The sequence below is a fragment of the Sebastes fasciatus genome, chromosome 3 (assembly GCF_043250625.1).
Source record: "Sebastes fasciatus isolate fSebFas1 chromosome 3, fSebFas1.pri, whole genome shotgun sequence".
Lineage (NCBI taxonomy): Eukaryota > Metazoa > Chordata > Actinopteri > Perciformes > Sebastidae > Sebastes > Sebastes fasciatus.
Window position 1 is genome coordinate 9,668,100 of NC_133797.1, and position 72,089 is coordinate 9,740,188.

Here is a 72,089-nt window from a genome sequence, read left to right on the forward strand (position 1 = left end):
TTGTGTAAAGTAGCATTTAGTCCCACCCTGCATGTCTAGTGTGTTCTCTTCTAGACCAGCCTCCATGTCCTCTGCTCTCTATAGTTACTGCATCACTGAGGCCTCTCCAGCCTCTAGGCTACAGCCATGTGTTTCATGCTCTGATGGCACCATAACTTACCATAGAAGAGATTATCCAGTGAGTCAAACCGCTCTCTGATCTCTTCCTAGTCTGTGTGTGTGCAGCCATGTCTCCCATGAATTATGTTCATATACATCTATTCTGCATTAAAGATTTATGTAAAATTTTCGGCGTCAATGCAGGAATTCATAAAGCGTGTGAAGATCACGGTGGTGGATGGGTGTCTACTATATGTTTGCTTTCAACTTTCAATGTTTTAACACAATCTTTATATTGGTAACAAAGAAATTTACAGTTGAAAAATGTAAAAAAAAAATCTGCTTTTTATACCATGTCAGTACAGGATACATGGTGTACCAATGACACAAGGAAATCAAGAAAGGCGTACGTATTGCACGCTAAGCGCCTTGTGCATTATCGTGGCATATATGCCTTTTCGTGCAAGCGGGCTGACATACTACACGCAGAAGAATGTGAAGGCCTGAACATTACAATTGTGTTACATTATGTGTGATTATTGAAAATCCCATTCCAAAACCATAATATATAATCTGCAACTATAACAGGCTCAACTCATTTGGGAAGGAACCTGGCCGCAGAGATTTGCTTTCATTCAGATGCAAGGGCATTAGTGGGGTCAGAAGTTGGGGAGGCTATTCTCATACACTGTTCATAGCTATACCTACAAAAAGTATGCACAATAATTCACATATAAACCACGCTTTGCAAGAGGCCACCCTCTTCTGAAGCGGTTCTTGCAGGGGGTCAGGAGACAACGCCCAGTGATGAGTGCCTCCTCCCCGCAGTGAGAACTGCCATTGGTGCTCGAGGCCTTGGTTAAAGGTCCCTTTGAGCACTCTTCTCTGAATGCGTTGTCATTCAAGACAGCTTTGCTGCTTACACTGACCTCAGCTAAGAGAGTGTGTGAACTAACTGCCCTGTCAATGCACCCCAATTGCTTGCTGCTTCATGGTGACCGCAGTGGGGCTACCAGACCAAATCTCTCCTTTGTTCCCAAGAACTTAAGGAGTTCTTTCCGGTCGAGGTTGAAACAGCTGGATGCTTTTTGGCTTCCACTCCATGTGGGGTACAGGGAGGCAAAGTTACATCTGCTTTGCCCAGTTCATGCATTACCATATTGTTGAACACACTGCCCCCATCAGACGCATTGAACAGCTTCACCTACATGTTCCTGAGGGTGTGAAGGAGGGAGTGTGCCGTGGAGGGTGTCTACTGCTTGTCTTTTTGACCCCTGCAAGGTTAGGCCGGGTCTACCCAGTTCAGTTTTTTACTAACTGGTTTGACTGGGGCCTAGGTTATAGGCCTCACACCAAAAGTATACAAAAATATGTGGATGTCTTTGGCCAGGTAGTATATTCTGTGAAATGGTTGTATACAGTACGATGTAATTTGTAGATAAGGAGAGAGAGCTTGAAGATACTATAGCACATGCAGTCCCAATGTAAATATTCTGAAGCAAAATTCAGGAGTGTCTTTTGTTATACGCAAGAATTACTGATTCATTGCAACCTACAACAACTGACTGCCACTGCAACTTATCTTTGTACATGTACTCTACAGCTGAGAGGTCGACCCTCTGATAGATAAATGTGATTATGTTCAATGTCATGCATAATGATGCATTTTATCTTAACACTAAAATTATGTCTGAATGGCACCAGCGGGTTTAGATTTTAATTAGACGTTGCAACTGGAGGCTTAATTATACCTCTGGTGGCTGTTTTTGTGCATAATGGCAACAGAAATATCAAAGCAATCCTCCTGTGTCATTGTGTATGTGTACATGTGTGCGTGTAAAATGTTTAAAGTCCTTCACAGAGTAGTTTTTTTTCAGTGGCATATATTAAAACTTCTAGCAGCAAATGCTATTTACTTTATTTGAACAAATATTGCATTTATTTAATTTCAAAGACAAAAAAAAGGCAAAGATCACTTGTACAAACATGTTTGCTCCCTTCAGCATGAGTTTTGCATTTCTTCATCATATAACCAAAACGTATAAATAAATAAATGAAATTGAATATATTAAGCAGTACCTTTATAGTGATGTAATCGAACGACATATTTGTGGTCCAAGCAATAAAAATTCTGTCATGCATGTTTCGTGCGTTGTATGTTTGCTCCTTATAGTAAACTTAATCAAAAGTGACAAGAAAAAAAAAAAAGATTAAATTAATAGCCATGGAATTGGATCATAGAATCCTCTCATGAATTAATAGATGAAATGCTATTTCAGGAGAAACTAATCAAGTACCGTTTAATCCAATATTTACCAGGCCAACCAATTACCTCGTGGAACATTAATCAGAGAGAACATTTATAAACACATGGTTTTCTAATTACAAAAAAAAAAGAACAGCCTGCCTTTATTTGTTAAAAGCGCTGCCAGGTGCGCCAGAATTTCTGAACTCTAATCGTAAACGACACAAAAAGCGGTGAGCGCGATCGGCTCTGACGGTGAGCAGCTTGATGAATCAGAATGGGGAGCCGGTATGACAGTCATCAGTCAGCTCAATGGGGGGAGAGTTGGCTGCTGCAGGGTTGAGTTCAGTGTGTTAGAGAGTTTGTGTCACGTCTACTGGATGTGGAGAGTTCCCAGTTCGCTAACATCTGTTGGATGTTAATTCTCTGGTTCCAGTCCTGAAGGACTACTGGATGTGCTAAGTTTTGATCCCAGAAAAACTTGAATATATCTCTTTAAAACGATGCACGGATCAACACTACAAGGCTAAAATACAGTAACTAAACATTTTGTCAAAATTCAGTTAGGACCTCTCCATTATGCCATACAAACAATTTAAGTGTAACATTTGCTACAAACGGAGCTAAACAAAACAACAAACCACAGTAACTGCTTTGTATTGCTGGCTAGGCTACAGTAACTGCACTGCTCAGTAATCTCTGGGCCTGTTGTCACACATACTGACAAACCTTGCAAAACAGAGATAGATTTAATTCCTGTGAACTATGAATTATAAATAATTAAAATAAAGTTTATTTTCTTGAACTTGTGCAAATGGTCAGAAATGCTGAAAGAACACACTTTGTAGATATCCCCTTGTTTCTGTGAAGATTATGTCTTTTTAGGTATTGTGTAGGTTCTATGGCAATTATTGTTTGGTGAAATAAGCAGTCTTAAAGGCATACAATTAAGGCATCATAACCTTTGTATCTGTTGTTTACCAGCCCGTCTGAAAAACGCTTTTTTTTCCTCAACTTCAATGTTTCCATATTACTGCTCTCTGCAAAAGACAAGAAGCAAAACCAGCACACCAAATAGTGCTTTAGCACTCAAAAGTCTGTATTCTGATTGGTCAACTGAGAACTGAGAGTTAGTCACGTGTTCAGGATTGGTCGACACAGGGCGACGGTGAACCCTGATCGGTTAGCAGTTATGAGACAAAGCCACAAAGAGGCTGGAGGAAGAGGCCCACGGTTCCCAGGACGCACACGGTCACAAACACCCAAAGGAAGATTCTGTCGATCACCATGGCAACGTACTTCCAGTCATCCTCCACCTGTGAGCGAGGGAGGGGACACAACAAGTGTGAGAAGACAGAGGGAAGTGCCAGTGGTGACAAATGAAAGATGAAAAGTGATGAGATTTTTTTTTAAAGCAGGTGAGGGGAGGTGCGCAGAGAGAGGAAACAGGTGATTCACAATCTCAGAGGGTGGCAGGTTTGTGGGAGTCGATGAGGTGAGGTGAGGATTGCACAGCAAGGATGAAAAGAAGAAAAGACACAAAAAAGAGGAAGAGAAAAAAAAGAGTTGGACATTTCTTGGAAGCCGACAGAAAAACTGATACATTATTTACACTGGAGGAAATTTCTATGATAATCACATTCAAACCACAGCGTCAAAAGAAAGGACAGGTGTTTTGACAAAGCTGATTGAGCCACGAGTTTTGCATATCAAAGGCTGCTTCTTCCCATCGGGAGATTTCACCCACTGTATTCATAACAGAGAGAGAGAGAGAGAGGAGGGAGAGCTCTGCACTCACATCTGAAATTATTTGGTTCCAACTTATTGTTAACTTATGGAACAGGTTAGGATCTGCAACAATGCTGCCCAGAATCACAGTACAGCTCTCCCAGGCCGGCGTTGCTTAGAGTGTTTTTGCATAAATACATTATGCATCGACACGCTCGCTGTGTGTTTCCTTTCTATGAGTGGCTCTAGGTTTTTTGTTTTAGAAACAGGAATATTATATTTCCTATGTGACTTGATCCAAATGTTCTGTATTTCCTAAAATGGTAAGGCTCAAAATAGTCAAATTGGATTTACAGTTAGACTGCATAATGAGCATATTATTGTTGTTGGCGTTAAATCCAACACAAACAATACAGTAACTAGGGCCATACTTGCCAACTGTGAGATCTCAAAAATAGGGAGGATTTCAAAACTTTGAGTTTCAGAGACTTTGTTTCCTGCATTCTGGTGACTTTTAAAGAATGAAAATAACAAATAAGTACACTAAAACATAATTTTTCGTTAAATAGGCCTACTTTTAATTTTACTTTTAATTCTCAGGAAAGAAAACTGAATAATTTGCCTCTCTGACATGAACTTGTGTGAATCTCTGGTAGGCTATAAACTAGGCTAATATTCATCAGTTTTCATTCATTCATTCATTCATTTTTTGAGTATTTCTTTCTCTTATTACTCTTCATTTCCCTCTCCTTCCATCACTCACTGAAGGTCCTTTCAGACACAATGAGACTACAGCACCACTGCGCTCTGAAACCTGTTATTTCCAATGGCTTGCGTCACGCCATGCTGGCTTTGCTGCGATGCTGTGATGCTGTGATGTGTGGCGAGTACAGCTCAAACCGTGTGGCTGTGTTGCGAGCAGTTCTCTTCCGCCGGGAAAACACATTTGGTGTAGCTCTATTGCCGTCCAGGCTTATGGTTTATAGACACTGTATACACTGTATAGTGCCAGAAACATGTTGAGATGACAAAAGGGAAAAAAGGTGTGAAAAATTGCCATACATCTGGAGAAATGAGGGAGAATTGTGACCCCAGGAGGACACCGGCAGAGGGCAATGAAAAAAGGGAGTCTCCTGGGAAAATCAAGAGGGTTGGCAAGAGCGACTCGGGCTTTGTCTTTATGGGACGATGCAATGAAGGCTGTCTTGTGTGATTGCCCTGGGGGCCCCTGACGGACCTTATGTCTTCCATAATTCTGAGCAATTACAAGTTGGGTCATATTTTTGCAGTTTGCCATTATTTCTATCCTTTATTATGACATTGTACTATGTATTTTATCAATGAAGTCTGACAAGGCAAGACAGATGAGCGGTAAAACAGGTTGTAAAAAGGCCAATAGTTTAGCCCCATTATCTAAACCACTTTAAAACTGACGTCAATAATAATCCCTCATGGAACAGGAAAGGGGCTAGTACAGTGGGTCCAAATTGAATCAGAAAAATGGTCTGTAAGCTGTGATGTATGTTTACAACACACAGTCTGAGTAATAATTTTAGTTTGTCTTTGTTTTGTCTTCTAAATAAATTTGACTAACCCAAAACTTTTTTTTAAATCTGTCTCATAGACCTTTTTCTCAGCAGATATTACGACAAGTCATAACAGGTATAAAAAAAATGAAATCAAATGATGGCTAAATTCCATTTAGCTGCTTCAGTTTCAGAGTCCTGTTATGGTGCATGCTGGCTGACTGGGAAACTGATTGGAACAGAGTTATGAATTATCTGTGCTTTTCTTGTTATGACCAGTCAACATGTCTGCCATGAAAAAGGCCAATTATCTGTCTGCTTGTGTTGACTTCTTTTAGTGATGTTCCTATAGATCTCAGCTAATAGCCTGATAAGTGCAATGTTAATATTACTGATATAGCCAAAAGCATAAAAATAAAACCACTGTTGTAATACACAGGTTCCAAAAAATGTTCACGTCAAGGGCCCCTAAACTGACACAAATTATACTCTGGACCCCCATCTGATAGGATCTTTGCTTTTAGATGTTTTATTACAGAGTATAATAGTCAAACATTCTGTCATTTTGTTACTAATGGATAGATTTATGGTGAAAATATAGTATTCCCCTTTTTGCTGGGAAACCCCTGGAACCCCTTCAAAGGACCCTTGGGGGTCCCTGGACCACACTTTGAAAACCTGTTGTAATAAACCGGGAACCGGGAACCGGGAACCAAAGTGTATTTAAACTCCGTAGAAACAAGAGCTAGATATTTGGAAAATTGGAACTGAATATTTCCCAAAGAAACGACTCTAGTAGTCTAGTAGTTGTGGAGGTTTCCTCTCTCCTGAGTAGGACACAATCTGGTGCTGTTTTTTTTTTTTACAAATATCACACCATGCCACCTGTCTGGTAGTAATCCTCATTCTACCAATCTCCATGATTAAAACCTGCATTTTAGTGTATTTAATTTAAGTTTGGATTTTCTTTTTCTTGACTTTACCTTTCAATTCGTCTCCCTCCTATTATTCATTTAAAGTATCTACTAAAGCTTATTCACATTTAAAAACATTTGTATTGTAATCATTATGGACAACATGAAGCATTGCTTGAATAATTATCAATTATTTTACCATATTTACTTGCACCTTTTTGTAGGGAAAACAGCATTATTTTCCCTTTGTTCATTCATTGTTGAATTTTATGTTTTTACTTTGCTTACACAGTATGAATCTGATAGTAAACGTAAGCTAAAAAAAAAATACTTTGTGTTTGTTGGAGTACAATTGAACACTTGAACTCTTGATGAAAAGCCTGCGTTGCATTTGATCTATTTTGCTTATGATACATTGATATTCAGAGTGATCAAATCCAGTGAAAATAAGAACAGCTCACTTCTTTGGCCTTGTTGCGACTCCTCATGTTCTCAGCGATATACTTGACACTCTCGATGGCCTGCTTGATCTCAGGCGACACCACAGAAAAGGCCACCACCGTGTTGATGCTCTGTGGACTCAGCTGACGTGTTATCTTCCCCATGTCTGGCGTTTCTGGGGCCTCATTCCCATGCTGGCAGGGGCAAGGGCATTTCTTCCCAGTGCAGCCCTCCACGGACGAGAACTTACTATCCCCGAACTCGAGACAGTTGAGGGAGCCTCCTCCGACCTGCTGGGGATCACAACCAGAGTTCGGATTAAGTTTCACATTCTGCTTCAACTCAAAGTCAACATTCTCAGGTAATAATTTCATCTAAAACATTGGGATTTCTGGGATACATCTGTGCAGTAGGTGCAACTTTAACAAGGTGATATGAAGGAGATACACTTTCCAGTGTTTTTTGGGGGGTAAAACTTTTAGTTCAAGTGCTTCCTCTGAGCTCTCAGTGTTGATCATAAAGAACATATTGGATCACACTGTAGATACATTGTGTGTGCGAACTTTGTTCAAATTCTTTACCAGTGGAGAAACGTTTTTTTAGTGGATTCACCTGGCAGTACATGCAGGAAGTGAGTAGCTAGATCCCAAAGGGTTTTTTAGAAGAGCACTCGAAGATGTAAGACTGTTGTATGGTCTGACAAGCAGGCTATCGAATGGTTAGAAACACTTGTTGGTGGAGGTAATCCAAGGTTTGTATCCCAGAAGGAGGAATGTATTTTATACAGAAATATGTTTTTATGAGTATTACTATAGGACACGGTTCAGTTGCTTCCCCTACAGTAGCTGCTCTTCACTGCTCAAAATCAATGACCAGTATGATTGTTCCCTATCCCACAGCTGAAACACACTTGATGTCTTTCAGGGTTGCAGCTGCAGAATTAAGTCAAAGCTATAGTGTAATAGTCGAAGCCCACCTGCCTCCTCATTATCATCAATAAACCCGGTCTCACTCCCAACTCGTCAAATACTGCTGATTGGTCAGCGCCCCTCGGCATCAGAAAGCGACACACGGAGGCACCTTTAAGTGACGGTATGTGACGAACTGGGCTTTCAACTAACTCCAATGTAAACCCATTTGACGGTCGGAGAAAGTGATGTAGTATTAATAGCGTGAAAGTCTGCCAAGGATGGGCGGGAGCGGTGGTGGATGGGTCAAACAAACACAAGACTTTCAACCACGAGACCGGTGTTCGTGTCCCATGTGAAACTAAAAATAAAGTTGACTTATTTTGTCAGGTGAGTCATTAGTCACGTGACTCGTCGGTATCGCCAGTCCCGTGAGTTACGGGAGTCATTACTATCGTCAGTCTTGTTAGTCTCGTGAACCTAAACCTAACTTCCTGTGAAAACCTTCCTGTTTCTTTTGAAATGACACTACGCATGTAACAAGTGTATATTGACACACTGGCCCTGGTCTGTCAAAAAGTAACGCAAGAGGGGTACCCCATGCGTCGGTCTTTGAACTCTGAGGGGCACTGACCAAGCGGCCGGATTTGACGAGTTGGGAGTGAGAATGTGTTGCATTGATAGAAGCTCTCAAACATTTGATAGCTGTGGAAGTAAACTGACTTTAAACATGTAGATGTACAATATGGTGTAGATTATGGATTCTTAATGGGCCAGTCTACTGGACATTCACACCCACTTCACGCCATGATTGGCCAGCTGTGTGGAGGTGAGACAGGAGTCAGGGTTGGAACTTCTCTGTAGCTCTCTTTCTTTATTCTCAACTAATTTTGTCTTTTCATGTGAACAACTGATTGCAAAACGATAAAGGCTCTCCAGGAGAGACTGGCTGAAAATGTGGAATATTCAATAACATACAGTAATTGTTAGCTGTCTGAACTGTGCCTAGTGTGGTAGTGCCCCAAAATGTCTGTTGTTTATATAACAGGTCCAGACATGACACTTGGTTTCAGAGCCTTGCTCAAGTGGACTAGATGTTTTGGGATGGGGACGTCTTACCTGCATTAAGCTATTCTTTCTTTTCTTCCCTCCTTTCCCTCCTCCGCCTCCTCCTCCCCCTCCAGCTCCTCCTGCCTCCCCACTGCTGTCCAACCCCCCAGCCTTGCTGTCTTCGTCAATCGGTCTCCGCATCAGCATAATCCTCGGCAGCACTTTGAGAAACACCGAGCGCACCCAATCCGGCATAGTGTGGGTCATTGGCGTGCGGTAGTGTACGTTGAGCACGAACACGGTGATGACGATGCTGAGTGTGACGAAGATCATTGTAAAGAGCAGGTACTCTCCAATGAGCGGGATGACCAGCGACGTGGAGGGGATGGTCTCGGTGATAACGAGCAGGAACACAGTGAGGGAGAGCAGGACGGAGATACAGAGCGTGACCTTCTCTCCACAGTCGGACGGGAGATAGAAAACCAGCACTGTGAGGAAAGAGATGAGGAGGCAGGGGATGATGAGGTTGATGGTGTAGAAGAGTGGCAGGCGCCTAATGTAGAAGGAGTAGGTGATGTCTGGGTAGATCTCCTCACAACAGTTGTACTTGATGTCATGCTTGTAGCCCGGAGCGTCAATGATTTCCCATTCGCCGCTCTCCCAGAAGTCTTTCAGGTTCACCTAGGTGACAGATAAAGATCTTTAAATCAAATCATGCAGTAATTTAATACTAGAACAACATTAAAGGTCAACTTACCATTCTTAAAAAGGCACCTGCTAGTACAATACATACTGTACAAGGCTCATGGTTTTGGTTTTTACCTGATGAATATAGATTTGTTAGAATGAGCAAAACAATTTAAAACTGATTTTCACCTGTGGTTTCATGTCAGCATGCACCTACAATACTATAAGTTGCTGCAAAGAGAAGCTGATCATTATAGTTTACATTAAATAAGGCCATCTTGCGATGTTTACAAGTCTTACAGAAAATCTTACAGTAATAGGAAGTGAAGAGGAAAAAGTGCAGCCACCGATGTAGGTAAGCAAAAACGCCAAATTGTTAAAACTCAAAAAGGGTTGTGTTCCAAATCTTACTTTAAAATTTCAATTACAATCTCTTTAATTCTTCTTCTGAAAAAAAATATGTAAAAAGAATGATTGAAATGGGACAAGCTTCAATAACGCTGGATCCTACAGATCCCATAATGCAACTCAGTAACAGCTTTCATTAGACCCTCCATGCTCCCTAAATACCCACGTCTTTCAAACTCCATGCCCCAAGTCTATGACGCAGGGTTTTTTCTTACTCAAGGTAACCCTATAATGACATCACCATGACATCATCAGGGGTATTTTCTCAGACTTTAGACAGCTCCTAAAGTCCGCACCTCCTTTGGTTGTCACTCAGTCCAGTTTGCCGCTCCTAGTGACTGGAACGAGTTGCAAAAGATGCTAAAATGCCACACTTTCAATAACTCCTTACAAGCGATAGTTTCTGATCACTGCACCTGCTTTTTGAATTCTCTGGAACACAGTACATACGTAGATCTCTATTGTTGTACTGTATATGCTGTATATATTGTGATGTTTTAATTTTTCTAATGTCGTTTTATTGCACTGGTTGTATCTAGGGTCTAATGTTGACTTGCCTTCTGTCGCTGCCTCTTCTCTTGGCCAGGTCATCATTGTAATGAGAATTGGTTCACAATTGACTTATCTGGTTAAATAAAGGTAAAATAAATAAATAAGAAAGCTCCCTCCGGAGTTACAGAAGACATTGTATAACTGTTTTCACAGACTGAGTAGTGCTGTAATCTGACCTTTGTGTGTAAATTCGGTGGAGTTACCCTTTAATAAAAAACTAAAATAATGATCCATACAGTAAATGCATGCAGTATCTAAATGGATGGGTGTAAGCAGTGCTTTTCTTGTGGGTAGAACAGAAAGAAAGAATGGAATCGGTAAATAGTTGATAGTTGATAGTCACAAACACTGACCTTAGACCCAATAAGTACCAGGTCAATCTTGGCTTTGTCATAGGTCCAGGAGCCAAACTTCATGGAGCAGTTCTGATAGTCGAAGGGAAAGTAGGTGATGTCCATGGGGCAGGAGGATTTGAAAATAGCTGGAGGAACCCAGGTGATGGTACCATCAAACTTCAGCAGAGCCTTGGTCTTATCCTCCACCAGGAAATCCCCTACAGCACTGTATATGACGTGTATGTGTGTGTGTGTGTGTGTGTGGGTGTGTGTGTGTGTGTGTATGTATGTGTGTGTAATCAAGCAGAAGTAGTCCCATGGAGAGGATATGAGGAGATATGATACAAGCATAAGTGGGTTTTGAATAGGACACAAAGTTTAGAGGGAGGCGGAGACGTCAAACAATGAGAAGAAAGGCGAGGAGAAAATGAAAGCGAGGAACAAAAGAGAGGGGAGAAGATTAAAAGGTGAGGTTATGGAGGTAAGAAAGAGAGGATTAGGATTAAAAGACAGAGGACAATGAAACTGAATTACACGTTATTGTGAAATACAAAATTGCCTTTGATTAACATTATGAGTCACTATTGTAAGTAGAAATGGTTTTGAAAGACTAGAACAGAGCACAAACTGACCCTGAACATTACACTATCACATTGACATATTTCAGTATAATTACAGTACAGTCTGTTGCACGGTGCAGCAGCAAGAGGTATAAAAGACATTCGGGCTACAAGGAATTTGGACATTGATGTAATATTTCAGCCTGTTGTCATTCCAAGGGCATCAAATACCGTTGCCGTTCAATTATGCCACACAAGGCACCCTTTAGCGCCAGTATGCGATGCAACTGGCTTACAATTAACAATGTAAACCCAATATAATTTTTTTTTGTTGCTAAATGCTCCACTATGTTCCCCAGCTAGTCACTAGCTGTGTCTGTCTACCGTTTGGTGCTGAATAGGTGACATACAGTGGATTTATCAGAGCTTTTTTTTTTTTGCTGAAAACAGCTGCCTGCTGGAAACAAGGTTGCTGAGAGCTGTGAAAGTGAACCAAAGCAGTAAGTTGCGGCTGAAAGAAGTTAAAAAAAACTCCAGAGAACTGAGAGAAACTCTCTGGTGTTAAAGCCAGACACTTTCCCCCCTGACCTTTCCTTAAAGGTCAAGTGTGTAGGATTTAGTGGCATCTTTTGGCGAGGTTGCAGATTGCAATCAATTGAGTACCCCTCAACTCACTCCTCCCTTTCCAAGTGTGTCAGAGAGCTACGGTGGCCTTCAGGTAACGTAAAAACATGAAAGGCCCTCTCTAGAGCCAGTGTTTGGTTTGTCCATTCTGGGCTACTGTAGAAACATGGCGGAGCAAAATCACAGACGGTTATGGCTAGAAAGGATCCGTCCTGTGTAAATATGACGTCACGTTCTCGCTGTAATCGGAACAACTCCGGAAAACAACTCGGAAGGGATCGGATGCCCTTTATGGGGGGAGAAGACTGTTGTAATAATGTTGTAAACAGACGAAATCATGCAGGTTCACTAGAAACTCCTGCAGATCACTTCAGCGGGGCCGCTGGCAGCGACCAGCCAGATCAGACCCAGTCGCAGTCGAAGCTTCGGTGGGAGGTGGAGAGTTCGGCGCCTGGCAGAAGCGGCTCCTCCTCCCGGCCAAGAGCCGAACTTCACCTCGCTGCTCCACCGGTCCCCTCAGGTAGCCAACACAGACTTTACGCTGCTGGAGGCCCAGGCCATACTGCTGGGCCCGCTGGAGGGAAGAGAGGAACTGGAGAACCAGAACAAGGACTGTGCGGGGCAGACTGTCAGACCCTGATGCAGTAAAAAAATTTGGTTTTCTAAAGGGACTCTGGTGCTCGGAAACACTACCAATTTTGTCTGTAGGGACCGCCAAAATCAACACAAAATGACAATAAAATGAAATGAAAATTAAAATAATAAAAGTTAACCTCAATCTTGAACTTGCTTCATGACTTCATTACACAACTAGAACCTTAATCTAAAACAAATTACACACTGCATTTAAATTAGCATGTAAAAATGTCAAATAGAACTGCAAATGCAACCTTCCTACAAGTGTAGAGGTACAGAATGCCTGCTGAAGGTAAATACATGAACCAGACTCTCGCGAACACATACAAACTCTCACGAGAGCTTTACACAAGACAGGTCCTTTCTAGCCATAACCATGACGGACTCCATGAAGAGGACCCGCTCCCTATGTAGATATGAAGGGTTCATTCTAAGGTAACGAAAACACAATGATTTTAGTTTCGGGTGATTATACACTAATGAAAAAATAGTCGTGAATTTGATATTCCGTTTTTGCTAATAGATCCCCTGAAATCCTACACATTGGACCTTTTAAGGGGATTTTCAGCAGTATACTATGATGCTACAAACAACAGTATTGCAGTCAGTCAGTCAGTATTCGCAAGGTCACTTGTCAGGAAAACGTGAACAAAAGTTGTTTTAAGTTGATATTAAGTTAATGCTGCTATTTTTCTGGTATCTCAAATCTAATAATGATTGCAATAAGAGTGAACAAGCTAATGATAATGATAATGGTAATGATGGTGACAGTCTCACTTGTTGTAGAGCACAATGTCGGGTCTCCAGATTTTGTTTGATGGAACTCTAATGAATTCAATCCCGTCGAACTCCATCGGTATCCATCGCAGCTTGTAGTCATTCCAAATCTGAAAGCGAAGAAAAGAAAACATTGAGAGCGTGTTGGGGAGCCAACCATCTGTTTTGTATTTTGCATTGTACACTGCAGACAGTATTAGTCACTGGAGACATTCTCCTTCATGAGGATATTTTGAAATGCATATTCATACTGGAGGCAGAACTTCCTTTGATGTTTTAATGTGAAGCCAAATCAGGATAATGTTGCAAAGAAATCTAATGTTTATCGACAGAAACATGAGTGCTTTTTCACAGAGAATCAAGCCAACATGTATTTGTTTGATGCAGTTCCTCCTGGTAATAGAGCCACAATGCTTCAGTAAGTAAATAATAACACATCCACAATACATCTGAATAAGGAGCAGCTCAGAGAGAAGGGTAAATAGTATGAGTAAATAGCTCACTGACAGACACTGACTGCATTCACTTGCTATTCTGTCAACATACCTGCAGGTAACATTTCATGAGCCGTAGAGCCATTAGTCTTGGCTATTTGCACGTCATTCGAGATGAATGCATTCATTAGCAAAGCGGATTAATATCCAGTTATGACCTGGGAGCTGTTTAATTAACCACTTCATGCTACACTGACTTTTTCATTTATCTTTCCAGGGACTTTACAACATGATTGGCTGGAGATGTAATTCCTGATAGGTCGAGGTGTATGGATTATTGTTTACAACATATAAATTATTTTACATTTACTTTCTATGATCATGACAGCAATGACAATAACATACAGTGAGTCATTTTTGTTAAATGTAACAACAATCAACAAAGTGACAATGAGTTTTTTACAAATGAATAAACTTAAACAGATTTTTGGTACAGACTCAGTTAGGGACTGTTCAAAAATATTGGGGAAGCGGAGCAAAAGGGCATTATTATTAATATTAATATTAATATTATTATTGACATGCGTGGTGCGTTTCTGGCATAATGAGGCAGAAATGCATAAAGAAATGTAAAAAGAAATCAGTAAAGAAATGTATACAGAAAAAAATAAGTTTGGAGCAATAAATAAGGGGTGACATGCAAAGGGAAAATTGTGCAGGAATAATATATACTGTATATATATACATATATATATGTATATAAATAAATGCACAAATGAATACAAAATAAAGCACAAATAAATAAATAAATAATAAATGCAAAAATAAAGAAATACATTTAAAATGAATAAAAGAAATACATAAATAAATAAATAAAAGGGAAAATTAATGAAGCATAATTAAATAGGGAATTGATACAAGGATAAAATAATAAAGAAGAAATATCAATTCATGACACATTTTATCAATTAATTAATGGCTACAAGTATTTTTTATATTATTTTTGCTACATTTAATGACATTTATTTATTTATTGAGTCCTTTATTTATTCATTGATTTATTTTTGATTTTGTCATGTTCCGTCCTTAAAGATATTTTGCCTCTCTCAGTTATAAATAGTGAAACAAGTTGCACTAATACTATATAATTTATTACTTTGAGATACCATGGTGAGAGGGCCTGACTCGTGAGCTTTTGTCTGAATCTCTGCTGAGAAATAGAACAACCAATCATAAGTTGTTTATTTCCTGTATACTAATTTATTTTTATACATACATACATATATATTACATTTTTTATTTATGTATATTGCCTTCTTATTAATTTAATTTAGGTAGAGATATTCATACTTGTATTTATTTAATTTCCTAACAACATTTAATTGTCTTTTTTTATTAATACAATTATGATCCTGCAATTCTTAAAAAAATAATAAAACATGAGGTTCAGCCCTCCTCCCCACCCCAGTAATTTTCATACAGTCCCTTAGCGTACATGATCAGTATTGACGGGCTTATGAGGGATAAAAGAAGAAGTAAAATGACAAAACAGACAGAAATAACAGACATGGAATAAAAGAGGATACAGGATAGAAATAGAAAATATAGAAACAAAATATTCTTCATAGTAAGAGCAAGGAGGAAGAGAAATTATTCTTACGTTCTGCCTCCTCTGTGTTGCGAGCACCCAGATCCACAGAGTTCACATCATATACAACAGCTGTCTGCAGTTGTACAGTATTTAGTACTGTTTGAAATTAACTTTGCTTATGTCTTTCATAAAAGTAGTCAATGGAGCCTGAAGTGAACACATTTAGAAACTCTGTATGCTGTTACAGAAGGAATCCCCTGCAGTGTTACTGCAGAACAGATGTAATAAATTCATCAAGGGGGGGCTTTCTAAAATGGCAAACACTATAAACCCAATGGCTGCGATTCAAAGTCTTTATCAGTGACTGTGGTGTTGACACAGCTTCTCATTAGTGATGCCTTGTTATAAATAAACAGCTCAGCCATTACAAACAACAAATACGATCCGCCTTTACAGGCCTTTCAATGCATTTTAATTCGAGAGCTCAGAGATCACAGTATCATCGTATCCACCATTGAATTGCATCAGCATCCAACAGCTGTTCGGCCGCAATTAGTCACTGATTTAAAAAGGACAATTTCTTTAATGCTTACTATAAACTGCAGCTTAAATTATACTCTTTTGTTTTTCAAAGAGAAATACAGATTTAGTACAATGAAAAGGAAGGAGGAAAAAAAGAAAAGAATTAAAGCGGTAGCAGGAAAGTAGCAGTTTGTAGGACAGAGACGAAATGTGTTATTTGGGAGAATAGCTGGCTGTAGGAGGTCAGGAGTTCAGCCTCCTTGGCTATAGATCTGCAGAGAGACAGAGCGTGACTGACCATAATGCTACCATTGATCAATAGCTAATTGCATTCAAATGTCTATCTGAGACATCCTTGTTTTCTTGTTCACTTGTCTCATCTTCTTTCTTTTTGACGTGTTTAACATTTCAGTGATGTATGACATCCACACACACACACACACATGAACACAGCAGGGGGAGAAGCAGAGTGTGGCATCTCATATTGATGTCTGCTTAGTATGTATAGGTATGTGATAACATACATGACCCCTCCTCAGTCTTCACTTACCTCTGTCTCTGTAGACCCCAAGAGGGGGTTAGGTCACTGAAATAGTTAATAAAGGTTGTGTGCGATGGATATGGTGTGTGTGTGTATGTGAAGCTGACATGAAATAGGAGAGGCTCTTCAGCAATCCGGTGAGTAAAGCGTGTATATGTCTATGAAGTAACTATAGCAGCTTCCTTCCTGATGACATCACGCACGTCGTCTGTCGGGGACCGGCGTGTTGTCTGTCGCGTCTCTCGGCCAAGTCACAACAAGAATTTATGACTCTCAATCACCTAATTGATTGTATATTACTCATGTTGTGGGGACATAAATCTGTTCACACAGTCACATTGTGGGGACTTGCCTTTCTTTTGGAGACAAAATGCACGTCCCCATAACGTAAATCATTACATATTAGAGTGAAGACATGGTTTAAGGTTATGGAAAAGGTTAGGATTAGGCAAGTAGCAGTTATGGTTAGGGTAAAGGAAAGTCTTCAGGAAATGAATGTAACTCAATGTAATGTCCTCTAAAGTGATGGAAACACTGCATGTGTGTTTGTGTGTGTGTGAATGTACTCACATGTCTGAGCCATAAATTTGTTTCCATGATCTGATTCACTTCATCCTGCAGAGACAAGAAGGAAAAGGAAGAGGGCTTGTTAGCTACCAGCACGGTGTGTGGGTGTGTGTGTCTGAGTGTATTGTACCTTTAAGATAATATGAAAAAAGGGAAACATTGATTGAATGCTAGTGAAGATATAACATTATTACTTACTTACTATTTTTACATCAAAGTCTAATGGCCATTTGTATCAGACACAAGAATTTAACAGTTTGATTGACAGCATTTTCAAAAAAAAGAAATGGAATTCGTCCTCTAATCTTTGTCCTCTAGAGCTGGAGTTGATTGACTGAAAAGGTCGACTGTGAGTAAGTTAATAATAGATGGAGAGGTTACAGATGTCACTTCCTCTCCACCTCTCTCTGTGACCCCTATTCACTTTGATTTGCACTCCTGTGATTCACAGAATTCCACATTAACCACACACAGAAATGCATCAGCCACATACGAGCAGATACGTGAAAATATGTGCACAGACACACACACATATTGTGACACATCCACACACTCACCTTTAGATTAATCTCACCTTGCCGAGCAAGCCGATATAGCTACATATCAGTCCAGTTTGAAAAAGGCTCCTGCAGGCAATTTTCTCCTAATCTGAGGATTTCCATTCTGAGCTGAAAACCTATTTTCACCGGGGGATATGCAGCAACAACCCCAACCATCCCCCCACCCGCATGAAACTTAACATTGCCAAAGCAAAACAGCAGCGTATAACAGCACTGTGTGACATTTTTGGAATCCGTGAAATTGAACAGACTAAATAAAGACTGCATTCACTTTCTGCTTTCGCTTCTCTTGTTCCGCAGCTTATCTGCTGCTTTTTCTGTATCAAAAGGTAGGAAATATGATCAAGATGCTCATATGAAGACGGCTCTCAATTCACACAGACTCTTATATACTGTTGAGAGGACGTTATTAGTGAAACAACATGGTTATATTCACCTTTGCTCACACACACTTATAAACGAGACATACACAGAAAGGTATGAACCACACATTCTCACTCCCCCCAACTTGTCAGACGATACTAATGACTCCAAGCCTCACAGGACTGACGATATTAACAACTCACAGGACTGACGATAGTAACGACTCATGTGATTAATAACTCACGTGACTCGCAGGACTGATGATACTAATGACTCATGTGACTAACGACTTACAGGATTGACGATACTGACGATACTAACGACTCACGCGACTAACGACTCACGGGACTCACGGGACTGACAATACTAACGACTCATATGACTCACGTGACTCACGGGGCTGACGATACTAACGACTCATGGGAATAATGACTCACATGACTCACGCGACTAACAATATTAACGACTCACGTGCCTCACAGGACTGACAATATTAACAACTCACAGGACTGACGATAGTAACGACTCACGCGACTAAGGACTCACGGGACTGACGATACTAACGACTCATATGACTCACGTGACTAATGGGACTGACAATACTAACGACTCACGTGACTCACGTGGCTGATGATACCGGCGAGTCACGTGATGTCGGTTTCCGATGTCGAGGGGCGCTGCCCAATTTGCGGTATTTGAGGAGTTGGGAGTGAGACCAGGTTGGTATGAAATGAATGTAGAAAGGTGCTTAAAACACCTTTGGCATCATGAGTCTTAACAAGCTTTGTGTTATGATTAGAATATCTACTGTGTGCGTGTTTGGGTGTAAAGCTTACAACTTTGACCAGCTGCGAGATGGAGACCTCAAACTCCACAGTGACGGGATCAGAGACATTCTCCACTGGTCTGATGAACTGGTTATATCTTCTGAACAGTTTCCTGAAGAGCCGGTCCTCTGCCTTGGATGAAAAGCAGTCTGGACAGAAAGAAAGGGAGAGGGGAGTGACAAAGAGGAGAGGGGCAGACAGAGTGATCAGTGACTGGATGAGTGAATGTGAATAAGAAGAAAGGAAGTGACTTAAAGAAAAAGAAGTGAAAAAAAATGCAACAATTTCAGTAGAAATATAATCTTCTCTAAGAAGTCATAGATTTTCAATCACAGAACTGTGAGAAAAATAGACATCAGCCTCTTCCAGTTTTGATGCAATGTCACATCATCAATAAGTCTTTTGAGTTTGTAGATGAATCGTCTGTATAAAAGTCTCTGAGGATTATAGCTCCTCTGCTTAGATCATCCGAGTTAAAAGTCTGCTTTGAACAAGTCTGTGACATGAGTTAACTTTTAGGGTGTTTCTTTGTGGGATTGGGCCGCTCACAGCATTGAAAATTGTCATGTAAGGAAGCACAAAGCAGCCATGTCCACTCTGAACGATATATGGGTAATCATATATGGTCTTTTATTCTAATTTCCTTTAGGATCATTGGTTCACTGCTTCATTTTAGTCCAAACAGTCTTTGTCATGACTGGAAACCGAATTCATTATTGAGCACCACTGCAATCCACTTGCAGTAGGAGTATCACTTTAAAAGCCCCAAGAATAATGCTGTCTGTTTATTTAGGTAGTGTTATGGGCAGGTGGTATATTACCATATCCAAGATATCCTAGAATAGAGTTTCATTTAAGCTCAAATAAAAAAATAAATCTAAATAGACATAGATCAGAGTGACAAGCATGTCTTCTTCTCTAGGAAGGTGCTGGCAGCTGAGGGGATTCATCCTGTATGAGTTCACAATTTACTACCTAAATTTAGGTTGGTTGGACTGCGGCTTAAGTGCTATATACATATCTAAAATATGAAGGGCCTTATTTACTAATTATCCAGGAAGGAGCCTAGAAGGCCTGAGGTACAACATCAGCATGTCTAACAAGTGAAAAATGCACGGCAAGCTATTTTAACTTAGTGCAGAGGAGTTGAAGACTGTAGCCTGAGGACAGGAGATAAAGTGTTGAAAGTTTTTTGTTTTTTTCCAGTGCAGGTGAGGAATCGAGTTGCGAGAGGAGCTGCTGGTTCCGATGGTGTTTTTCCCCATTCTGTATTCCCATTTATTTTCCGATATCCTTAGCGTTACTGAAACATTGCACTCTCTCCAACTGTAGCAAATTCAGAACACGTCCCATAGTTGCTAAATTTATCCAAAATTGACTCTAAATCAAAAGTGAATTAATTTAAAGTAATCCTTAAGATGATCAAACTCCATTTTTGATACTATTAATGGTCAGCCTTTTGTCACCAATAGCCATTCAGTATATTAACAGTAAGTAATTACCTCTTTATGTAGTCATTTTTCACTTTTAGTTGCAGTCATTCCCACCCCAGTTTAAATTACCTTCCTACGTACGAGGGATTTACAGGAAACGGTGTTACTGTTTGAAATTTAATCTCGTTGATATCAGCCTTTACTGTTCACACTCTTACAGGCTAGTCTCATACACTGTTTGTAGCTATAGGCCTACCTATGAAAAGTAAAGCACTGTAATCCATGTACATGTATATCCCAAGAAATCAATTTGTGTGTAATCAACGTAATCGTGAACCAGGAAATATAAAGAGTAGCGAACGCCGCGTAGGGAGGAGGTCAGGGTGGATGGGTGGGTCAAAAAATACCGGACATTCACCAAGGAGATCAGCGTTCGTGTCCCATGTGAAACCAGAAGTCAAAGTTGATTTATTTGTCACGTAAATTACGTACTTATGTTATGCCACTTTTAGAGTTATTTTAAGCCAAACCATGATCTTTTCCTAAACCTAACGAAGTAGTTTTATTGCCTAAACTTAAGGAAGTCATTTCCTGTGTAGACGGAAATTTATTTTGAAAAGACTGTATGCATGTAATGAGACGAAATTGCCATGTGTTGCTGGACATTCATCGGGAAACGAACGAAAAAGGTAGAATAACTTTTTCGGAACATATCATACAACAGAGCTGTATTAAGTTACTGCTAATGCTAACCAAACATCTTCTGCTGCCGATGCTTCACATTAAAAGCATTATACATCCAGTTTGTGGTGTCCACAATCGTTTATACAAATTTTTAAAAAATGCATTTATAATACAAGACACCGATCATTTTCTGCAACTTTTTGATAGCGGGTCAAATATTATATGAAACAGTAATGAAACAATAAAGAATAGCCACAGCTGCTACCAATTTACTGTGCTCTGCTGTTGTATGGAGAACTACTCGTGCCATGTGCAGTATGAAATCAAATCACGGTTGCTCATGGTATGATGGAAAAAGGACAATTATTGACGACTTCTTTATTAAAACAAGTGAGTTTGTTTGGCTGCACTGTGATCTGTAGTATTAAACCACACTTTCTGTTACCATGGTAACCTCAGATGTTGCCAAATCACCCGGGACTGAAATCTGTAGGATTAAAACTTTAAATGAAACTCTCACTTTACCAGCGTGTGTTGGTTGTGTAAGCCACGAACGTTTTCAAAGTGAACCGTATCAAAGCGACGAGTCGTAAGTTCCCCACACAGTTTGCTGCCTTGAGGCCAACTGAGTCACAACAATGAAAAAAATGCTACCGTTTGTGAAGGTGATCACCCGCTCCTCCTCCTTCAAGACCCCCCAGTGCTCCTAGTTCTCACGCGGAAACCCCGCTCACTCCCCATTACCCTCTATAAATATCTCCTAGATCAATACCACATTCTTCTCTGCTGAGCAGCTCTCAAGGTTGTTGGATAGAGGAGAGGGTGCAGGAGAAGGCTGGATTAGAGAGGAATCATGCAATTGTCGATTTAAGACTGTTTTAAGGGTGCTCAAGCTTACCTAAATTTCATCTCAGCAACCCAAAAAAATAATTCTGAAACCCTCTGAGACCTGTGGGATTGCCGGCGATCCCGGCCGACATTACTGTCTTGAAGAGGCTATAGCGGATCAGTCGTAAAGGAAGATATTATAAACCTAAGAAATCCATGTCATGGGAGGCTAAATAATGCTCCATATTTAGGCTAAATTTTGGTGAGGGAAAACTGGCAATTTTCAAAGGGGTCCCTTGACCTCTCATCTCAAGACATAAAGACATTTCCAACATAACTTCATTCAGAAAAGGCAGAAATTAATACATAAAAATTCACCAGAATGCAGGAAATGAAGTGTTTGTCTAGGGTGAGGACCCCCGCTTGATATGTGTCCCCCCAATGTTGAAATGAAACCTATGCCCTTGACTGGACATGTCACATTGTCATTAGGGGCTGAGCCCCCTAAGGTCTGATCCTAGAAAGACACAAAGAAATAGGGAGCTACAGGAGTCCTGAAATTTTTAGCACCTCTGGTTCCCTTGTCTGAAAGTCAATGGGTTTTTAGTTAGATGCCTGAAATAAGGTCTGTGGTTAACACAAGCTTAAGAGATTTCAATGTTTTGTTATATAAAATACATCAATAAATATCCGACACGTGAATTTTGAAGCCTTTATGTGTCTTAAAGATGCTGCTAACATGTGGCTAAATGAGACTACTAAACGCCATCACGCCGACTCGTCCACCTACCTCGTTGTGTATACTCACGCTCAAGTGACCGTGGTGTAGTTCGTTTATAGCCTAACATTAGCTTTTTACTTTTGCCGATTGCATTTAAACTTCAAAATTATAAAAGTGGTGTTCATTTGTGAAGATTATTTTACAGAATAGAACATGTAAGTATCAAACGTGTTTGCCACAGAGCTTATTTTCTGCAATAATCCAAAACCCAATGGAAAAATCCCATTGGCTTTTTGTCGAGAGAACCAGGGCGATGTTAATTTCCTGGTTGGCCTACAAAAACACGTCATCCCTGGAGCACTCTATACAGGCAGCAGTAAGACAAAGATGATTTCTACTATTAAGAACTTTGCAGAACTTATGTCATCTCAAAAACACCAGCAGAGTTTGCCCTGCGGTATTTCTGTTGTTTCCCCCCAAACTGTTTTTAAATACTATCATTTGACTAAAACCAGCCAAACTGAATTTGGGATAGATGAGAGAAAAATATCTTAATTAAAATGGACTTTTTTAGAGAAGGCCTTGAAATCCTAATGATGAAACACTGCTGACCCTATTACATCAAGATCCTTTCCTCAAAGGCTAGAGATAACCCCGTTCATGAAGACAACAATGACACCAGAAACGCAGCTGGTGCTGAACTACTGGCGACAGCCCTCTGGAGAGTAGTGGACGAGACAAGTAATCTGTGAAATCCTCTGCCTCCTCCTATAGTGCTCCTGATGGCATCTGCAAGATTTCACAGACCGGAGGAAAACAACCAATCAGAGCCGAGCTGGAGATTGCCGTCTCTGAGCAGCTGTCAATCACAAAAAAAAAAAGGTCAAACTAGGCAGCGCTGATCCAATATGAATCAATATTCTGTTACTGTAATGCCTATTTCTTGCCTCAAATGTTTTCAGTAACATCTTGTAGTGTACTGTCTAACTGTAAAATTAGAAAGTTTGTGACCCGGCAGCCATGTTGAGATCAGTTGAGGAAATACCAAGCACCGCCCACCAGCCAGAGCAAACTTTCCCATTTTACAGCTAAACAGTACACTACAAGATGTTTCTGAAAACATTTTATAGAAATAGGCATTACAATAACAGAATATTGATTCATATTTGATCAGCGCTGCCTAGTTTGACCGTTTGATCGGAGTTTGTTATTGATTGACAGCTGCCTCCGCTGAATGAACAGCCAATAGGAACGCTCTCTCTCTGAAATGATCTATGATTGGCCAAAGTCTCCCGTCACGGGGTACATATTTTAAGGCCTGAAAACAGAGCCATGATGAGGTGCAGAAGTCTAGTTTTCTCTCAGAACACTTGAATTACAATATGCTGAAAAGTTATTATGGAATTTTTGCCCAATGATGACAAAAATATTGAGCCTACTGCAGGTTTAAGTGGAATTCCGCCATCATTATTTTATTATTTACACCTGTCATTTTCCTGCGACTAAATATCAGACTGTCTTTTGTGACAATTGTGTTATGTTTGTGAAATTTCATTTAAAAATCTCCGGGTTTACATCTTTATTAAACAGAATTTTGATAAAGTGTCAGGTCAGATGTGTTGACCATATTTCCTATTACCTGTGGCATATATCAGCAAGCTAACGCTAGTTTTGTCAGGTGATTCTGTTAGCTAAGCAACAGATACGCCGGAAAGTTAAATATTTAGTAACAACTAATCTCGACGTAAGAACTTGTTTATATGGTGCAAGTTACCTGCTTTAATTTAGTGAACAGCTGGTGCGACTGGCTCCTGATCAGCATCTGTCATTACTGTAAGTCGTGTTTTATATGGATTAGAAGTTTAGAGTCATATGGTTATAATTTTAGCAACTAATTTTGTACTATGTCTGTAATGTCAAGCATGTAAAAGCTGTGTCCTGCCAGTGTTTCCTTCCTGACCACTGCATAAACATAAACATGCTTACTGACTACCTCTGTCCAAACATAATGATAATTCAAACATGAGAAGCAGTCTGATATGCCTTTTGACATTACTGTATAGTGTTTAGTTGAGCTTATCTTTTCAATCTATTAAAACAAAGCGCAGAAAAAAAAAAATAAGCCAGCTGCAGCTTATGATAGTGGAAAGAAGAGGAGTTTGTGATTATGGTAAACTCAGGAGTATGTACAGTTACTCAAACGTACAGTATCAATTATTCAAATAGCTGTGCGGAATCTGTCAAAAACCACTTAGAAAGCAAGTTAGTTAAAATATAGATCCCGTGAGATATTTAATGCACCCAAAACAAGAGGGTCGGAGGTCAACTTGCATACTGTAGAAAAAATGAGGACTTTGATGAGGAGCGAGTGTGAGGAGAAGGAAAGGAAGAGGGAAAGGGGAAAGGGTGAAGGACAGATACTGAGTGATGGAGAAGAAGAGACCATTTTATGAGAGGATACTGTTAGAGAGCCATTTAGCCTTCATTCTCCCCTGAGCATGCAAATGCTTTTAAAGGAGAGAGAGAGAGGAAGAGAGGGAGGAAGAGAGACGGGGGTAAAGGAGAAAGGGTGTTTTTACTTTTACATCTCCATCATGCACAATACTTGTATGGTAATCACTGTATGAAAGAGTAATGGCTTCTTTGCGATGAGCTGAAATGCTCGTGCTGTTTGTTTTCCTTTTGTGCCAATAAAGCTGAGTTGAAATGAGCTGAAGTCAACTGACAGAGATTAAAGGGGTTGGTGGGGGGGGAGAAGAGAGAGGGAGAGAGACGGCAGAAAAGACAGAGATAAAACTGAGTAAGATGAAGTGGAAAGCTGATGACAGCAAAAGAACCTGAGAGATTTGTGAGTGGGAAAGTGTGGAGACAGGTGCAAAGAGCCAGGGAAGATAGGATAGTGGAGCAGGGATAGGACTGTCCAGTAAATCGAACAGGAAAAAGATGCGATGCATGTGACAGCAGAATGCTCTTCCTCATCGCAACTACACCCTTGTCAAAACAACTTCCTTTCATTTTTCTTTTCTTTCATTCTGTCTTTTTTTTTCTTCCAGCAGATATAAGCACTAATATAGGCGTAATACGGTGCTATTAAAAGCCTCATGACATTCACAGAAGACCGCACACGTATCTGCGCACTCACACATTTTTCACACACAAAGAAAATTTAATTTCTTTCCATGTTCAAAATGAGCAGATCAAATAGGAATTGCACATCTTTCCCCTCAAGGCGCGTTCCCCAAAAAGTGGGTTACATGAATTTGAATATGTTTCATGTGCTGTAAGACCTTTGGAGTTCAATATCTCAACAGCGGCTTTCTCATCCATAAATGTACATTTTTGTAGTGATTGGGTGCAAATGAGACCCTGAAGTGGCTATAGCCTTCTCTCTGGGGTTCAGGAAATGTCATCTTAACCTTGAGATGAGACAGAGTGAGAAGAATTGGGCGTTGACAATGTGTCTACTTTGGGATAGTACACATATTATGGTACACTAAATATGCTATTATGAAAAGTGTTGAAACCAGTAAAACGTGTTGGCATGTATGTTCAAAAAATTATTAAAATATCTCTTTGCTGTTGACTGACACCGTGTGTGTGTATTGTGGAAGTGAAGAAGACCCTCCCAAACGTAATGCGTTCAGATAAACCGGTGAAATCTAATGATATGTTGGGTGTTTCAGGAAAACACCTCTGTGAAGCGAGTACTGCAGTGTGAGGTGTTCTCGACACATTTATGTGTGACTCAGTTTGTGTTTAGCCACGCCCCCTCTGCTCTGTGTTCTACTCTATAAATGTTACTGTGATATAAGCCTTGTTACCACGCAGCTACACACACACATCACCACAGTTCACTGACCGGATCATCAGTCATGCATTCAAAGCGCATTACGAGAGCTGCTTCTATTTGAAAACAAGGGACAGCATCATGAATATACCTACAGGCTGAGGTAACACATTAGTAGTAGCACATTTTGAAACCACCAGAAGCGACAAATATACTGTATGTATGTGTACAAGCTATTCACTCTTTGTCTTTTCATGTATTTTGAAGGCACTAAGGACCTCTATGTGCATGTGCAGATGTGTATGAGGCTAAAATTGTAGCTTAAGGTCACATTAGCCTTGTGTTCGCCAAAATTCCACCCCAAAAAAGGATGTGATGTCACAGTTCTGGTGTGGGTAATGGTTGATTGTATTCAGTTAGAGTCAACAATGAACCTAACCTGCATGTCTTTGGACTGTGGGAGGAAGCCAGAGAACCTGGAGAAATCCCACGCTAACACGGGGAGAACATGCAAACTCCACACAGAAGGGCCACCAAGCCGGGTTTGAACCTGCGACCCTCTTGCTGTGTGGCGACAGTGCTAACCAATTTACAAATCCTTCCTTCAACAAAACCCTCAAAATGAATAAGATGTTTCACTGTATTATTAAATTAGTATATTTTATTAAATCAACTTTCTTTAATGAATAAAACTCGTCAGCTAAACGGCAACAAATATGGATTGAAATAGAATATTTTGTTAGATTAAAACATGTTTTAGAAATGATTACATTAATCTTTTTCCAATGACTTTAGGACATGACAATGCTCTGGAGTTATTGGAAATGTTTGAATCACACGAGTCGGAAACAATCCTGCACAACCACCACTGGAATATAATTCTACAAATAGTATAATACTAATAATATTAGTCTGATCTTTACCTGCAAGAAATACCGGGTTTAATCAGAATGTGGCCTACAAAGTAGCAAAAATATATCTTTTTAAATAGTTTTATATACAAACTTTTGTATAAATAATCCAGTAAGTGTGTTATTATGATTTTAGTTATACATGTGTATATCTAATTTTAACAACCTCCGAGCAGACAAATCCTGGCACACCCCTTGTGATCTTTGGCTCCCCCCTGAGGGGGCCCCAAACCCCAAGTTGGGAACCACTGATCTAGAATGACTTCTCCAAACACAGTTTTTACTGGCCGAATAAACCAGAAATGTGACATCCCTATTGCACAGAGGTCATGGGAGGAGGTACAAAGCACAGGAGTTTTACAACCCTGACGGTTAATGTTCAGCATGTTAAGTTTAGATTAAAACGAATTTGTGGTTAAAATCAGCGTTAATTTTTTTCACACTTTAACCAAGATTATGATCTTTCTTTAACATTAACCAGGTGCTTTGGTTGGCCTGAACATAACCAGAAAATTGTGAATCATGTTTTAGTTGCCATTAGTGGATACTGCAGGCAAAACAAAGATTTGAAGAATGTAACATTTTTCACATAAGGTCAGTATTACCATTATATTCAATATAAATGCTTCCTCATTATGTCGATGTTGTGCTGAAAAAGTAACCCTATAGCGACTTTACATTTCTTACAAAATACATGTATTAATGCCAGTTTGGGTTGCTTATCTTGTGATTGTGTAAAAACACCTTTAAAAGTAAGCAGTACATTTGCAAGTCTTAAATTTATGAAGTGATCTGTGAATGTGTGCTCAGATTTGTGATTATGTAAAACATCTCAGAATTGTAAGTGTACTCAAATTTGGAAGTGGTCTCAGATTTGTGAATTTGTAAAATGATCAGATTTGTGAGAGCACTTGAATTTATAATGATGTGAAACAATTGGTTACTCTGAAATTTGAAAATCTAATTTAAACATACCACTCCAAACTTCATCACACCAAGAAGTCCTCAGCAGCGGAGTAAATGTTTGGAAGATATCAGCTACAGTTCAGCAAGCTGACCACCCAGTCAATACCAGTAACCTCAAGATGGTTCCACTTACTTCCCAGAAGGCTCTTTGTCTTTAGCGTTGTGTCTGAGTACACACTTACATGTGCAGATTGAGACTCGGGTTCACGACTTTTCCACAAACACTTACAAATGATTTAAGTACAAACTTGGCTTCTGAAAATGCAGAGAACAAGAGGGTGAGAGAAACACACACACACACACACACACACACACACACACACACACGCACACACACACACACACACACACACACACACACACACACACACACGCATAGACACGCACACTCAGACACCTCGGAGCCAACAGGGTCATGCATGGAATGAAGTATGTGTTGTGGTGCCTGATAAACCATAAAAGAGCCTCTCTGCCACCTTGCATAGATCAGATAGCTGCTATTTGTGCCCTTGGAGCAAATGTTTATGTTCCTGCTTTGAAATGCCGCGGCATAATTACCGTCTCTGCATCTCTTCCACAGAGTGGCTCCGGGTCACATCCAGGCTCTACGCCTCAGCTGCGGTCACTGATTAAGTCTGGGTGCATTTCAATAATACCAAATCCCTCCTTCCTTCTCTCCTCCTTCCTTTCCTTCCTTCCTTTCTTCCTTCCCCCCTCCCATCGCCTGTCCTCCTTCCTTCCTTTAATCTTTTCTTTCTCCCTCTATCTCTCTCATCCTTCCCTCCTTCCTTCCCTCCTTCCTTCCTCCCCCTGTCTGTCCTCTTTCCTTCCATAAATCTTGTCTTCTCCCTCTATCCCTCTCATCCTTCCCCCTTCCTTTCCATCCTCCCCCCTCCCCCTGCCTGTCCACCTTCCTCCCATTAATCTTTGCTTTCTCCCTTTGTCCCTCTTTTCCTTCCTTCCTTCCTTCCTTCCTTCCTTCCTTCCTCCCTTCCTCCCCCCTCCACTGCCTGTCCTCCTTCCTCTTATTAATCTTTTCTTACTCCCTCTATCCCTCTCTCCCTTCCCTCCTCCTTCCTTCCTTGCTCCCCCTGTCTGTCCTCCTTCCTCCCATTAATCTTGTCTTTCTTCCCCTGTATCCTTCTTCCTTCCTTCCTTTATTCCTCCCCGTCTGTCCTCCTTCCTTCTATTAATCTTTTCTTTCTCCCTCTAGCTCTCTCATCCTTCCCTCCTTCCTTCCTCCCCCTGTCTGTCCTCTTTCCTTCCATAAATCTTGTCTTCTCCCTCTATCCCTCTCATCCTTCCCCCTTCCTTTCCATCCTCCCCCCTCCCCCTGCCTGTCCACCTTCCTTCCATTAATCTTTGCTTTCTCCCTTTGTCCCTCTTTTCCTTCCTTCCTTCCTTCCTTCCTCCCTTCTTCCCTTCCTCCCCCCTCCACTGCCTGTCCTCCTTCCTCTTATTAATCTTTTCTTACTCCCTTTATCCCTCTCTCCCTTCCCTCCTCCTTCCTTCCTTGCTCCCCCTGCCTGTCCTCCATCCTCCCATTAATCCTGTCTTTCTCCCCCTGTCCCGTTATTCCTTCCTTCCTTCCGTTCCTTCATTCCTCCCCGTCTGTCCTCCTTCCTTCTATTAATCTGGTCATTCTCCCCCTGTCCCTTTCTTCCTTCCTTCCTTCCTTCCTTCCTTCCTTCCTTCCTTCCTGTCTGTCTGTCCTCCTTCCTTCTATTAATCTCTTCTTTCTCCCTCTATCCCTCTCATCTTTCCCTCCATCCTTTCCTTCCTTCCTCCCCCCTCCCCCTACCTTTCCTCCTTCCTCCCATTAATCTGGTCTTTCTCCCCCTGTCCCTTTCTTCCTTCCTTCCTTCCTTCATTCCTCCCCGTCTGTCCTCCTTCCTTCTATTAATCTCTTCTTTCTCCCTCTATCCCTCTCATCCTCACTCTAAAGCTCTAAAAATATACTTCTATCTTTTCACAAAGAAGAACAGGAGCAAACACACTAATACAGAGTCAACACAACTTTTAATCACAGCCTAATTGGGGGGAAAAGAAAATAAGGTTATCAGACCTTTCCAAAGACGCGCATGGCAATGAGAGAGGTTATTATCAGATGCCTGCAGACGGCCAATCTGTCCTGTCTGCCTGATACCCGCCTATCTGCCCTCTGCTCTGTCTGAATAATACAATGTTGGCACAGGCCCTGTATAACCCTACACTCTCTCTCTCACCAGCAGTGAACAGGGAAACAGATCCGGTAAATTCTAATCTGTTTTGGTTTCCTGAAATCACGACTCACGCCTCAACAAAACAACATTTGCATTCATCAAAATTCATTTCCCGGATTTCTTCCGCATTTCATTTTGTTGTGGCCTAGTTAACACGAAACCAAGTCATGGATGAGGATTAAGACACTTTCATGTCGAGAGAAAGAGAGGGAAACATTTGAAATAACTTTGGACGCGTTTTTAACGACTATTATGTCATTTTCAAAACTATAATGCAACTGAAAAAGTTAAGAGACTGATTGATGCTCTAATAGCTCTAACGGCTGCTGCACTACTTTGGCTTTTACGCACGGTACAGAAACTCCACTCCACTGAAAGATTGAGACAAAGTTATTGAAAAGCGTCTAATTGAACCATCATACAATCTCCAAGTTACTCCAGGCACTGACGCGCAGACCTCACACACCTTATCATCTCATATTCTTTATCCGAAAGCATCAAATCTACATTATATGTGCGTCTACCTTGGATATAAATCCCACTTACCTTGCGCCATCAAACCCACGAGAAGAAGCAGCAAACTCCATCTCTCCGCCGGCTGCATCACTCCCCCCGTGTCGCTTGAGGATCCTCTTCACTTTCTTTCCTGAAGGAAACTCTGTCGGTTCTATCGATGCGAGCAAAAAGAAAATAATAATAATGCGTAATGGCACAAAAAAAAAACGCGCGTCTCTCCCCTGGTGCCGTCTGTCTCGTTGTGCCGGTGCGCTCCTTCCTTCCTTTCTTCCTTCCTGATCTGATCCGAACTTGACTTGGTTCGTCCCTCCCTCCTATGAGCGCAAAAAGCTCCCCTCTGGCGCATCCATACGGACTCCACACGGGGAGGGAAACACTTTGCTCTGTAGGATAATAGGCGTCATTTCATTCCGTGGATGACTGGAAGAGAGAAAATGCATCTATAAACACATTAAAGCCTATATTCAGGAGAGAATGCTTGGCACTGGTGTCTAGTAACTAAAGGCAAGTGTTGCACTCATCATGGTGTAGTTTTCTTTAGGTTTAAACAGAGGAAATATCGCGTAAAATCATCACACTCAAATGCAGCTTCATTTGTGTGTGCCAAATGAGGTCAATAATCACAATAATAATAAAAATATAATGTCTGACTTAATTACATGTCGGCAGTCTCTCCGCTTTTATACCCAGATCTCCAGCTGGTAGAAAGTTTTGGTGTGATGATAAATGCAGGACTGAATGACATGTGTGGAGACAGCAAAAGCATTGATTTCAGCACCACGGACAGCGCCACTGGCTTTCAGCGACAGAGAGCTGTCCATGGTGCTGAACTCAGCTGTGTCCTTAACGTTCACCTACTTTATTTAGAAGGATTTTTTTCATATATTATTAGCATTTTACACAATTTTTTTACATTCTGATTTTGAAAAACATTATGTCAGTGTAAACTGATGGGGTAAAGCGCAATCTTTGCATCACTTCAGATTGTTTGCGTTGCTAAATCCCAGATTATAGTGCGTTTTCGGCATGCTGTGTCTTTCCCCCGCCACTGAACTGCAGCACCGCGCTGTGCTGAGCTGAGGAGGAAAGTTCAGCTGCTTCGAAGCAGCATCGTTTCTGTCTCATTGGGAAGCGCTACTGCTCGTACAGTATTATGGTTACATGCTCCCCAGGTGCCTCCAGATCGCGCTGATTATGTTTTAATTTTAGCCCGAGATTTGCCACGCTTGGTTTGACGTCATCAAACAAAGTAATTAAGGCAGTAATGCTTAGCTGAGCTGAACTGAACCGAGCCGGCACAAAAACCTTCATCAGTGGGTGGGTAGAATGTGAACGAGACACAACAACTGGGAGGATGTGACCTGGGAGAGAGAGAGAGAGAGAGAGGGAGAGAGAGAGAGAGAGAGAGAGAGAGAGAGAGAGAGAGAGAGTGACACACACACGGGCATATTTCTGTTGACATGATGAATTGGAAATGGTAGTTTGGCTTCATGTGGTGAACTCTTGTCTTGTCATCACAACCCAACAAGTTCTGTTTAACTTCATGAATTATTTTATTGTTCCATTTTGTTTTAATTGTTCTTATACCAGCAGTGGCAGACGATCAGACCATAATAGGCCACTGGGCACAGACACTACTACACTACTACAGACTGTGACTTTCAAAAGAGAAATGCTAAAACAGTCACTTCAATCAGAGGTGTTGGGACTCCCTGACCCCCCCTAGGGGTCGCTGGGCCTTTGACCAGTAGGCCTGTTAAAGGCAGGGTTGGTAAAAAAAAATGTAGAAACATTCTTTGTTGCATTAGTTGAAATTCTCATTACATCCTGACAACAATCAATAAATCAAACAATCTGACAAAAAAAATATATACTGTATATATATGGTATCTGTGGCTATCGCAGGACTGTAATAATTCTGTCCAATCGCTTCATTTGGCCCGCTTATTTGCATGCATTCTTTACTCATTGCGCGTCACCAGAGTCTTACACAAGCTGCTAGCTATAGTCTACATTTAGGGACCTTTGGAGCTAGTGCTGCTTTCATTGGAAAAGAGCTGGCAACACTGGGCTTGTTTTTTTTCGATAACAATCAATGGATCCTTTTTAAAAATCTAGTGCACTCAGTGCTAGTTTAGTGCCTTTAAGTATCCATCCATTCCTACTAGTTTATTTTTATTAGATCTTGAAAATGCACTGTAGATGTTTCAGTATATTGACCTGTTTCGTTAAAGAAGCGGTGTGTAGGATTTAGTGGCATCTAGCGGTGAGGTTGCCGGTTGCAACCAACTTAATACCCATCCTCTCACCCCTCCCTTTCCAGGCGTATCAGAGAACTAAGGTGGCCTTCAGGTAACATAAAAACGTGAAAGACTCTCTCCAGAGCCAGTGTTTGATTTGTCCGTTCTGGGCTGCTGTAGAAACATGGCGGAGCAACATGGCGGACTTCATGGAAAGGACCTGCTCCCTATGTAGATATGAAGAGCTCGTTCTAAGAAAACACAACGATTCTTAGTTTCAGGTGATGAGGTAATGACAACATAGTTATGGATATTATATTCCATTTCTGCCAATAAAATGCCCTAAATTCTACATATTGGACCTTTAAGTGACCTTTAATCTCTTCAAATTGTGTCCTGTTGATACGATTTTTATCAACATCCCCTGATGTAGTATATTAAAAATCCACCAACACCAACAAATCAGTGAGCCACAGTGCCACCCATCCAATACTCCCATTATAATCATATTCAATTTAGTTTAATTTAATATTATCTTTTTAAATGAATTACCACGATAATGAAAACACTGCAGTATGATACTGGATGAAACAATTACAACATTGCAATTATGATATTTAAGTGAAACAAGGTGGTGTTTTCGCCTCAGGTGAAATTCTACCAGATGTGGCATGTGGGATATAAATATACATAAGCATATGTAAGTGTGTACACTGGTTCTTATACAGACACACACATGTACACACACTTTATGCCAGGACCTCCCCTTCACCCCCGGGCTATATCACCCAGGACAAACACAAGCAACTTTCACAACAATGTCTGAGTGTTGTCACAACAATCAGTATCCCCTCATTTCAACACAAGTAAAACCATCAAAACATTGTGCATTTCTCTCTGTCGCTTCCTTATTTAGCTATTGGAAGGACTTTACCAAGTCTAATCCTCGCAGACAAGCGCCGCATAAAAAGGACAGATGAAGAGAAACAGAGTAAGCATGGCGGGGATAATGTGTTTTTGCTGTCGCTGGTGTCGCCATCTGACATGTGCTGAGCTCACAGTGTGGCGTCATGACACGCTTGTCTTCGCCAGTCTTATTAGTGGAGCGGTTCAGAGGAGGAACTAGGTGAGAATCAATGTTTCTGCCAGGACTGTTTAGTGTGACACACCGTGGCCTGTGCTGCTGCTCTGCCCCTGGGCGATGTTTAATTCATGTTTTCCGTAAAAGCTGGATGCACCGAGCCCAAAAGCCATTAGTGTCATCCTCTTTTCTCTCCGCCGCGTCATCTTTCCATTTGCACTTCCTCTGCTTTCAGGCGTCATCGCAGCGACACACCAACTTTCTTTATTATCAATCTCCGTCCTCCTTTCCGTGCTTTTTTTTCCTCTCAGTCCTCTTGTTTTACTTGATTTACCCTACTTGCTCAATCTTTCCTTCTATGCTCTCCGTCACCTTTCACCTCACATACCTTCAACATGCTTCCCCCATCTGCTCTAATTCATACAACGTACACTGGTGCCATCTTTCTGCCTCAAGTGAGATACAACAGATAAAAATATCTATCTCCCTCGCCAGAACTTTTAGACCAACCTGAATTATTCACATCCACATATCTGCGCCACATCCCCTGACCCCGAGAGAAGTGCTTTTATTTTCAACCCTGCGTAATGAAATCTGGATGGCCTTTTTTATTCTCGCTGGCATGATCGTCTCACCGAGGTGGGGTTTAATGGAGCGGAGGTGATCAGAGGCTTCTGGAAGCTTCCAGGAGGCGGTGAAGTGGATATCATGTCTTCCTTATATGGTGAGAAAAGAAATAAGAGTGGTGGTAGAGTAAAGAGGTCAGGGTTGCAGTATGGGCAGAGCAGAAGGCAGAGGTTCAGGGCTGCTGCATCCAGGAAATCACACCAGTCAGACTCACCAAACAACAGTCTGTTCTACAAATGGCTGCACCCTGATGCAGTGCATAACATAAGTGAAGCATATCATGATAATACAATACATGCACTAAATCAGAATCAGCAGAAAATGTGATACAATTTTGACAGTTCTACTTTTAGTGCTTAAAGCTGCGCCCCCCAAAAGGTTTTCTTAGGTTCTGAAAACAAAAAGTAGGTCAGGATTATTGCACGCATCCCATAATTGTGATGTCATAAAAAGAGCTTAGAGCTTTTAAAAAACAAAAATCAATACATCTTTCCCATCAACAATGACTTGCTCTTATGGCCAGGCCTGTAGTCCATATCTAGTCATTTCCTCTGCACTCTGTCTTGTTATGTGTGTGTAATTGGGCATCTCCTCGATGTGAAACGGACAGGCCACGGCTCCAATGTTTCGAATTTGGACTGCTGTTTCCCATTTTAAACGCCAGCTGTCAGTGTTACATATTGTTCCTTTAACCCTCTGAGACCCACAATAGACCAGTTTTTTTCTCTTTTAGGGGGAGATAGCAGGTCAACAGTAGATGTCATGTAGAAGTGGTGTACGTCATCTGAAAGCTGGGAACCTGAAGATAAATTTGAAGTGCAGCTCAGCACTGTGTGTCAAGCTGTTTTAGTCTAGTAATCGGAAATAAACATGAATTAATTAATTAATTAATTGATTAATTAATTAAAATAAATAGTGAAAGTGTATAAGAGCTTAGAACATTGTGATGGAAGTATATTATGGTCATTCCCATGCTCCATTATGTCTCATAAGTTGTTGCAGCAATTTTTGGGTTATTACACGAATTTGGTGCTGATGCATCAGCTGATTCCCCTCTATGCATTCACTGGCAAATCTCATACAGGGCGCCTTATTTAAGCTGCCTCAGCCTGCCTACCCTTGCTGCTTCCTCTACAAGCCGCTCGCAACCCACCTCCACCCCACCAGTGCCTCATAATACGGTGTCTGACTTAATCAATGTCATTTCTGTCTCTGTTCTGCACCCAGGGGGGTCTTTGCTGCTGCGGTGTGCTGGTGTGCTCTCTTTGCTTTATGCTCCCACGTATGCGCATGGATGGGCAGGGAGGTCCCAGAACAGAGTCATACTGCCAAATATACTGCATATATTACTGCAAATGGAAATAAAGTTTTTCTTTGACCAAAGTTGCCCTTACTGAACTGCATGTGATTAACCTAAAGTGGACATGTCTGTAAAGTTTAGACTCGTGGGTACCCAGAGAACCCATTTTCATTCAGATATCTTGAGGTCAGAGGTCAAGGGACCCCTTTGAAAATGGCCGTGACAGTTTTTCCTCGCCAAAATTAAGCCTAACTTTGGAGCATTACTGACCCTCCTTCCCGACAAGTTAGCATGATGGTTGGTACCTATAGAGGTACTCCTTGGGTTTTCTAGTTTCATATATATCTGTGCCTTAACTCAAGCTATAAAACTGAAGTGCGGGTCTCAGGGGATAATTCATTCAATCACAAAACGGAATTGGGTGGCTGTAGCTCAAATGGCCGAGCAGGTTGGTCATTAACTGTAGAGGGAGACGGGCAATCCCTGGCTTCTCCTGTCCCAAATGTTTGTGTATGGGGAACAAAACACCATATTAATGTAATAAATGGCTTAATCGCAGCCATTGAATCTAAAGTCTTTACCTGAAAGCAGTCTTTTCTATAATGTTTTTTACTCAAGCAATTTAAAAAAATAATAATAATAATAAAAGCATTAGGCTAAGTGTATATTCAGACCAAGAGAAGCAGCCTCAGCACTTAAATAAATTATATCAACACATCTGGTTGTCGACATAAAATCACACGAGGTCTGCCAACAGATGCAATCTTGTTCTTGAACGAAGGATTATCAGCTTAATGCACACACATACAGATGCATGCAGGTGGAGGAGCACATACACACACCTACACAAACACATCTGTTCATTTGTCTGATTAAGGTAAGCAATAATTTGATTGACTCTGCCCACGCAGATCTATAGCTGCAGGGTGTGAGTGTACTGTTGTGTAGCTTTTTACACACCGGGGTGTGCAGTACACCTACGTACATAGGGATGATTTACGTCAGCAGCAGGTATTTACACTGGAGTCAAAAGTGAACATGCACACAGAAACACACACACGCTGGTCTTGCAAAACTAATTTCCTCTGGGACGGTACATGTCATATGGTCTGGTGCATGTAGTCCACATTGGGGTTAGTTTATGCTGACTATAACTGCGCTAAATCAAATTGGGGACACCAATTTGTGCCCCAAATTATATATAAAAACTCCCAGATTACTACTTTAAAGTCCTGAACTCTTTCCCCCATATGTGGCTTATGATAGTCTCCACACGCACTCCATGCAAATCACTGAGCTCCACAGGTCTCAGCGCGAGGAGATTGCAAGTCAGGGATTGTAAACTGATGGGTATGAATCTGAAATAAATGCGGCAGCTCACCAGTCTGGCAATACTTTGACTCTTACAGCTTGTGATAGCGAGGGAAGGAGTATCTGACACTCGTATACGTACTCGAGCCACAGGCAAGAGGAATACTTAAACAAGCTCAAACCTCTGTTAGTACATCATAAGTGCTGTCTAAGAGCATCGCACTCATTACTGTCTGCAGAGCTGGATATCTTTTATTCATCGCTGTGGCGGCAGAAGGGGAAGGGGAGTATAATTAGAGACCAAATGTACTGTCAACACTGGGGATGTTTCTACATGGTTTGGCTATCCGAAAGGAACTGAAAAGCCAAAGTTAAAACTCAGCTGCCAAGTACAGTGCATCAGTGCTGCGCGGACTGTGAAATATCTGAAAGGATAAGTCTTTTAAATATTCAAAGTTGTTCATAGGACAGAAAAGCCGGGCCGTCTTGAATTTATTTCTCAGTGCGGAGTTTCTGTGCTGGTGTCCTTTCTGGTCATCTTCAGGCCGAACACACACACAAATGCAAGCAGACGCGCACAGCGATCAAATATTGTGTGCTCCTGAAAGTGGGTTATCCTGTGGGACAAGCTGACTTAAGCCATCATGCTTAGCAGGCAATATCTAGAGGAGCCACAAAGACACAGCGAAAACTCAGAAAGTAAAATACTGCAGGGTCATCAGGGAGTAGCCTATTGCTGCACTGGCACAACTTTATCTTGGCTTTTTCACACTGAAGAATATACAAAACTTCTCTAGTCCAAAATAATAATTGTATCAAAAATCAATTTCAATTTCTTACAGCGAGCGTGAATGCTGCGGTCAGTTGATTTGTAGTTCCACGCTGGTAAGAGCGGTGAGTTGAAGCTGTTAGATTACTTCACTCAGCTCAGGTGCAGGCGCACAAACACACAGGAATGCACACTGAAGGCTGGTATCTGGCGCACAGCCTGTCACATGTTCTAAGCTATTTGGGCGTGTAGCGTGAAAAAGGACAGCTAATTGGGTTTATCACTGGCGTATTTTTAGTTTCCATTTCTCCACACGCAATTTACAACAGACTGAAAAGGGGGCGGGGGGAGTAAGGGAGTGGAAGAGCAGAAACAGAGAGAGGAGGAGGAGGATAAGAACGAGGGGAAGGAGAGGTTAATAAAAGGGAAGACAAAGAAGGAATGGGCCACGGAGATGCAGCCTGGCACGTGTCCAGGTTTGGTGGAGTGTGAGTGAAGGAGCAGTAGTGTTTCCGCCCTCGGGCCCCAGCGCGGGTAGACGGAGCAGAACGAGCCCTCTGGATGACTGCAGGGGTGCCTGACAAACCCTGCTTATTTAAGAGAGCAACCTTAGGAAACTTTAGCAACGCAGGGAGCCGGATTATCCACCACGATGCAGACCGTTGTTAACACTGGCAAACATCACAGGGATGAGAATATACAGTAAATCTGATGGCTGTTGTGTGGTTTGAGGCATCCTGTCATGTTGATAAGAAGAAAGTTAAAAGTGAGTACTGGAGATTAATTCCATGGCGGAATATCCATTAAGTGGTGGTTCGTATGAGAAAAAGAAGAATTATCAAGCCCAGTCGCACAGCAGTTCGTGAAATAGTCACAAAATGTATTTGTGAACCGGAAAGTAGAGAGAGCAGCGAAGGTCACACGGAGGAGGTTGGGTTGGATAGGTGGGTAAAAAAACACTGGATTTTCTTCAATGAGACCGGTATTCGTGTCCTGTGTGAAACCACAAGTCAAAGTTGATTTGTTTCTCACGTAACTTCCGTACTTAAATTACGCCACTTCCGGAGTTATTTTAACCCAAACCGCAATCTTTTACTAAACTTAACTTTTGTTGCCGAAGCCTAACCAAATCGATCTATTCCTAAACCAAACTAAGTAGTTTTATTTTGAAAAGACTGGAGCGGAAATTGACACGTGCGTCAAGTGCTGCAAAAAATACGGTGTTGAAAGCCGTGCTGAGCGTCACGAAAATAAAGGGACATTTTATGTCTATGTAGACGAATCAAATAGATTAAATTTTGTGACTATTTCAGGAACTGCTGTGAGACTGTGTTACATTATTTGACAATAGCATAAGTTGGATGCCTACATAAGATAAGTTGATAATAACGGCTTTGTTTAAGATTATTGTTCAAGTTAAAATAATAGGGAATACTAGGAATAGTTTGACATTTTGGGAAATACGATTATTCACTTTCATGCCAATGAGAAGATCGATACCACTCTCGATGTTTGTCCGTTAAATATGAAGCTACAGCCAGGTGGTTAGCTTAGCTTAGACTGGAAACGGGGAAAAACGGCTAGCTTGGCTCTGTCCAAAGGTAACAAAATCTGTCTACCACCACCTCTAAAGATCACTATTTAACAAGTTTTATCTTGTTTGTTCAATCTGTACACAAATCGACACCTTGTTGTTTTTACGAGAGGTTGCGTACCTTCAGACTGAGCCGGGCTAGCTGTTTCCCCACGCTTTCGCTCTTATGCTAAGCTAAGCTAACCGTCCCCAAGCTGTAGCTTCATATTCAACACACAGACATGAGTGGTAGCCTATCGCCCTTCTCATCTAACTCTTGGCAAGAAGGCTAAAAGCATATTCCTTAAACTATTCTTTTTAAGCCAAATGAAACAATGAAACATATACTAACTCGTCACATACCGCCACTTTGTCACGCCCCTCGGTGTCCCTTAAGGATTAGGCAACAAAACCATTTAGTTAGGTTTAGGAAAAAAATACATGGTTGCGCTTAAAACTAATACGTTCATACAGTGAAAATGAAACTGAACATTGTAAACACGGGACACGAACGAACATCTGATTGTGACGTGAAAGTTGAAACTCAACGCACGGATACGAACAGTGGTTTCCTGGATGAAAGTCTTGTGTTTGTTGTGACTTGTGACTTTGGTGAATCCAAACTATCCAATGTCACACAATAACAAAAAAACAGACTAACCAACTGAGGCAGCGGTAGACCAGCAACCCCCGTGTTCTGTGAGGTCAAATTAATACCTCACAGAGTCTGGTTGCTTTGGCGAGAGTAGAAATAACGACTTCAGTTCCCTGTCAGAAACATAGACTGTATAGCTGTCTCCCGGCAAGGTAAACTAGTGAAACTATTCTAAATATAGCGTACACTTAAACTGATATTGATTTTTTTAGGTGGCAGTTTCATTTAGGTTGCTAAAATACATTTTGCAGCCGGCCCCGTCCACAGCAGTATATTGCTTTGGATCCGTGCCCTCTGTTTCTCCAAACTGGGGAAGTGCCGACCGTCATCTACTGTAGGTAATACACTGACTATGGATAAGTACCTCATACAACCCTACTTCAAAACACCCCAACTATCCCTTTAAGCTGCCCATGTCTAGTCATGACCCCCTTCAGGTAATATTTGGCTTATACCAGTGCTTTATTTTCCACAGAGCTAATCATTGGAATTTGAAAGCAGTTTGCGTTATTGCATGACAGCATGCTGAATATTCACCGGGAGATATGGCCATTGACGAAGTGGCAAATGCATTCCAGTCACCACAGCTACTGTACCTTAACAAATGGATAAAAGGCTCAGTGCGTAGCCTACATGTGTGTGTTGGACAAAAACTGCTGATCTGAAAAGCTGGGTTCACTTAAATTAATGCTGCAGCAGAGATCAGATGGGCGAGTGTACAAGGGGAAGAAGTGATGGAGAGAGATCAGTTAAAAAGCAGTGTCCTGGAAAAGTGCTGCTCTGTGAAAAACGGTGACACCATTCAGAAATCAGAGTCACAGTAGGAAGAGAAATGAATGCAGTGACTCAAGTTAGCTTATTGTTGTTGTTAGTTTCGCACATAACACTTAAAGCTGCAGTTGGTAACTTTGAGCAAATATAATACAAAGTTATTTTTATAAAACTGTCATATATCCTGACAGTAGTGCATGAGACAGATAATCTGTGGAAAAAAAATCACGACCCTCTGTGTCCTCCTGTGCTCTTAATGGCATTTGCAAAATATCACCGTGAAAGTCAAACTCTGATCAAACGGTCAAACTAGGCAGCGCTGATTAAATATGAATCAAGATTCAGTTACTGTAATGCTTATTTCTCTCCTCAAATGTTTTCAGAATCATATTTCAGTGTACTGTTTAGATTTACAGCTGCGTTAGAGAATCCTCTGCTCTGATTGGTTGTTTTCCTTTGGGCACGTTGAAATCTTGCAGATGTTATTAGGAGCACCGGAGGCCATAGAGGAACCTGTTTATTCTATACATTTTTTTAATCAAATCATAATTCCTCTATCATTTTCCTTTGTTGAGCTATTCCACAATCTTTGCACAGAGGTACACGCTGGGGTAAGGTTACAATTACTCCTGGTTGGGAATCACAGTGTTAAACTATTGCTCATATTTTACAAATATATACTAAATAATGATTTGCATTGTTTAAGTGACTGATTTGCAAGCCTCATTTCTTTACGAGTGAGTTTTAAAGGCATTCATAAATTCTTACTGTTTTCTGACTTACAGCAATACAGAATGGCAATCAAGCATTTACAGCCAACAGTGTTCTCCTTATATGAATTGCACATATGATTTTAACACATTTTCTTGTGAAAAATATGTAGTTACAGATTTACTTGCATATTTTGTTACCTTTTTTGTCGTACTCATGAATAAAATAGCCTATGCTAATCCAAGGGCCAGCTTGGTAATGTGTTTCTGATGTATTGGCTAAGTTGCACACAACAACATTACATTAAACAATGTAATACTACAGTATGACAGCTGGCCTGCTCTGACCTCTTCTGCCTTTCTGCCAGACACACTAACGTCACATCTGTCACCTTTATGCTCCAGTCGACCTCATATTGATAGGGTGGGACACCTGGTAAATATCAGCCACCCACACACACACACGCAAACCAGATGGGGCACAGTAAATATGCGTTTTGTCGATAGCTGTCCACCGCAGCAGAGGCTCACAGTATTTTTGCTGATGTGCTGACTTCAGGAATCAGTGCTTCACTTTTGCTGAGATAAAGGATTTGGGCCAGTTAAATCATAGTGTATTATGTGTGTGTGTTCATTCAGCAGTAGTACATAAAAAGTAACAGTGTGCTCTGTCTTCGGAGGCTGCTGACAGTTGGAGGGTGATGTTATTTTCACCTGATATCACCTTTTCGTTGGCAGATGGACTTCACAAATTTGGGCACATGCACTCGCAAATACACGGACACACACACACACACACATGCCTCCAATGGAAGAAAAGCGCATTAGTGCTGTCGAGCACATTTCCCCTTCTGTCAGACTGAGGAATGAGGCTTTCTCGTACGCACACATAGACACATAATAACCAGAATGTCCATTAACAGGATGTGACCCTGCATGTTTATTCAACCTTCTTTCCACTTCAGATATAGATCCACTGACCAGTGGAAAGGCTTAAAAGGGGGTTTTGTGTGGTGTGTGTGTGTGTGTGCGCACTCTCACAAAACAAAAACACATCCATACATTGTTCCTGTGGCTCATTTTAACTCACCAATAATGCAGACGAACGTTAATACATTTTTAAACAGGACAAATGCATGCTGTCTGGATGTACTTCAAAGCAACACATACATTCTTCACAAGACCTCACACACACGCGCAAACCACACACAACTGCTTGTCTGCCGATGCTGTTTGATCAACACATGATGAAAACAAGCTTGGGAAAAAGTTAAAAATGTATTTGAGGTCATCCAGATAAAGCACATGACACATTAGTGTCATTATACCGACTTTTGAAAAGTATAAAAATACTTGTGCTGCTTTCTGCCAACCCCGTCTGCCCCCTTCTGAGTACTGAGCACCTCCTTTTATCCCGTCCTGTCAGGACTCAGCCGAGTCTTTTAACAATGTCAGTTATCCCGTCCACAAAAGCAATAAAATTATTTCTCTTCCACTAATAGTTTCTCCCCTCCTCTCTCTTACTGAGAGAGTGGTTCAACTATATTTACCCTCAAGTGCAGAGCTCCTGCTGTCAGTGTTCAGCTCAGAGTGAGTCTGGCCAGACAGCTGAATTGTGTGCTATATAGCACATAGACTCGCCTTTGGGTGTAACATGAGGGCAAGGTCTAAAAGATTCTGAGCTTGTAAAATGATGCTCTATGTCAAAAAGGGTGTGCAAAATATAAAATTAAATTAAAAAAAATTATAATTTTTCAATTTTTTCCTATGACAAATTAATGTATTAAAAAATTATATAAATATAATGGTAACACTTTTAAATAACCATCATTTATAAATGGTAAATTAATAATTAATTAAACTTAGTTAATAGTTATTTTACTGTTAAACAATGAAATATTAATAAAGTTTACTAAATATTTCGCTATAATTTGTTATTTTTTCATTTGTTTGTGTACTATGAAATATTTAGTTTATACATTTTAGAACCCATTTCATCCACATATCTTGACATCAGAGGTCAAGGGACCATGCAAGCTTTTCTTCGACAAAATTTAACATAAGTTCAGAGCGTTATATATCCTCCTTCGCGGCAAACTAGTATGATATGTTTTTTTAGTTTCATATGATACCAGTATCTTCACTCTAGCTTTAAAACTGAGCCCGCTACAGCCTAAAAATCGCAATTTGCGTTAATTCATTAAAGAAATTAGTGCCGTTAAAACGAATTTGCGCTAACGTCTTATTATCGAGTTAACTTTGACAGCCCTAGTAACAAATCACCTGGCGGGTCAGGTCCTTTAAAGGCCCAGACACACCAACTCAACATCAACGAACTAGCGACAACGAAGGCCGAGCGTTGAATCGCCTCACGTCGCCTTTGTCTTGGCCAAAAGGTTGCATTCGAACACACCGCAAAGACTACAGCTGACAGCCAACTACCACATACGTTCTGCGTCTGCGTGAGATGAAATAACTCTGTCTGTATTCGTCATTCAAAAAGGGGAACCGGAAGACAGAGGACGGCGGATATATGGTTATGATACGTACATGAAACTCCACTCTCACTCATCACTTACTGTAGCTTCATTCCAGTTGGCCATGTATATGTGAAAATATCTGTATTAGAATGATGAGATGAGATGAAAATGAAGAATGACAAGAGCCTTCTGTGTGTGTCCTCTTGACTTTACTCATTGTCTTGCTTTCTTCACTTCCATTTCTCTTTTCGTGCACTGATTCGCTTAAGCTGAACAGCCAATCAGATGAATTTCTCTCACTGACGAGCTCCGCCACCGATTCAACATGCTGAATGTCAATGTGTCAGGGCCTTAAGTAATAAAGAGACAAGATGTGAGGAAGAAACCATGGAGAACATGTGACTGAGGGAACAGCACTGGCCAAACACATAAAATACAGAGCTTTTTATTCAACATGTAATACAGTACAGTCAGTGTCATATTTATTCTTAACACTGTGTGTGATATGATATGGAACACAAAAGAGATAAAATGGGAGATTAACCAAACATGTGAGAGAGAAAGCAAGAAGAGAATACACATTCTTCAAAATAAGACAATGCATTAAGGATTACAACAGTGCTTGGGAGGTGGATGCTGGATATGAGGCACAAAGCTCTGAAGCAGAACATGGAAAAGGACAGAGCAAGAGAGATGATGCATTAATAATTTCATGAAGAGAAAAAGTGGATAGGACAAGTTGTCCTTGCGTTGTTACAAGAAAGCTTGGTTTGAAAAAGGAGAAATTATGGTCCATTGTACTGTTCCAACAAGAACAAATGGTATAATTTCTTCTTCTTTTTGTTCACACCAGTGGTGCTGCTGAGGAGAGAAGACCTGGTGGTCTTGTAGTCGCTGTTATGTGTAATGAACCTTTGTGCCTCCATTTCACATAAGAGCTCCAACTGTTCCATCCGCAGCACAGATAGTCCAAAATGAAACAAAGACAACAAATTACAAGTATTTTTTGTGGTTTGTGGTTGTTCTTGGGAGAATAGTCCGCAACTGTCTTGTATGTTGTGTCAGAAACTGTGCACAGGCACCATCTTGGCTCCATGACAATGTCATCTTGTTAGACGTTGCACAGATTTTGAGTTATAAAAAGTAAATCAAGATTGCCATGCCTGTGATGATGGCGGAGCATGGATGGAGGCGTAGTCCATCAGAAATAGAAGCCATGCAGTTTAAAAAAAAAAAAAAAGTGTCCCAGTATGATTTTTTATTTGAGATCCACTGTTGCAAACGCAACCAATGTAGCTGGCTGCATTGATTAGGCTGGTATCAGATCCAACCAGCAAAGACCGATCAGAGCCAGACCTGTGCAGCTTCTAAGTTACAGTTAAACGAGAGATCAATATTCGTCGGTTTTTCTATCTCATGTCACAGAAATCCTAGAAATCTCCATACCTATGAAAAGAAAAACACAAAATAGTAAATAGAAAGAGAAACAAAGATATATTGTATTCTGCAAAAAGCACCCAGGAAATGTTTGAAGAGATTTTTTTAGTTAGCATGACCAGAAATAACTACTACAGGGTTGGCTATAGAGTGCTCCAGGGATGAAGTATTTTTGTAGGTCAACCAGGAAGTTAGCATTGCCCTGGTTCCCTCGACAAAAAAAACAATTGGATTTTTCCATTGATTTTTGGATTGTTGCTGAAAATAAGCTCTGTGGCAAACACACGCTTATGATACACATTTTGTTCAGCAAGATAATCTCCACAAATGAAAACCACTTCTATGATTTCTTGAAGTGTAAATGGAACCGCCAGAAGTAAAAAGCTAATGTTAGGCTATGAAGAAACTACACCACGGTCGCATGAGCGCAAGTGTACACAACGAGGCTGTAAAGGCGGACGAGTCGGCGTGATGACGTGTAGTCTCATTTAGCCACTTGTTAGCAACCGACCTTTTTTAAGACACATAAAGGCCTTCAAAATTCACGAGTGGGGTATTTATTAATGTATTTTATGTCATAGAACAAAACGTTAAAATCTCTTCAGCTTGCGTTAACCACAGACCTTATTTCAGGCGTCTAACTAAAAACCCATTGAAAAGACCCATTGATTTCCAGACGAGGGAACCGGAAGTGCTAAAATGCGAACTCATTTCCTGGTTTTAGGACTCATTCCTGTAGCACTCTATAGTTTAGACATTATCACTTCTGATTTTGCACATTGATTCTGGTTCTTATCAATTCCTGCAATTGTCAGCAAATTGTTAGAGGGTGAAAACAAACTGTAAAATGTCAAAGCAATAATCAACACTTTTTCATCTGATTTAGGCTGCCATAAACAATCATTTATCATAAATGACAAGATGTTTTATGATTCCACCATACTGTATCACAACCAAGGACCAATTAATCTGCATCAGCAATCAGGCAACAATAAAGGTTGAAAACCCGCCATTATCTCATCCACTTTGCTGGGAGTTGACCAGTGGCCAGCGGGTCTGAGTGAAGCCAATGTGGAAGTGCCTTAAACTTGCATTCTTTCTAATAGCCAGCAGGGGGCGACTCCTCTGGTTGCAAAAAGAAGTCTGATAGTATAGAAGTCTATGAGAAAATGACCCTACTTCTCACTTGATTTATTAGCTCAGTAAACATTGTAAACATGAGTTTATGGTCTCAATCTCTAGTTTCAAGTCTTCTTCAATACAGATTGATGTTCATTTAGTAAATTATGGTCCCATTTAGAGTCAAATAGACCATAAAGCGGGGTATGATTTAGGGCGTGGCTACCTTGTGATTGACAGGTTGCTACCATAGCGTTGTGCGGTCTGAGAGTTGTCAATTTTTTTGTCTTAAAAACTTTAACCCTTTCACAGTGTGTTTTCAGTTGATGAAAGGTAATTAGAACCTTTTTGGTCGCCTAAAAATGTCTACTTCAGCGTTCGGTTGTACTTAGCTCCACCTTCTCGTGTCACTTCGGGTTTCAAAAAACCAAGAGGGCGACGGCCAAATACTAAGATGGCGATGACCAAAACGCCGAACTCGAGGCTCCAAAACAGCAGTCCACAAACCAATGGGTGACGTCACGGTGACTACGTCCACTTCTTATATACAGTCTATGACTCTGACGCAGTTTAGCTCCGGTTTAGGAAGATAACGCTTTCTCTTACGGCTTCACAATTATTAAATACTTATTAAAATATTCTTAAAAACTGCTTAAATACAAAGTGACTTGGCATGCTACCAATTAAAATCAAATACAATACAAATGTTGAGCATCTTTGTGTAGAAGCATGGGGTCAAGTCATTTATCAGGTATACAGAAAACAGTATCTTTCTTTTTACATTTTTGACAATTAAATGACAATCTTTGCCAACTTACTGTAAGAGGTGTGTTGCGATGTATATTAAAGTGTGTTTCAGTGTGTATGTGACTCACTCTGTGTCATCAGCATTGGGTATGTTATAGCTCTGGAACAGCGGCTGCATGAAGAGCCCCAGAGTTCCCACCACACACACCAGGATGAAGATCCACAGGAACAGACGGTCTATCACCATGGCTACGTACTTCCAGTCTTGAATGATCTGGAACCAAACCAACCAGTTTAGACTATTACAGGTCATTGACACAGATCAAATCATGACTATAAACTATAGGCCCATGTGCGTTTAGGAACAGACCTTCAGGGAAACACCATATATTAAGTCATTGGGTAAGAAAAACATGAGTTCGGTGAGGGGTCTCTAAAGGTTTGTGTGCTCACAATCCACCTATTTTACAATTGATCGTTTGCTAGACCCTTCCCCCAAACTGTGACCATCCAATGATAGCTTAGCAACTGTACAGTAAATAGCTTCCTACCCACAGTAGTAACCTAGCATTTCTTCCAAGGTCCAAGGCTTGAAGCTTTCTCGAGAATCGCTCATCTAAACAACTTTAGTTGGATTTAGTTTGATGTAAAATATAAAAGACCCGTTACAGCAACATCAACTAGGTGTTGTTTCCCCACTGTCTGAAAGCCGGTTCTGGTTGCTGTCAGAGTTTAACGTAATGTTAGAAGCTCTGTCCTGAATGTTTAAACTGCAGCAGCCCCAGCCAACATTACCATGAGACAGCCTCATGTTTGCTAAACACATCGGTTAGTCGTAATTCTGAAATTGTCTCTTGTAATATTAAAAGAAAAAAATACGAGCAACCATGTAAGCTAAGCAGTCAGACAGGGTTATTGATATTACATTTTCCCTTATCATACGTATAATTCTAAGACTAACCACTGCAATGTAAGAACAATGCTGCTATTTTATTTCCATTGCTTCTTATTGCCTGGGACATCTAGCTTTAACCTCAATCTTTTAGAACAATATCATATGTAGCCATCAAGTGCACATTTAAGACCACTGTTATTGGGTTCTCGTTTTAATACAAGTCAGCTGGAGACCATAAAGTCAGCCGGTGACTGCGTTTTTAACCAAAACAAGGAGCTAACTCTTTTAGCTTAGCATTAGTGATCAGAAGCAGTGTTTTATTAACTACTGCTGTGTCTATGAAGCTTCTAGGACACCAAATGCATATCAGGGTATAATTTTAACTGCACTGCAGTCGAAAGGAAGAGAGGCAGCTTTAATGAAGAATTCGCCATGAGCAATTAAAACTGCAAATCTTGTTTGTAATATTTATTAAGTGTGGGAGTTTGGTGGAAGTTTAGAAGCCCAAAGCCACAAATCTGGGGTTAGTCAGTCAGTTTGTGTTTGTATGAGGGCTTTTTGAGGTTATCTGATATTTTCAGAAAGAATTCGATGGTTGACAGGTTGGGAACATGTCACAGAAGAACAAAAGCAAACACTGAATGATTTAAGACATGGCGTGTTTCGTGTCTTATCTGGCCCTGATAACCTCTTAATTTCTTGTGCAAATCTCCTTATTCCTCCCTGTTGCATCTTTGTCATCATCCATCTCCATAATCCGTTTTTAAAGTTCTTTTCTTCCCTCATTCTTCTCAATAATATATTCTGTCTTCCCTTTCTTTCATCCTTTGATCCTATCTCTTCCTGCTCATCATCACTTATTTATTCCTTTAACCATGGCTTTATCTCCTCACCCGTTCATCGTAGTCTTCTGTCTTCATGTGTTCAGCGATGTATCTCACTCCATCCACTGCCTCCTCCACATCTGCATCCCACTGAACAGCCAAAGGCTTCCGTAAGTCTGAAAACCCGCCGCCCCCATCTGGGATATCGTCCACCTTCCAGCAAAACTTGCGTGCCAAGTCTTCGTTCACGTAGAAAGAGTCGGCATCTGTTCGGACCCCACCGAGTCCGATGTTGGAATACTGCCTCTTGCCGGTGCCGCTCTGGGAATTATTTTTCCCGACGGTACCCCGGTTGGCGTACTTCCTGCGGAGTTTATCATGGACATTGGAAGAGCCTGGACGCCTCATGAAGAGGAAGGTGGGGAGGCGGACTAAGAAGAAGCGTTTGACCCAGTCGGGCATGTGGTGGGTGGATGGGGAGCGGTGATGCACATTGAGGACGCAGACCGAGGTCACAGTGGCGAAAGTGACCAGCACCATGGTGAACATCAAGTATTTACCTTAAAGAGAGAAAAGATGAGATTGAACCCATTTTCATTCACATATCTTGAGGTCAGAGATCAAGGGACCCCTTTGAAATTGACCATGCCAGTTTTCCCCCCACCAAATTTTGCCTAACTTTGGAACGTTATTTAGGGGTGATTAAGCACCCCAAAAAGCAGTCAAAATCACCACTGATAATAGCTTAACAATATTGATTTCTTTAAGCAAAATCTCACTGAAGGATATGTTTATTATGTTTGGTTCTGGTCTTAACATCTTAAACAGTGTCTTCGATAAAGAAATCAAAAAGTTACTTACTAAAATTGTATTGGAGCATAGCTGAGATCTTGAGATATTTTACATTTGTTTGGAGGTTTTTCCAATTGATTTAATTCTCATCTGACATGACTCATCTGTAATAGTAAATGGTAAATGGCCTTGCACTTATATAGCGCTTTTCTAGTCTTTCGACCACTCAAAGCGCTTTACACTACATGTCGGCATTCACCCATTCGCACACCCATTCATACACTGATGGCAAAGGCTGCCATTTCCATCAGGATCAAATCTAAATACTCATTCACACCCCGACGGCACAGCCTTCGGGACATAAATATGAATGACCTATGAGTCAAGGATACTTCCACCGACCTTTCGATTGCTGGATGACCTGATCTACCTCTGAGCCACAGTCGCCTCATCTGTAGGTAATGGTTCACACCCCTAACTACATACAGATGCACATAGACACACATAAATATGACTGACCTATGAGTGGCACTGCGAGAGAGGTGGGTGGCACTATCTTTGATATCAGCAGCAGGAACACAGTGAGTGCCAGCAGCACTGAGATACACAGCGTCATCTTCTCCCCGCAATCTGACGGCAGGTAGAACACCAGGATGGCCAGCGACGTGATCAGCACACACGGGATGATCAGGTTAATGGTGTAAAACAGCGGCTTCCTCTTGATCACAAAATCATAGGTGATATCCAGGTAGGTGATGTCATGGGGGTCTTCGTTTTTGCGCGCCGGGAGCGAGACGATGTCCCACTCTCCGCTTGGCGTGAAGTCGTCACGGCTGGCAAAGTCGCTCGTGAGGATTAGATCCACTTCTGTGTAGTCGTAGGTCCAGGAGCGGAACTTGAGGGTGCAGTTCTGTTGGTCGAAGGGGAAGTTCTGCACCTCGATGGCGCAGGCCGACTTGTAGATGGCCGGGGGAAGCCAGAAGATGTCTCCTGTGTTGGAGACCACAGCATTGCAATAGAAGGAAACCTCGTACACGCCATCAGCACTGTGAGAGGTTGTGGGTGAGATGGAACATTAGAAAGAAGATGGATTGCAATTAAGACATATTTGAAGGCAGCTAACTTTTGAGGAAGCACTGTAGATTTTTTTTTTCCCTTCACTGTAATGATAATAATCAGACAAACCCAAACTCTCTCCCATGATTGTCTGAAGTCATATTAAAAGCAGACATTGATTAAGCACTCACTAATCCCCTTCACCTCAGCAAAAAACAGGGCTTGGAAGAGAGCAAATGCATAACATTTTAATTACAAAATCCCCATAGAAAAACCTGCTTATTTTAGCATCAGATTTTCTGCTTGTAACACCCTGTTGGAAAACCTCTTATTACTGTAAAATGATCATTGTAACTCCATTAATTCCATACTGTAATCCGCTAATATCCACACACACATACAAACAGGCTGTACATGTAGTTGCATTCTTTCATTACACCAGTGGTTCTCAAACTTTTCCTGTCATTCCCCCCTTTGGAGGAATAAAAAAAAGTAGTAAAATAATAATCTATTTCTTCAGATGACATTAATTATATACAGCCCAGTCGCACAGCAGTTCATGAAATAGTCACGAAACTTAATGTATTGACTTGTGTACATAGACATGAATTTAAATTATTTTTTTCGTGATGACTTGTAATCGTGAACCGGGCAATATAGAGAGCGGCGAACGCCGAGTAGGGAGGAGTTCAGGGTGGATGGAAAAAACACAGGACGCTCATACAGGAGACTGGTGTTTGTGTCCCGTGTGAATCCACAAGTCAAAGTTGATTTATTTGTCACGTAACGTCCGTACTTAAGTTACAGCACAACTGGAGTTATTTTAACCCAAAACTCGATTTTTTCCTAAACCTAAATAAGTAGTTTGATGCCTAAGCAAATCAATCTATTCCTAAACCTAACCAAGTCGTTTTATTTAAGTGAGTCACGTGTTGCTGGACATTTGTAGGAAAACGCACAAAAACTATGTTGTTGAAAGTCATTCTGAGCGTCATGAAAAAAATAGGGAAATTTGTGTCTATGTACAAGAATCAAATCGATAAAATTTCGTGACTATTTCATGAACTGCCGTGAGACTGTGTTGCTATATATATATATATATATATATAGTACTTTGTTTATTGACGTGACTGGGATGTAATGTTTCTAAAGGTCTTCTTAATTTGTTGGGTCTCGTACTGTCAGCTGCCATACACACTGGTCTGTCCTCATCTCCCACTGCCTTCATTATTATCTACAGTATATTTATATAAATGTAATTTATGGTGCTGTTGGATTGCTGCTAAACCGCCCCGTTACAGGTGCGTGCGGGAGAGTAACGGTGAAACTGTTGTTTTTGAAAGGCTGAACCTAAATCAAATATGGACAAATTGGTCTTCTCTTTGGTGGGATGACATGCACATACTTACTTGTTGTAGAGCACTATATCAGGAAGCCAGATGTGTTTGGATGGTATTCGTAGTTTCTTAATGCCTTCGTACTTCTCTGGGTCCCATCTCAGCCTGTAATCATTCCACTCCTGCATAGAGAGAGAGTTTATAAACTCCCTTACTGACAAACACATACTGTATTTAACACTGTACGTGCACTGGGCAGTTAGAAATACTGTACTGTACCTGAAACAGCCACAAGTTGGTCGTCATTATCTGTTCCCTCTCATTCTATAAGAAAACAATAGTCAGCTTGTCATACAACGAGTATTATTTCCATAACATTTCACCTTACTTATAAATGGTTGAATTATTATAATGCTGTCTACTGGCAGTGGGTTTAGCACAACACACTAAATGTCAAATCCAAATATCAAAGCAGACCTTAAGGGAGTGGACGCAATAGCATAAACACACAAGCAAAATAGCATCCCTTCCAACACCTTCACAAATGTCACAAAGGTAGACTTCATACAGAGCTGAAATGTATTTTATCAAGCATAAGTTTCAGTGTACACCCTGAGTAAATATGTGCGGTCAAACGTTCAGAGATTAGAACACATTATAAATTGTCAAATTTACATTAATTACAGATGTTAAATATGCATGATTGGTCCAGTGACTACCTGCTGACAGAGCTAACAGTGTTAACGTGGGGGGGAAACCGGAGGGTGGGTGCTACGCTCCCACCACGGTACCGTCTGTCAGGATGGCGTTATCAGTTGTAACCATCGTATGAGAGCAGTGCAGAGCGGCAGCCATGAGCTAGCCAGTGGGACGCGCTCACATGCACGAACATGCACTAAAAGCATCCATGGCTGTCCCGGCTATGTAAACGAAGCAAGGAGAAGCTTGGATTACAACCCATACAGAGGGAGAGCGATTTCATTCTCTGCTTAGGTAGACATTATTCCTCTATATCTTTACATAGCAAATAGTTGTTTGATGCTATATTAATGTTCTGGATATCGTATGGAGCACCTTTAATGAGGACCATGACACTACATTTTTAAGTATAAAACGTTACTACATGTTACAAGCAGTTGGCTACCTCCAGGTTTGAGAGGTGAAGCCAATACCTTAGTGCCTTAAACTTACATTCTGTCTAATAGCCAGCAGGGGGCGACTCCTCTGGTTGCAAAAAGAAGTCTGACAGTATAGAAGTCTATCAGAAAATGACCCTACTTCTCACTTGATTTATTACCTCAGTAAACATTGTAAACATGAGTTTATGGTCTCAATCGCTAGTTTCAAGTCTTCTTCAATACAGCATGATGTTCATTTAGTAAATTATGGTCCCATTTAGAGTCAAATAGACCATAAAGCAGGGGATGCTTTAGGGCGTGGCTACCTTCTGATTGACAGGTTGCTACCACGGCATTGTCCAGTCTGGGAGTTGTCCATTTTTTTGTCTTAAAAACTTTAACCCTTTCACAGTGTGTTTTCAGTTGATAAAAGGTAATTAGAACCTTTTTGGTCACCTAAAAATGTCTAATTCAGCGCATGGTTGTACTTAGCTCCGCCCTCTCGTGTCACTTCTGGTTGCAAAAAACCAAGAGGGCGACAGCCAAATACCAAGATGGCGACGACCAAAACGCCGAACTCGAGGCTCCAAAACAGCAGTCCACAAACCAATGGGTGACGTCACGGTGACTACGTCCACTTCTTATATACAGTCTATGACTCTGACGCAGTTTAGCTCCAGTTTAGGAAGATAACCCCTTCTCTTACGGCTTCACAATTATTAAATACTTCTTAAAATATTCTTGAAAACTGCTTAAATACAAAGTGACTTAGCATGTTACCAGTTAAAATCAAATACAATTCAAATGTTGAGCATCTTTGTGTAGAAGTATGGGGTCAAGTCATTTATCAGGTATACAGAAAACAGTATCTTTCTTTTACATTTTTGTATTTAAACATACTTACTACACTGATGAGCTGTGACAGAGACACCTGTATGGAGATGGTGACCTGTTGGCTCTTGTTGACAGCTGGTCTGATCAGTTTGTTGTAGCGCTCTGGACCCAACAGGTAGTTCACCAGCCGCTCTTCTGCATTCTCTGCCCTGCTGCCTACACACCAGGAAAACATTTTATTTTTGAAGTGCTTTAAAACCATTTCAAATCAGCAATACAGGTACACTTTCATGTACCTTTACTGCTCTGTATTTGTTTAGGGGAGCATGTTTCCCTTTCATTGTAACATTTAATACAAAAATGTCACATTTATGACAAAGTATGTCAAACAAAATGTGTACATGTGTGTTGCAGTTCCTAGCGTGATGTCCTCTCTATCACAGTATGTCTTCAGTCCAGTGCCACCATGAATGATGAACAATAAACAAGTTGGCTGTAAATAAAGTAAATTTACCAAAGGGCATTAACGTGTTCTCTTTAAAATGTGAGTGTGTGAGACTGCAAGACGCACATCTCACACTTTACTGCAGGGTTTTAGAGCAAAAGAACAAACAAAAATCCAGTCATGCATCCGTCCCTGTGAGAGGAACCCTGAAGCTTTGTGTTTCCTCAGCCCTAAATTATTGGTTACGTAAAAGTGATCGTATGAATAAGTCAGAAGCACAATGTTTTTTTACCCACTCTTCCACAGCCATTATGTCTATATTGTCAAACAAACTGACAACAGTGCAGAGAGCATTTAATATCTGGAATGCTTCACCCCCTCTGTGCCACATGAATTGTCTGTTTTTGTAAGATTACATGAAGGGAAGGCTGAATGAGCATGGGTGTTCTCCTTTTTACAACAGCACCCTGCTGCTTCAAGTTTCCATGTCACTGTGAACACCAGAGTTTTCAGCTACTTGAAAGCAAGAGAGGCAAGGGAATCTATTAGAACTTAATGGAACTTCACTTTACAGTTAAATTTAACTTCAGAGAATAAATGACTTGCCATAAAGTAAGAACCTCAGTAGTCTATTTGTGTAATTCGCACATCAATATATTTTTTTCAACTGTTGTTTTTGTCATGAATACTTTGACACAGAATGCAAACATTATGCGGCCAAAAAGAGGCGATATTTAGCCGTTTTCTATGCTCTCGCCAAAGCAACCAGACTCCATTGAAAAAAACAGTAATCTTACCTCACAGGACATAGGAGTTGTTGGTCTACCGCTGCCTCGATCAGTTAGTTTGTTTGTTTAGCAACCCCCATGTTCTATGAGGTTAAAAATACAGATTTTTTTCAATGGAGTCTTGTGGCTTTGGGGAGAGCATAGATCGATGTAACACCTTCAGTTCCAGGTCAGAAAGGGCTGTCTGACGGCAAGGTAAACAAGTGACAATATTCTAAATATAGTGTACACTTAAACCGATATGGAATTTTTTTAGGTGAGCCTTTCTTTTAGGTGGCTAAAATATGTTTTGCTGCCGGCCCTTTGACTTTATATTTTGTGGTTATGGCTGATACTGAGGCTGGCAAAAGAAAAAGAAAAGAATTGAACAAAAAAAAGCTAAAAGAGATAGTGATAAAGCATGGGCGAAAACAAGAGTCAACCTTGGTCAGTCATACAACAGATGGAGTGAATTGCTGGACTTGAAAGGATTCAAAACCAAACCTGAACTGGCCTTCTTCCTCCTCTTATCCCTTCATATCTTATATATGAGACGTGGTTGTACATCAATATATGCTGGTGGCTAAAACAAAGTTTACTTTGTTTCACCATCGTCATATTACAGTTATCAATCTTACATAGCCACAAATAGATACACTACCTCATCGCTTGCATCCTACAGCTGTTTAAAAAAGAAACATGGTATTAAAAATAAGTTGCATCTTTCTTTCACTCGCTTCTAAATCAATTGCAAGCGCTAGCCAGATCAAGATCTTTACGACATGAGGCGGTGGTGCTCATGGAAACACTACCGCCTTTGTCCACAAGGGTCGCCAAAATCAACACAAAATGAAAGTTTGTTGTAGTTGCTTAAAAGGAAGTGCTCGACATTTTGAGAAATACGCTTATTTGCTTCATTGCTGAGCGTTAGATGAGAAGATAAATACTGTCTGTATGGTAAATATGTAGCAGGACCCAACAGCAGCTTAGCTTAGCATAAAGACTGGAAACAGAAGAACAGTTAGCCTGGCTCTATCTGAAGGTAACAAAATCCACCTACCATACCTCTAACGCTAACAGATTACCACGATATACAGTATCTTGTTTGTTTAACTTATTAGTATAAATGAAAATTTGCTGGTTTTGGGGGATAATATGACTATTTCTTGGCCAGGAGCAGTAAATTCCTGGAGTCTGCATGTCGCCTGGCAGCTGGTCCCAGCTAACTTTTTGAGATTTATTGGACCACATACTTTTTTAATGTATGCATGAGTAATTCCAGCTGAGGTAATAGCTATTACTTTTACGAGTATTCAACCAATTGAGCATTGCACTCCTATAATATTATCCAACTCACGACGGACAGTAAAAAAAAGTATCAAAGTTGATGCAGCAGAACCAGAGACATCGCTTTTACTATCTCTTTTATTCCATGCATTCTTCTTAATCACAATGCAACTTGACCACCTGCAGGTCAGTTCAGTCATAAACCGCAGAGGGCTAGACCTACAAACGCAAAAATCTGTCAATGAGTGACTGAGTGAATGAATGAGTGTTTGACTGAGTGATGAAGTTACACGATTGGTCAGCCGAGTGTTCGATTTTCCTGTTGGCTGTTACTCTTTCAAAATGAAAAGGCGGGAAACAGTCCTTTATGCAAATGAGCCTGTCCAGCGTGACGCATCCGTCTCACGAAACTTGGACCAAGCTGTCAAACTAGGTGATCTAGTTCTAAAATGAAATGAGATTCAACAGTGGCATGGCCTATTTCTCACTTAAAATGTTTTCAGAAGTAGATTTTGGTGGATTATTTAGACGGAATTACAGAAGGTTTACGAGCAGGCCTCCAAGTTGTTTCCTGTTTGAAACGGCAAGCAGAAAACCAGCGACCAATCAGGTGCATTCAACGATACGGTACGTCACCGCTTGAATGGCCAGTTAAGTGGAGCAGCGCGTCCCCTAGTGTCCTCGCCGGACCTGGTGGACATGTACCGCTGGATTTAACATTATAGACATGACCACTGACTATTTGTGTAACAATTTAGACACAAATTCACAGACTGACCGTACACGGTCCAAACATATACTCGGTTTTGAACAAGTCTTGTTTCAAACTTGCAGTCTTCGGACCCGACCGACGCTGAACTCAAGTGACACATCTTGCAATTTATCAGATTTCACACAGCTCCCTCTGGAGCCACAAAAGGGTTAATAGACCTTCCCAAGACCTGTAAACAGACTTCGATATATAAAATTGATGGAATTGTTTATTATATTGGGACTGATGTGTTTTTTAATCTCTATATATTTCATGATAGCTTCGGTTAAAACACAGATGTTGTGACTACGGAATGGTGCCAAACATCATTGCCTAGCACAAGGCCTGGTCAAGTCTTCAGGCCTTCAGGGAAATACAAACACTTACAACAACATGGCGGAAGACACAGCAAAGTGCTATGTGCCTACTTGGTGTATTACATCGTTTAAATAATTCAAACCTAGATTTCAGGGTATCTTTGCCTTGATGGATTTTACAGAATAATGCCTGATTATGTTGCCTGTCATACCTGATCTTTGTTAGAGTCCACTTGTTTTTGTAGAGCAGATACGACCATTGATGGCTCAGATTTTTTTTCCCGTCTCGTTAATTTTGTCCTATGGAAACATAAGTCCAGCCTACGAGCTAAATCTAAAGCCGAGTTTACGAGCTAATACAGAAAAAGATGCAGAAGTTAAAACTCCATAGAAGAAAACCTGAATCAAGGTCAGGTTACTAAAAGGAAGCTATTCTTCAAGGACAGTGGTGGAGACATCAAAGTGTTCTGCATAAAAGACAGGAGATGGTGCTTTCTTGGCGGTTGGTATAAAATAGCCTTCTGTAAATTATTCAGAGCCCATCTGCTTTTACTTACAAGAATTTTAAAAATACTACACACAGTTTTTAGACCCCGTCTGTGAGGCAAAAGTTGCTGCTTTTGATCAAAAAACTTTGTTGTCAAAGAAATACCACAACCTCCTCTTTTGGGATACACAGGGGTCCTCTGAGTCTGTGTCTCTTTCTTTAGTATAAACAACAATGTAAATCAGATGTCACAGATTAATACAAATATAGGTAAGACAGGTTGAATAAGATCATTTCTACAATGCTTTCCAAGGCAACATGAACAATTATTGAAAACGGTGTATGTTGTTATACCATTTACAGGAATAATATGATAAAAAACAACAACAACAATAAGCACAGGGTGCGGCTAAGCTACACTCAGTGATGTGCCTACTTTCAAGGACACTGAGGTCATGTCACGATGGGTTATTTCATGTTGACTGTGATATCCTTTGGCACGTTCAAATGTGGCTGTTTCTGTTAAGAAATGAAGTCAATGTAATGTCACTTCAATAAAAGAATGTGATTTAGTGGTTTTCCACCACAATGATATTCCTGGCATGTGGAGAGGAGTTTAAATAGCATCTAGCATCTAAGGATTTTGTATTTACTTTTTTTGCAGTGTGGTTATTTGTTATATATTGCACGTGTTAATGCAAATATTTGTACGTATTTCATATTTCTTATATTCTCATTTCTTATTTATAATTGTATTACTTATTTATATTTCTTTACATATGTTGTGTTTATACTATAGCATAATGTACAATGTTGTAGTATTATATATGTTACATACTCCTTTATTTCTATTTTTCTTACATTTCTTTATGTTTATATAAGGGCAACTGCAACGCAACTGAAATAGCATTTAACCATCACACAGAGATATAAATGGTCAAATGAATAATTGAATGAAAAAAAAAAGAGAAAGACAAGGTCACTGCCTTTTATGCTACCTAGAGACAAATTGTCTAAGAATGGCCCACACTAGCTACACTGATAGACAATGACAAGATGTCTCTTTGGTAGCGCTATAGAGAAGGAGGTTAGCACTGCTTGTATAAAGGAATATTTCCAGTAGGCTACACTGAAGCCCCACCTGTTTATTTAAAGTGACACATATTACAGCAGTTAGTGCTGTAAAAATTTAACGAGTAATGACGTATACATGCCAAAAAATGCAGCAATTCATTCAGTCTACCTGCTTGAAGATTTCTCACAGAAAGATTTAATGAACCACTGACAGCAAAGACATGTGGAATATTGCTCAGAATTTGATTAAAAGTCAATATCCAATTAATGCCACCTTTAACCCATTTGTGCCCACAACTGACATTTTTAGTGTGTTTTCTGGGCTTGCCTAAGCACAAATATGAAGAAATGTTCATACCGTTTGGTTGAAAAGTGAGTTTTTCTTATCATACTATATTTAGTCTTTGGGTTCATGACGCTACTGTTATTGGAATAGACTCCATTATATTTTAGGAAAAAACAGTAGTCAAATGTGCCCAAAGACTAGATACTGTATAGTATGATAAGAAAATGACTGTATCTCAGAAACTACAAGGAGCACCATCAAGTATTTGTTATCTATGAACTCATAACAAGTTGAATATCAATGATATGCACACATAGGCAATGTAAAAAAAGTCATATGGAAAACATTTAATAAACACAATGTTGGCATTTTTCCTTATTTTTCAAAAATCCTAATTTTGACTGTTAATAAAATGTGATTTTTCACATGATATAAAACAAATGTCAAAGTTGTACTGTTAGATATACTTGCTCAAAGTATGTCCATTCTAAATGTCAAAAATGTTGACCAATCAGAACAAACGTTGTGGCATTTTTCCTTATTATATTACCTAAAGATTCAAGATTCAAGAATTGTATTTGCCATTTGCACCTAATGAGTATATAAGTACATTGGAATTCTGAGCAGTTCACACAGTCAGCTTTAAGAAAAGAAAAAAGGTAGAAAAGGCACAAAATAGGTAGCACATTCAACTCAACACAATAAATAAATAAATTATTAAAACATAAAACGCCCTCAGTCTAGTCAATAAATAAACTAAACCACCCTCTGCAAAGGGAACCCCCAGAATACAAATATACAGTATATATGACAAAGACTTATAATCTTTGAGCACAAATAGGGTTAATGTGAACTGTGCATGATCACACAGGACACTACATGTATTCATCTATGGGTGAGTTATCTCTTCTGCAGCTCACTTAGACCGAATTAACTCAACTTCCTCTCTCTCTCTCTGTGTGTGTGTGTGTGCGTGTGTGGAGGGGGAGGGAGAGAGAGAGAGAGAGAGAGAGAGAGACTGTTCATTTGTAATCATCTTTTTGACAGATTTTTGCATGATGTCTTAGTCACAGCGCAGAAAACGCCATTACTGTACCCTTAAATACAACACACATCAATACTTTAGTCAAATGTATAAAGAATATGGAAGAACTCACTTGTGAGAGAGAGAATGAAGAGCAGGAGGACGCTGTTGGCAGTCATCTCCTCTCTGCTTACCCCGGACAAACTTGCTGCTTTTGTTATATTTTCCTCCAGAAAAAAAGAAGTACCTTGAATGTTAATAGTGTATTCTGTCGTGATACAATTTCAGCCTTCTTTGTTACAACTCCCTTCGCTTCTCTTCGCTTCTCTTCTCTGCGCTGGTTTGACGCGCACCTGGTCCAGTTGGTTGGTCGCCTTGTTGCCGGAATATTCAGCAGCGAAAAAAATATACGAAAGAAGAAAATTCTCTAATATAATAAACAGGTTATTTGTAGAAAACGTTTATTTGTCGAAGTCAACATGTTGGTATTTTATTTGTATAGCCGAGTACTAGAGGAGCTGGGCTGCCCATCAGCCACAAACCAGCCACGGTGATCCAGATCCAGCAGTCCAAATGAGTGCAAGGTTGTTGTTGTCGTCCCAAAAAACAAATCCTCATTTAACTTCTCCTTCTGTTGGATTAAACCTCCACCTGCGTTAAGTTCGCTCTCCTCTGACGCAGCGCAGACAAGTTCCAGTTCGTAAAGATATTGGCTGCAGTTGCAGAAAGTGGAGAGGGCGCACTGACGAGACGCGTCTTGTGCGTTTGCTACCTTAGGGGTGATTACTCGCAGTTAAAGTCCATGAAGAGGGAAGGGACGATGTTCCATGAAAGTCCGTGTTGCCCGGAGGTGAAGCCAGGAGGAGTAGCGAGAGGAGAGAGGAGAGAGGTGTGTGTGAGCCTTGAGCTTCGGACCGGAGTGGAAAAGATCCGCGTCACGGCTTGAACTGATGTTCAGTTCAGCTGCCAGTCTGCTCTGGATGGCCTCTGTTTCTGCCAGTGGTGCTTTGATAGCCTACTTTACTTTTCGTGACACTAAGCGAACCCAAATTTGAACAATACAGAGAAGAAAGAGAGCTGATTGTTTAGACACAAGTTCACTCAAAATGAGCCGAGTTTGAAGATAGAAGCATGAGTGCCAACGGTGAACACATTTTATAATGAGAGAGGGAATAAGGGACCTCTGTCCGTTGCTCTGTGGGAAATAAGCACTGAAAATGGAATTAAAAAAAGAAGCGCAAAATACAACATGTAATAAAAAACTGGTGCTGCAAAAAGTCAGAGTTTTTTTTATTTAGGCTATACCTAAGTTTTATATGCAGTGAAATGTATTCAATAGCCTATGTGCATATGCATGTATATGTAATGTTTAGGGCTGTCAATCGATTCAAATATTTAATTGCGATTAATCGTATGATTGTCCATAATCACGATTAATAAAAAATGAATCTTACATTTTTTATCTGCTCAAAATGTACCTTAAAGGGAGATGTGTCAAGAATTTAATACTCTTCTCAACATGGGAGTGGGCAAATATACTTGCTTTATGCAAATGTATGTATATATTTATTATTGGAAATCAATTTACAACACAAAACAATGACAAATATTGTCCAGAAACCCTCACAGGTACTACATTTAACATAAAAAAATATGCTCAAATCATAACATGGCAAACTCAAGCCCAACAGACAACAACAGCTGTCAGTGTGTCAGTGTGCTGACTGGACTATGACTTGCCCCAAACTGCATGTGATCATCATAACATGGGCATGTCTGTAAAGGGGAGACTCGTGGCCTAAAAACAAATTTGCGTTAACGCATTACAGCACTAGTAATATTACTTTCACTAACTTTTGATTTACATTATCATATGAAATTGTATTATTGGTTTTTTTATGGACCCTAGGAAGTGTCGCTGTTGCACTGGTAACATCAAATTGGGATCCTAATAAAAAAACAAATCTGGTTGATCCCCATAACAGCATCACACGCTGCCAAAGTGTCACTGAACACGATATTCCACACAAGCAGCCACTGATCCACAGTTTGATTGCATCTGAAAAAATAAGAATCTTTATCCTCAAATAATGAATAATAATTTGGGTCTAATACGTTTTTTCCCCACACGAAAAATTAAATGACAATTAGAATTTCATAAAATCACATCTATTCCTTCTCCCTCACTGAAAATCCATATGAGTATGGAAATATTGTTCATTTCAATACTGCTGGAGACAATCTGTCTCCTTCATTGAAAAGTCCATTCTCGGTAGATGTGTATTGGAGGTTATTCAAGTTTCCACATCACATTGTGTAAGTTGCATACTGGGCCACGCTTGTCTACATATGTCTTTCACTGAGATTTAGGGTGAACACACGGAAACTTTCCCCCTTTAGCAGATGAAGGTGAAAACAACCTTAGCGTCAAACTCTGCACATCATCCTGCCATTGAGAGAAAATTTACTCACAAACTTATTGTATGGGTTCTATTAACCCCCTGAGACCTGCCGACTTCACTGTCTTTCAGAGGTTGTGGCAGCTACTGATAGCATGTGAAACTAGAAAACCTAAAGAATCCATTGCTACCAATCAGGTCATGTTAGCTTGTCGGGAAGGCGTCTCTTTGGGCGAGGAAAAACTGGCATGGCCATTTTCACAGGTGTCCCTTGACCTCTGACCTTCAGATAAGTGAATGAAAATGGGTTCTATGGGTACCCACGAGTCCCCCATTTACAGACATGCCAACTTTATGATAATCACATGCAGTTTGGGGTAAAACAAAATGCAGTTTTTTGAACACAGTACAGATGTGTTATTTTTACCTATTCTAAAAATGGTGTATTTAAATATTTCTGCATACTGGGGGGGGGGGGAGTCCCTAAACAGTCTTGGAATTACATAACTTGTGTATGACTTTAAAGCTGAGACTCCTGTGGATCCAATGAGCCCAATTGTGTTAATGTGTTATGATGTTAGTCCCCATAGTAGACATTTCATATGGTGAGACCATTATTTTTAAACTTGACCTCACTGTATAAAATGACCTGTGGTGACCTCTAGGATAATCACAGCCTCATGAAACTTTGCAACCACAAACTAAAGACTTAGGGCATTCAGAGGATGGATGGCTTTCCTAGCTATATAGACAATAAGGGTGTTTCTGAGCAGTTTCTTGAACGGAAGTGCTCGCCATCCAATCGCCGAAAAATGCAATTCTTACAGAAATCTCAAAATATCAAATGTTTTTGATATTATATCACATATTTTTCTTTTGTGTTCCTCAAAGTCTTGGTGTCTTAATGTGGTATTTTGGAGGGATTATTGTTGATTTTTATCAATTCTCAAGTGGTAAAAAATTGTTAAATTTAGCACCGAATCTGTGTAACAAAAGGTATCAACCCAAAAATTGCTGCATTAACTTATGAGTCATAATAGAGCATGGGGATGACCATCATATACGTCTATCAAAATGTTCTAAGCCCTTATACACTTTCACAATATATTTTAATTAATTAATTCTTGTTTATTTCTGATTTATGACTAGAACAACTTGACACATCGTGCTGCATCTACATCTCCAATTAATCCTCAGGTTCCCAGCTTTCAGATGATGTAAACTGTTGACCTGCTATCTCCCCCTAAAGACCCCCTGTCCCTCCGTAAAAGAACAACAATGGGTCTATTGTGGGTTCTAGAGGGTTAAAAGACACTCCTCTATAGAGGAGCTAATGTCTCCAGTTCATCTTACTATCCTACATCATCTACAATCAGATACAGAGCGCTCAGTTATATTGCATACGTGTGTGGGCTTGCCTTTATAGTCACGCCAAGAGTATTTTTAACAGTTGGATCGGCTTGCACATGGCTATGATTTGCCATCACGCTAAGAGGAGAGTCATGTCGCAGGCCACTCTGCTGCACAAGTCACAGTGAAAAGAGAGAAAGGTTTGGGTGTGAAAGCAATAACGAGGAGAAGACATGAACAGGCCGCACCGTTTTTAGATATTTCTGCGTGTCGCTCATGAATAACACATTGCAGATTCAGCGGCTTACAGTCGCAAAGATGGATTCCTCTTGGCCAGGGGGATCCAGAGGTTTGGCCTTTGTTTCGTTTTTTTAGATTCAATAAAACATACAATGCACAAGCAGGATATGTAAAAAAAAAAATCCCTAATGCCTAAAACTGAAAAAAATTATATAAAAACAAAGACAGACGAGTGATTCACACATTTACATTATTTACGGCTTTAGCATGTGCATAAATCCCTCACAGTCCAGGCCATATAACTAACACATTACTCCTTTACACGGCCCAGTGGACTTTCAATCCGCCATAATGGTAGTGTGTGTCTGCTTCAGTCAAGTAAAACTGGCACGAGGGCGCCACAGCTTAGGGCAATTCCCAACACCCTCCCTCCCTAACTCCACTGCTCCATCACTACCTTTCTCTCTCACACAGGCTGCTAAATAACAGGCGCAAGATGATACCTGACACATTTATATATTTATAGTCAGGACACAGTGTTTGCTGGGACCAATATATCAACTTATTACACAGAGGAGGAGTTACTGTTAGAGCTCTATGCTTGTTGGTTTTTAATCTTTATTTATCCAGATAAGGGCTGCTGAGTGGGCATGTTGGAAAGATTGCTGAGCTTGCAACAAACAACCTCCCTTCCCATTCATAAACACACTCCAGTCGCACACACTCACACATGGGTCAGTGTGCTAATGTTAGCCAATGAACGGCTCATTGTCCCAGAAAATAGTAATAATCAACTCTCAAAAAAGCATCCTAAAAATCCTTCTAATACAGAGATCTAGAGTAAAAAAAAACTAAAAAAACTAGCTACTCTGACTAAACGCAGGAAGAGAAACCCATCTCTACCCTTGTCTATTAAACAGAACATCAGTAAATTAATCTAGTCCCTTTAGTCTGTCCCTTAAAGGGGCACTTCAGCATTTAGCATCACACTTCCTCAAAATTGTGGGACGAGCCAGAGACAGATTTCTTTTTCAAATTGTCAAAATTGAGGCAGCAGAGGTTGACATATCCTGATTTTTAATCCCTAGTATGGGGTCATGTATAGAAGGGAGCCCAAAAATTGCGAAATTTGATCTGAGTTCTGCCAAAACTTGCAAAACCTCTTGCGAGACTCGCTGCCCAATGACCTATCCTAACCTAACTATCAGCTAGAGTGAAGATCCTGGTATCATATGAAACTAGAAAATCTAAGGAATCCATTGATACCAACCATGTCATACTAACTTGTGACTACTGTCGCGAAGGAGGCTAAATAACACTCCAAACTTGCGCAAAATGTTGGCGAGGAAAAACTATCATGGCCATTTTCAAAGGGATCCCTTGACCTCTAACCTCAAGATATGTGAATGTAAATGGGTTCTATGGGTACCCACGAGTCTCCCCTTTACAGACATGCCCACTTTATGATAATCACATGCAGTTTGGGGCAAGTCATAGTCAAGTCAGCACACTGACACACTGACAGCTGTTGTTCATTTCAACAGAACTGCAACGGAAATGCGTTGCTAGGCAACAGTTTGGGTTAATGTTTACTTCCTGTCAGCTGATGTCATTCACATAAACACTGCAACCGGAAATAAACTGGAACACATTTAGAATGTTTACCTAAAACTGCAAAATGGTCTAAATATTGTATATTTGTGACACCACAAATGGACAGAAATGTTTCAAAGGCCGTTTCTGAATACAGGCTGTGTGTATTTCTCCGTGGATTGAGCGTTTCAATATATGTGTTTTATATTATAAACCGGCTGCGTTAAAATATATAAAACATAAAAATCTCTGGTCAAAACACACGTCAATAAATCCTTTACAAAATGTTTTTGTTGTCATGTCTATGTGTATCATATATCGTTATTAATCTGATGTCAAGTCAATTTGAGACCTGTTTATACTTTCATACAGCCTGTAAGTGAAATATACAGTCTGAGTTGTTTACACCCAGCTGGAACGCAGGAGATAGCTTTCTTCTTGCAAACTGGGATCCGCTCTGATTAACTTGTGATACAGCATCTGTAGGCTATCTACCATCGATCGTATTTTATATTAAAGAACACAGACATTTATCTCACTCATCACAACGATAATCTACACTGTGCAGCACACATTTATCCAGATTAGACATGACTGTAAACTTTCGTTTTGCAACTACAGAAATTGAATAATTACGCACATTGTCATTTGAAACATTGCAATTCGAACAGTTTGCTGAAATATTAATTTTGCTCGTCCTGCACCATGTTGTTGGGTAGGCCTATGCTTGTTTTCTTAACGAGTGCCTATGACTGTCTTGGAGCTATATCAAATGCATGATTCATAATTTATATTCAATGTTATTCGATAGCCTAATTATTTACAAGTAATATTCATACTGGTTTGAAAAATTATTTGATAGTATTTCCCATCTTTACTGAGCAAAGGTCTGTTCCATAGAGGTCGAGTTCAGTGACTGCAGCGAATTAAAGCTTGTGCTATTAATTGCAGTTTTACGATAAATACCTTGTAGCTACAGGTGTTGTAGGACACTATCAATATGGAACACATAAGTCCAGGAAAATAGCACTGACGTAGTTAAGCAGGCAAAGGCACACACATATGCACAGAGGGGTAACAGGTGTAATATGTCACAGTCACCAAAGCCCCAGAGCTTTTCCCCTGAATTTAGTCCTCCTTCTGTGCTCTTACATCATCACACTAACTTGGGTTTTTGCGGCATGTGCTTCCAAACGTGTGTAACTTTCTTTGACCTTTTATGGGAGTTTAATTATTTTTGCATACTGTAAGTGTTTATAGTTTCATGGCTAGAAAATAATTTGCTTCATAATATCTTAACTCTTGTAGCCTACATATAAAAGGACACAAATGCTACATAAGCAAGGCAATATGTATATATATATTTTATTAGTTAGTTTTTATTTATTTTGTGTTATATAGAATCTTTGGATTGTATTCTTCAAAGGTTTCCAGGTCACTCATGAAATGGAAATTCTGTCAATATTCCAAGATGAGTCCTAATGAACGTTGAAATAAAGATCTCAAACAGATGAAATGTCTCTGTTGTATTTTATTCTTGCACTGCAGGAGATTATTACAATGTGATTATATAGAAATCTACAACAGGGACTGTGAGAAAAGGAGTTGTTTTACTCAGACAGTGTCCCAGTAAAAGTCAACACTCAGTACTTTCCCACTACATTAGACAAAGAGCACACAGACAGTAACTTTCCACTGTTGCATAAAGAGACATCGCTACATACAATGTAATTTTCCATTACACTCAACATATTTTAAAGGTGCTACAGTAGTCTGTATTGCACTGTGAAAAAAAAAAGCTCTGTTTTCGCTGTCTACTTTTCTCTTTTTAGAGCATGCCACTTATTCCTCCAACTGTTGTCTATCGTCTCACGTCTGACGTGTGTGTATCTCACACTGACGCAAGTCGCAATGCTTATGGGAATGCAAAGAGTTGGCTGAGCAGCATTAGGTGAGAAGAGTTTCCTGGGCCACTAAACCAGTGCTGTAAAGACTAGAAAAGCCGTGCCGACTAAAATATAAATGCTCTCAATAATTTATCGGTTATTGGTCAGATATATATTGTATATCATGATATAGCCTAAAATTATCAAGATATTATTTATAAACCATATCGCCCAGCCATATAACGGCTGATCAGACCATTTTTTAAACAACAAAGACCAACACTCTACTCTAAAGAAATAAACAAAATCTCAAACCTATAGCTCTCAATCCCCTCCATGATGTGGCAGACACTTAGTACCTTCCAACTGGCCACCACCTTTATTTAAAGGCTCTGCTTCAGGGACAGCATTCTTTGTGCCAGCCTGCAAAGATGTCCCTCCGGCAGCAGCAGCAACCAGCAACAGAACCCTCAGCACTGGTAACTCAAGAAATAGGAATTATAACAACTTGAGGCAGACTTATCCAAAGACAAACTAAAGTATGATTGTGATTGAGTATGATGTATGAACCAAAAGCTATGTATCATCATTTATCTGTTTACTGATGTGTGCACACATTCAAGAACTCAAACAGCAGCAAGTTCACTTCAGGTGGCAATGGAGGGAGTGTCTCTGAAAGGCAGTCCATAAAATTAATCTATTTTCAATATTGGCACGATATTTCAGGGTAGCTGATTACATTTACATGTTTTGGAAGTGTTTCACTCGGATTAAGCGGATTAGCTGATTCTCGACGCAAACAACACCTACCACTTTACTGATAAATCATGACAGCATCCTGGATCTGATTCAAACAATCAGTCAAGCATTTCTTTCAAAATCATTTGAGTCAAACATCAGATAATGGCTCAGTTTAACCTGCCACAACAGCTCTGTATGTGATGGCTAGTGTAAAGGTATATACACATACACTCAAGAATTTGTCCAGAAACATGAATTTGTGCTTCTATGGTACACTACAGGTAGGATTTTACCCACATTTCCCATAATTAACAAATTAAATAATTAATTAATTAAAATTAACAGTTTTTTACCTGTTGTATGCTTGAAATATAGCTTCCTAAAAATTAAAAGCTCATTAAAGCCGACTCAATCCTGAAAAAAAAGAATGAGGTATCGAAATGGATAGATATTTTAGTGGTCATGCATACTGTATCACCACTAGATGGCAATAGTAACCTAATGACTGGGTCCAATTAATGTTATAGTGCTACAGTCTGAAGCCAGATCACGGTTTTGAAGTGACAAACAAATGAACAATGGTGAAAAAAAATGCACTTTATATGTATGTGTTTGTGCATCAGCATCTTCACGTGTCTTCTTCATAGTGACATATTGAATATTACTAAGAAACTTACACTTTAAACATCAAATGCATTTCCCTTTAGACACTTGATATTCACAGACAGTGAAATGCTAGAATGGCTTTACATGGAAATAACTTTGTTGCTAACACAACAAAACTAGCAGAACAGAAGTGAGAAGCTAACGTTATCTCACCGAGGCATGAGAAGAACTGAAACCACTTCTAGCTGGTGTCGTGGCTTCTGCTGGGAAACCATATCACTATCATTTGATAACTGCTCTACTTCAATGACTATAACCTGACTGTAACCTAGTTCCTACTGTTTCTCAACTTCTGTGAAGCTCAATGTTGTTACATGGTGCAACTACTAGGCATCATCAACTTCCCCTCGTGCCCGCAAACTGCACTGCAAAACGTCCTGTTCATTTTAGTAAGGGATGGGAATGGATGAAACTAAAGATTTGACAACTGTCAAAGTTATCACAACTATAGTGTCTAATAAAAATAAAAGCATTTACTTAAAACTAAAGTCCTTAGTTCAGTTGTTTATAACTATATTTATATTTGTTCAACTGCAGGGTTATGCTATATTGCAGTGCCCCTTGATATGCCTGTTCAGAATGGGCCCTTCTTCTTCTTCTTCTTCTTCGGTGTTTATTTGCGGGTGGAAAACCAGCTTATAGGTGCCTTACCGTCACCTACTGGACTGGAGTGTGGAGCAGTAGATTGGCAGGAAAAAATAAATACAAATAAATAAATATATAAAAGAAAAAAAAAAAAAAAAAATTATAAAATGACTACTAATAATAATAATAATAATAATAATAATAATAATAAAATCCATTGTGTACTTTCTTAGATGTCTTTCCTAGCAGATTCCCCATTATAATATTTCCATCATTTACTCCTGATAGTAATTCCCTTCTTTCTTCGTCATATTTGTTGCACTCTATGAGAACATGCTTGCTTTCCACCAGCTCCTACATGTTTCTGAATACTGCAGAATGGGTCCAATGCTTGGCATGCAGCTTTCTTGAGAACCCCTCATACTAACAACTTTGCTGTTTCCTACTGGAATAACCTAAAATCAGACCTGGTGTCTCTGATTTTAAATAAGTGACTTTTAAAATGATTCATCGCTTTTATCCCTCCAAGGTATTTCTACAAAGATGTAAAAAAGAACATTGTTGTGGACAGCTCAATTTGTCAACTAGTTCCAGAAGATTTATGTCACCACCTATTTTGGTCTTGTCCCCACTCTTGTATTTTTTGGCAACACATTTGCACTTTTATTTTCCAATATTTTGATTAAAACCTTTCCCTCTCCTGTGAAAATGTATTATCTGGCTTATTTTCTTACCCTTTCACCAAAGAAAATCTATAGCAATATTATACTATTAATTTGATCTTATTACTTGCAAAATCTCATATTCATAGATCAAAATTTTGCGATCATAAACCATTGTTTTTCATCCTTCAAAATTAACTCAAACAATACATGGCATCAGTCTTATATTCAAAAAATTGAAAGGCTATCAAAACCATAAATCTCTATGAATTTTCATTTTTACCATCAGAATATGTAATACATATAAACAGGTACACAAAATTACATACAGTCGTTAAGATTTTAATCTGTAACATGTTGATTTTTTATGGTTTTCATCACTTGTTTTCACTAAATGTTCTTAGTGAAGAACATTTAGTGAATATGAATAATAATGTTCATTTTATACATTTTCCTTTTTTATATTCTATGATATTTTTAAGACATTTAAATTATTTTTATCAAGTTTTGTGCATCATTGTAAATATTGATATAAAAAAATCTTAAAAATAGTGGATTTAATGATTTTCTCTTCACCCTGAAAAATGTAGACCATAACCATAGATGTCAGTCTTCATACACAAACAAACATATAATATGTTATTGTTTATGACAGATATTGCAATTCTAATGTCTAATGTCTTTACCGCAACACCTAAAGCCGTTGCTGTAAGGACATGTTGCAGAAATTACATTTTTGTTGCTACTGCAGATAAATGGTAAGCTTTGACTCTTAGCATCTAATATACATGAATTCAACAGTATTATTAAGTTATTTTTAAATGTAGTTCAAGTACACAATTACTAAGCTTTATGGTAAGGACACATAATAAATACTTGAGAAGAAAAGG

At 40.1% G+C, this 72,089-nt stretch overlaps 2 protein-coding genes across 2 annotated transcripts; both read right to left on the reverse strand.

The window, feature by feature from the left end:
• Positions 1 to 827: 827 nt before the first annotated feature.
• chrna6 (cholinergic receptor, nicotinic, alpha 6) lies at positions 828 to 31,404 on the reverse strand. Its single transcript, XM_074628802.1, has 8 exons — positions 30,994 to 31,404; positions 18,905 to 19,044; positions 17,149 to 17,193; positions 13,491 to 13,600; positions 10,912 to 11,119; positions 8,981 to 9,592; positions 6,974 to 7,246; positions 828 to 3,660 (listed from the first exon to the last, which is right to left on the reverse strand). The coding sequence occupies exons 1-8, from the start codon at positions 31,049 to 31,051 to the stop codon at positions 3,535 to 3,537; spliced, it is 1,572 nt and encodes a 523-aa protein (XP_074484903.1). The 5' UTR covers positions 31,052 to 31,404; the 3' UTR covers positions 828 to 3,534.
• A 13,505-nt stretch (positions 31,405 to 44,909) lies between these two features.
• On the reverse strand, positions 44,910 to 62,038 carry chrnb5a (cholinergic receptor, nicotinic, beta 5a). The gene is made up of 8 exons (XM_074628803.1): positions 61,211 to 62,038; positions 54,710 to 54,855; positions 52,967 to 53,011; positions 52,760 to 52,869; positions 50,814 to 51,340; positions 49,572 to 50,062; positions 47,912 to 48,057; positions 44,910 to 45,926 (listed from the first exon to the last, which is right to left on the reverse strand). The coding sequence occupies exons 1-8, from the start codon at positions 61,254 to 61,256 to the stop codon at positions 45,911 to 45,913; spliced, it is 1,527 nt and encodes a 508-aa protein (XP_074484904.1). The 5' UTR covers positions 61,257 to 62,038; the 3' UTR covers positions 44,910 to 45,910.
• Between the last annotated feature and the right edge of the window lie 10,051 nt (positions 62,039 to 72,089).

Excerpts from the sequence above, each read along its gene's own strand:
- chrna6 (XM_074628802.1), bottom strand. The coding sequence starts at position 31,051 with ATGCAGCCGGCGGAGAGATGGAGTTTGCTGCTTCTTCTCGTGGGTTTG. Across the intron at positions 11,120-13,490 it reads GACATTGTGCTCTACAACAA|TGCTGTAGGGGATTTCCTGG; the intron begins GTGAGACTGTCA and ends CGTCATATACAG. Across the intron at positions 9,593-10,911 it reads TGGTACTTATTGGGTCTAAG|GTGAACCTGAAAGACTTCTG; the intron begins GTCAGTGTTTGT and ends TCTGTCACCTAG.
- chrnb5a (XM_074628803.1), bottom strand. The coding sequence starts at position 61,256 with ATGACTGCCAACAGCGTCCTCCTGCTCTTCATTCTCTCTCTCACAA. Across the intron at positions 51,341-52,759 it reads GATATAGTGCTCTACAACAA|TGCTGATGGCGTGTACGAGG; the intron begins GTAAGTATGTGC and ends AACCTCTCACAG. Across the intron at positions 48,058-49,571 it reads CAGAAGACTACGATGAACGG|ATCATTCAAGACTGGAAGTA; the intron begins GTGAGGAGATAA and ends GTTTGGTTCCAG.